Source organism: Nelumbo nucifera, chromosome 1 (genome assembly GCF_055504915.1).
Source record: "Nelumbo nucifera cultivar China Antique chromosome 1, China Antique-T2T, whole genome shotgun sequence".
Lineage (NCBI taxonomy): Eukaryota > Viridiplantae > Streptophyta > Magnoliopsida > Proteales > Nelumbonaceae > Nelumbo > Nelumbo nucifera.
This window is the reverse complement of record NC_142649.1, coordinates 202,668,420-202,740,080: the sequence shown is the minus strand read 5'-3', so window position 1 is coordinate 202,740,080 and position 71,661 is coordinate 202,668,420. Positions and strand designations below refer to the sequence as shown.

The following is a 71,661-nucleotide window of genomic DNA, read 5'->3' as shown; positions in this document are numbered from 1 at the left end:
AATAAAAAAAATAATTAAAAATAAAAAATGACAAAAAATCATTGAACGGGTTGATGGTTTGATCACTCGGGTCAACGGGTTGTTGACTTTTTCAATGGTTTTTAGCCAAAAACCGGGTTTGGGGTAAAATGGATCTCCTTGCCTAGACATTTCCCAGGCTGAACGGTACGACCGTTCGGGTAAACGGCGGTTCGAAAACCTTGATCTACATAGTTAATCATAAATTCTAATTTTTGCATTTTATATGATAAATATATTGAAAAATGCATCAATGCATTAATATTAACCAATAAATATGATTTTTTTTATAAGAACAATGGTAAAATAATTAAAATTTTAAATATAATCTTATTGATAAAACATTAAAATTTAAAAAAATAAAAAATTAAGTAAAATAATTAATATCTTATTGACAAAAATATTAAAATATGAAATAGACAATAGAGTAGCCTTTCAGGGAAAGTGTGAAGTAGGGGATCAAAAATCAAGTGTGGATGGTCCCCAACCATGAGATTTTACCGTGGATGAGAAATTAGGGTTTGAAAGGGACCTGTCCATGCTATATAGGGGTGTGGACAGGACCAGTCCCATCCACACCCAGCTGAACGCAACAAAATCCCGTGGACGGGACCAAAATGGTCTTGTCCACGAGATTTAAGCGGTTCCGAACACTGCCTAAAACCCCAAGAATCTCTAGCAGGGATAGTGGTGTTCCAATCTTGCTTTCATCATCTTGAACGAGATTTATGATTTGATATGGATGTAACAAGTAGAGTGTCAAATACCATATTCACTTGGATGTAGTGGTTTGGTTGTCACTACTCACCAAAAGGAGATTGGCTTCGGTCAAGGCAAGCCCGTGCTCACACCGTCCCAACAGCCTCTTTCAACCTTTGCATCGGGAATAACTTCTCATGAAATAAAGCACATGAGTAGGGAGATATTCCCAATGCAAGACTGTAAAAGCTTCTCGAACGGGCGTTGTCCGGATGGTAGCCCGAACTCCACCAAAAGTTGTGAAGAAGATGATTTCTTTTGTTTTAAGAGGATCTTCTCCCTCCAAATACACCACTCTCTTTGATACACCTAATTTCTAATTACAATGGATGTCAAAGGGCAGGGTTAAGTGGTAAACCTGCCTTAATATGGTTACATGTAACATTGTAAATATGGACTTTGTTGTTGCTTGGATTAACACGGAGATGAATGTAAGACCTAGGGTTTTGGCAACTTGTGGTCATGGAAAGGTGTTAGAGGCATTGGGTATGTCCCTATGGTGGTGTCTTTGACACTAGAATGTAGAGTGTTCTCATGTGTTGTACCTTGGGGTTTTGTGCCCTTATATAATTGATATTAATAATCATTTTTAAAATAAAGTTAATATTGAGACATTAATAAAAATAATGGTAATAATTAAATAATAATATATTATTATTTTAATAGTAAATAATTAAATGATAAAATACTTAATTATTATTATTGAATAATTAAAACAATAATAATAGTTAAAAATAATGATAATAGAAAATATTAAATAATTAAACAATTAAATATTAATAATCTAATGAAATAATAAATAAATAAATAAAATAGTAACTAGTTATTACTATTTTAATAACAAAAACAATATTATTGTTAATTTAGTAAATAATAATAATTATTTTAGTCATATTTATCATTATGAAAATAATATTTTATTATCATTATTATTATTATTATTATTACTATTATTATTATTATTACTATTATTATTATTATTATTATTATTATTACTATTATTATTATTATTATTATTATTATTGATGGTGCACAATCCGGTCGGTCCTAGCTGCCGGTGACCTCGCCTCTAACGAAACTGGAGGTGCTTGAAACAAGGAGGAAAATGGGGACTTCCGGGGAGGAACCCGGTTGGAACACTCGGAAGCTCAAGTTAGTGCTCTTCAGAAGGCAAGGGAAATGAGGAACTTTAAGATTAGGAAGCGCAAGAATCTCATACCTCCTTCTTTAGGAGATGGGGGCTATTTATAATTGCCCTGTACACTCACTCCCATACCTCTACCAGTTGCCAGTTGCCAATTGCCAGTTCGGGTGTCATAGCCGAACTGTTCTTGTCAGGGTCGGCAGGTGGCCGTTGGAGGGCAACAGTCATGTGTCGGACCTCTAATCAGTTAGGCGCGCCGCCTCCATGTACGGGCTTCTTGGGCGTCAGGTACAGTTGTTCAGTCAAGCGACTTGGAGCCGAAGTGGAGTGCGAGGTGAAGTCTTGAGTTCGGATAGAAGTGTGGCTCGAACTGCCCCGGGGTGGGTCAGCTCGGGTTTTTGCCCTTTGCGCTCCTTGTGAGCCTCAGGACCTCCAAGGGAGAGCTCGGGTTCTTCCTAGGGGAGCTCGGGTCGCTGGTTCCTTTCTTGGGGGAGCTCGAGACTCCCGTTCTTAGAGCTCGGGTTATGGGGCCGCTGCTGTGTCGAGCTGGCGCTTCTGCCAGGTCATTCTCGGTTGCTTCCACGTGTCGCGTGGCCAAGGGATCGGGCCAAATCTTCCTCCATCAATTGCCCCCCACTCCCCGTGCACGGGGTCCTGACCCGGCATGGAGAGTTCATGGGATGACAGGTGGATTTGCCTTGTGACGCTTTGGCCTTGTTTTGGAGTTTCTTCGGTCTGACCTTCTTGTGTTTTTGGCTCGATCAGGGTCGGCTTGGTTCGACCAGGGGTCAATCCCGGGTTGCCTGCAGCTCACGCGCATAAATGATTTCAAATTTTTGAACATCAAGAAATGCGCGCCAACCTGACTTCTCCTCGGGGGATGCGCAGCCGGTTTCGTGGGGAGCCGTTGGATGGTTTTGATCTTGGCCGTTGAGGTGCGAGTACAGTGGCTATAAATAGTGGGGGGGCCCTGGTCACTTTCCTTTGCTATCCTTCAGCATTCGTTCCTGGAGCTCGTGTCTCAGGCTATCAACTCGCGTCACTTTCCGTAGTCCGGTAGCTTTTCGTAGTGATTCCTCAGCCTTCTCTTTGTTTCGATGTCTAGCTCGGGTAGTTTAGATAGTCTCCTGGGGGGTCTGATGCTGGTTCTACGAACCGAGCTGCTGCCCCCGACAGCCTTAGTGAGTCCGAGGCGGGGCCCAAGGAAGAGCTCGAGTTTGAGCCCGCAGGCTGAGTCACCTCGGGTAGTTTGACATCCACCTCCCATCGAGGTCGGGTGCCAAACAAGTTCGGACCTTCCACTATGACGCCCGAGAGGCTTTGGTCCCTTATCGCCTAGTACAACTTGCCTAGGGAGTATACTTACATTTTACCCTCGGGCGACTTCCCTTGGGAGCACTGTCCGGACGAGATCGTGATATTCCGGGAGCAGCTTGTTGTCGGGCTGCGCCTTCATTTCCACCCTCTCATCGTCGAGGTCATGAACCACTTCGGCGTCACTGTAGGTCAGTTTCACCCAAACTCTATCTGTAACCTTGTCGGGACCCTCTCCCTTTGCTGTGAACACTGCCTTCCTTTGGACCTGGAAATTTTTTCCGCTATTCTCGTGCTTAAGAAACAAGCGGGTCCCCTGCCCGGGCGTAGGAGGACGTACTACTTGTCACCTCGTCTGAGCTTCAAGCTCTTACACGATCTCCCAAATAAGGTCCCGGCATGGAAGCGGGACTACTTCGTGGTTCGAAGTGCTACGGGGTGGCCGTTTCCTACTGAGTGAGGGTTGGCCGTTCCTGACCTCGGTGTCGCATTAGACGAAGATACGGTGAACGGCCACCAGGACTGGGCCCGACTCGGGCTTAAATGCGAAATCTACCTGACGGAGGACAAGCTTATTCAGGCCGGTCTGAGTTCGGGTAGGTTTCTTGCTCAGACGATACTTTTGCTTTTGTTTTTATTCTCGTCTTTTGACGTCAAGCTCCTTTTTGCAGGTAATATGGAGGCAGAGAAGATCCGAGGTGCGAGTCTGTTCAACGGTATGAAAAGGAGGAACCAAGCTGCTAAGCGGGTCCGCGCCGATCCTTCCCGGGTTGCGGAGCCCGAGGCACTGAGAATGGGGCCTCCTGAGGAGCCCGAGGTGCCCCCTCTAGTTCAGGAAGCGGCAGGGGTCCCCTATGCCAACACTGATTATACACGGGCTGTGCCTTCTGTCTCGGGAAGTCACAATGAGGTTGGGAGTGTGCTGACGCCGAGCTACTTTCTCTGAAAAAGCAACAAGGCCATTTGCCCCGAGGAGGTCACGGCGTGGGCCGATCTTCCTACAAATCTCACAGGCGCTCGGGCTGCCTCTCACGCTATGGTGATAAGTCGAAGTAGTGTTTGTGCCCCCTGATTTTTTTTTTTTTTTTTTTTTACCGAGCTGATTTGTTCTCGTTCTGGTAGGTGAACTCCTCTATCCACGCTTTGGCAATACAGGCGGAGAGGGGTTTGAAGCGAGCACAAGCTGCCGAAGCGGCTTCCCGTGCTGCGCGAGATGAGCTAACGAGGTCTCGGAGGGACAAAGAGGCCTTAGGAATGGTGGTGAGGCACATGGCGGACCTGAAGCATCAGGTCGAGTACCTTTCGGATGATATCAGGGAGAAGACAGAGATCTTCTCTCAGGCCGTCGAGGAGGCGAAGGTGATGGCTGTTAATGATTATATCGCCTCGCCGCGCTTTGACGACATGATGGTGGGCTCGTACAGAAGGGGTTTCAAGTTGAGCCGATGGATGATAAGGAACATGTACCCCAAGCTCGACATTAGTACCATAACCACTTCGCGCATCACTCCGAAAATGGCTGCTGCAGCTGATGATGACGCAGATTCTGAAGACGAAGCGGGACCTTCAGGTATTGTCGAAGTCCCTTCTAAAGGCGAGGAAGATGTACCTCTGGGCTTGTGAGCTCGTTTGTGTTTTTGTTTTTTGTTTTTTTGATGAAGTGTAAACAAGTTTATTTTGCAATGAATAGTTCCCCTTTATTGGCAAAGTGTTGGGCAGTTATTTTCCTTTTTCTTTTTTTTTTTCGCCAAGCTGACTATGTTGCCGAACTGCTAGACTTAGGCCCCGAGGTGTAGTAACGTAGTAAGGCTATGTGCCCGATCTATTCTCCGCCTGGGTTAGTTAACATGGCTGAATTGGGCCCTGGGCTATGCACCTCGGGATCCATTAATGTGCAGATTGCCTTCGTTGATGAGGTGCCGAGGTCCTCTTTAGCTCGGTATTCTGGCCCTTACGGTGCCGAAGTCTTTGTTAGTTTGGCATTTTGGCCCTTAGGCTCTGGTAGTGGCTCATGGCCAACTTAGTTTGATCATTTATAGGTAAAATCATCTTAAGTTGACGATGTTCCATGCCCGGGGTATCTGTTTGCCCTCTAGGGTCTCGAGCTCGTATGCTCCCTCGAGTACTCTCTTTACTCGGTAGGGTCCTTCCCAGTTTGGCCCGAGTTTGCCAATGACGGGCTCAGGTCTAGCCATAACCCCTTAGCTCAGTCTAGCCTGGCTTTCAGTCCGCGCAGGATAGCTTTGATCGTGACTTCTGCCTGACCGTTTGCTTGTGGGTGCGCAACCGACGTAAAGTTTTGTCGGATCCCAATGTCTTGGCACCACTCTTGGATTTTGATGTCCTCGAACTGCTTGCCATTGTCGGAGATCAGCATCCTAGGTAGCCCGAAGTGGCATACTATGTTCTTCCAGAAAAAGTTCTGGACGTTTTGAGTTGTGATGGTTACGAGAGTTCCAACTTCAACCCACTTGGTGAAGTACTCTACTACCACTACTAGGAACTTCCTTCCTCCTGTTGCTGGCAGGAATGGCCCGAGTAGGTCGATACCCCATTGTGCGAAGGGCCACGAGCTGGTGAGGTACCTAAGGTCGGCGGCGGGCTGGTGGTGGATGTTGGCGTGCTTTTGGCACTTCTCGCACTTCCTGACCAGCCCGACGGCGTCTGCTTTCATTGTTAGCCAATAGTACCCCTGTCGTAGTGCTTTCTGAGAGAGGGCCCTACCCCCCAAGTGCCCACCGCACAACCCCTCATGAGTGTCACAGAGTACGAGCTCAGTTTCGGAAGGTCGCAGGCAACGCAGGTAGGGGAGCGTGTAGGATTTTTGGTACAGCCGTCCGTTTATCATGACGTACTTGGCTGCCTGGCGCTCTACCCTTCTGGCGGCGTTGCGGTCTGCGGGGAGGGTTCCCTGTAGCAGGAAGCTCGCGAGTGGATCAATCCAGCTTGGTTCTGCTTGGGCGAGAGGAGCGACCTCCTCTGCCCCTCGGAGAATGCTAGGCCGAGGTAAGTCCTCTACGTACACAATTCTCATGGTGTTGTCACTAGTGCTGGCTAGCCGGGACAGGGTGTCGGCCTCAGCATTCTCTGACCTCGGGATTTTTTTGATGAAGTGTGACTGGAAGCTAAGCAGAGCCTCTCTTACCTTTGCCAAGTAAGCGGTCATAGTTAGCTCGCGAGCTTCGTATTCCACTATAACTTGGTTTACCATGAGCTGGATATCGGTGCAGATAACTATGTGTTTTCCCTTTACCTCTTGCGCCAGGGCTAGCCCGGCTATCAACGCCTCGTATTCTGCCTCATTGTTGGATGCCGCAAACTCGAAGCGTAGCGCGTACTCCAGTTTCGTGCCACTCAGACCATGGAGAGCTACACCGGCTCCGCTGCCCTGCTGATTTGAGGAGCCATCTACGTGAAGGATCCTGGGCTCTTCATCCCAGTTCGCGCTCGGCCTAACCAGAAGAGATACCAAACTGGGTGCGACCTCACGGGGATCAGACTCAACTTGCCTGGGAGCACTGAGCTCACCTGAACTGGGAGCCTCGTGCTCAACCGGGCTGAGGACCTCGGAGCTGAACGTGCATTCTGGGACAAAATCCGCCAAGGGTTGAGCTTTGATAGCGGTTCGTGGCTTGTATTGCAGGTCGTACTCACTGAGTTCAATGGCCCACTTCGTCAATCAACCAGAGACCCTGGGCCTGAGTAATACTTGCCTCTAGGGTTTGTCGGTGAGGACGATGATTGTATGGTTTTGGAAATACGGATGGAGTTTGCGGGCCGCAATGACCAATGCTTAGGCTAGTTTTTCTATCTCTGGGTATCTTGTTTCTGCTCCCTACAATATTTCGCTAACATAGTAGATGGGTCGTTGGACCCGATCTGCTTCCTTTATCAGTACCGAACTGACCACTTCGTCGCATGCCGAGAGGTACAATTGTAAAACATCGCCTTCTTCGGGCCGGGTCAACACTGGGATAATGGCGAGGTATTTCTTGAGTTCGTCAAATGCGAGCTGGCACTTCGGGTTCCACTCGAACCCTTTGCCTTTTATTTCCTTGAAGAAGGAGAGGCAACGGTCTGCTGATTTAGACATGAAACGACTCAAAGCGGCTATTCTGCCGTTTAGCCTCTGAATCTCTTTCACTTTTCGGGGTGGTCTCATATTTTATCTTGTCCGGGTTGGCCTCAATACCGCGTCGGTTGACGATGTACCCTAGGAACTTACCCGAGGTGACACCGAAGACACACTTGTTTGGGTTTAGTTTCATGCTAAATTGACGCAGAATTTGGAAGACATAATGCAAGTCTTGTATTAATTAATGCGAAAATTGTGTCTTGATGACCATGTCGTCTACATAACACTCTACCTTTGTGCCAATTAAGGGTTGAAACAGCTTATTCCCAAGTCTTTGAAAGTTTGCCCCAGCATTTTTCAGTCCGAAGGGCATAACCTTGTAGCAGTACAGGCCGAACTCGGTTACAAAGGGGGTTTTTCCTCATCGGCTGGGTTCATTCTAATTTGGTTACAGCCAAGAAGCTTAGCAACTCGTGTTCCGAGGTCGCGTCCACTAGGCCTCAATCCTGGGGAGGGGGAAGCAGTTCTTTGGGCAAGCTCGGTTCAGGTCGGTGTAGTCGACGCACATGCGCCACTTGTCGTTTGCCTCTTTTACCAGAACGGGGTTGGCTACCCAGCTCGGGTAATGAACTTCCCTAACGAAGTCTGTTGCGAGGAGCTTCTTGACCTCCTCATCGACCACCCTCCAGCGTTCTGAGGCTAAGTTGCGTTTCTTCTGTCTAATGGGCCTAACTACAAGGTTGGTATTCAGCTTGTGAGTTATGAGCTTAGGGTCTATGCCGGGCATTTCTGCCGTGGACCAAGTGAAAACATCTAAGTTATTGAGTAAGAAGCGTACCAGTTCGGATCGCAAGGGTTCTTCCTGGGATGCTCTGACCTGAAGTAATTTGGCAGGGTCTTCTACCGAGACAGAGATGGGAACAGTTGCCTCTGTTGGTGCAGCTTGCTCCTCGTTCTGTTCCACAGGTACTCCAGTTTGAGGTCGCCAGTTACCTTGGCCTTTCCCTTGAGGGTGGCGACGTAGCACTTACGGGACTCGAGTTGGTCGCCCCGTACTACCCCGATGCCGAAGTCCATTGAGAACTTCATCGCCAAATAGTAAGTGGACACCACGGCCGTCTATTATGGCATTATAGGGGGAGGGGGTTGCAACCATTAAGAAGTCGTGCCTGAGTCTTACCGTGCTAGGCCACGTGCCGACTTCCACAGGTACCGTGACCTTTCCCAGGGGTTTGACCTCCTCTCCGCTGAAACCAACCAACGGGGTGTTCGCGGGCTTCAAATCACTATCTCAGAACTGGAGTTTGTCGTAGGCTGCTTTAAAAAGGATGTTTGTCGAACTGCCGGAGTCAACGAGTACGCACCGGACTTCGAAGTCGTTGATCTTCACCTTTATGACAAGTGCATCGTCATGGGGGTAGTGAACCCCGCGTGCATCGTCTTCGGTGAAGAATATGAGGTCTTCCATCCTAGGCCGCTTTGGGGGGTTTTGTTCTTCTCTAGTGGCCTCCCAGGTTGATGCCCGAGATGCTGCCGAGGTGCATCCTGCTACGATCGATCCTCCAATGATCACGTGGATTGTTCCCCGAACTGGTCTTTCCCTCCAGGGGCTGCTTCTGCGGTTCAGCTAGCTGGCTACTAGACTTGGGAGCATCTCTGCTGTGCTCCCCCTACCGATCTGTCTTATTATTATTATTATTATTATTATTATTATTATTATTATTATTATTATTATTATTATTATTATTATTATTATGCTGTAAAAAATTTCTCAAGTACCCGCGACGGATAAGTTCTTCTATCTTGTCGCGGAGATTATTACAATGTTCGGTGCTATGACTATGGTCTCTATTGAAACTGTAGTACAAGTTTTTATTCCTCTCGTTCAAGTTTCCCTTCAGACGAGGTGGCCACTTCACATATGGTGCGTCTTTGATCGTCATTAAGATCTCGGCCCGCTTCGCGTTTAAGGGCGTGTAGTCCATCCGACCTGTTAAGGGAGCTCGGAACGGTTGGCTTGGCTTCGTCCCCCGAGGTGAGTCTTTCTTTCTCCTGTCATCTGGGTTGGAGGGCTCGCCTTCCCTTTTCCTTTTTTCGATACTGTTTTCAGTCCTTTGGTTGATCACTTCCTCTGTTCTTATAAATTTGTCCGCGAGCTTGAGGAATTCAGCCACGGTCGTGGGCTGGTTAACTACCATGTGCCACCTGAACTCCTTGTGTGTCACACCCCTCTTGGCTGCCGCGAGCTGTACCGCGGGGTCAAGGCGCGGTATCTGCAAACACGTGTCATTGAACCGTTTGACATAGCCCCGGATGGACTCTCCTTCCCTCTGGACTATTTCGAGGAGGCTCTCCTCGGTCCGGGGGCACCGCTTGCTAGTAACGAAGTGTGCGGTGAAGACTTGCGCGAACTGGGTCCAGCTTCTTATCGACCCAAGGGCCAGGTTCCTGTACCAGGTGTGGGCCACTCCCCTGAAGGTTGTAGTGAACGTTACACACATGCAGGATTCACTGGCCCTGGCCAAGTGCATTTGTGACTGGAAAGCATCGACGTAGTCATTGGGGTCAAAGGACCCATCATACTTGTCTAGGGGAGGGAGTTTGAAATCTTTGGGCATGGGAACCACAAGGAGTTCTGATGACAGGGGGGAAGGGACTGAAAGAACAGGGGCAACTTTCACCTCCTCCGAGCTCGGGCAAGACGCGGGTAGTAGTTCGGCGACCTCGCCGGCGTCTTCGCTACCGCTTAGAAGGCTTGGTATTGGCGCTGCTTGCCTCGGTGTTGCCGAGCTCGATGGGCCCGGATTGTTGGTAGTTCGCGGCCCGGACGCCGAACTGGTTCTCTACGAGCAGGAGCTCGAACTTGGAGTGCCAAGGTTCTGACTTGGTCAGCAAGGAAGTTCCTGATCTGCCGGCGAGCTGCAAGGCGGGGGTAATCAGTCTTTCCCTCCTGCCCGGGGATGAGGCCTGGCTTCTGGAGGGGTGCCGAGGTGGGAGCTATGGTTGATTCAGAGGCAGTTGGGGGAACTGCTGCTGGTAGTGACACTGAGAAATGTGGTGTCATACTTGCTGCTGATGAAGCTGATGCTACTGGAACTGCTGCATCTGGGCTTGCATTGCCCGCATGCACTGCATCAAGTCATCAAGTTGGTTCTGGATAGTCGCCAGAGGGACAACGACCGATTCCGTGAAGGTTGTCTCAATAGGGAGGGGAAGGGGAACATTCACAGGTGCCACCATGCTTGGTGCATTGAGGCTAGGGATTCCGTCCGTCGAGAGGGGGATGGTGAACTGTCCGATGCATACAGTGGTGGGCTGAGGGTGTTCCCCAACAACATTCAAGTCGGCGTTGTGCCTGTTGCTGCTGGATGAAGCCATGGAAGCTAAGGTTTCTTTGAGAGAGAGAGAGAGAGAGTTAAAGGTTAGGGGAGGCTTTTTGAAGTCTTCGCATAGACGTTGCCAAATGATGGTGCACAATCCGGTCGATCCTAGCTATCAATGACCTCACCTCTGATGAAATTGGAGGTGCCTGGAACAAGGAGGAAAATGGGGACTTCCGGGGAGGAACCTGGTTGGAACACTCTGAAGCTCACGTTAGTGCTATTCAGAAGGCAAGGGAAATGAGGAACTTTAAGACTAGAAAGCGCAAGAATCACATACCTCCTTCTTTGGGAGATGGGGGCCTTTTATAATCACCCTATACACTCACTCCCATACCTCTCCCAGGTCGAGCATCATCACCTCTGCTAGATCGGGTGTCATCATTTCTGTCGAATGCCAGTTCGGGTGTCATTGCCTCTGCCAGTTGCCAGTTTGGGTGTCATAGCTGCCACTGTTCTTGTCAGGGCCGTCTCTGCTACATCTGAGATGGCGGTGGTAGGTGGCCGTTGGAGGGCGACTGTCATGTGTCGGACCTCTAACCAGTCAGGCGCGCCGCCTCCGTGTATGGGCTTCCTGGGCATCTGGTACGGTTGTTCAGTCAGGCGACTTAGGGCCGAAGTGGTGTAAGAGGTGAAGTCTTGAGTTCAGATAGAAGTGTGGCCTGAACTGCCCCGGGGTGGGTCATCTCGGGTTTTTGCCCTTTGCGCTCCTTGTAAGGCTCAGGACCTAAGGGAGAGCTCGGGTTCTTCCTTGGGGAGATCGGGTCACTGGTTCCTTTCTTGGGAGAGCTCGGGACTCCCTTTATCGGAGCTCGGATTGTGGGCCCGCTACCGTGCCGAGCTGGCGCATCTGCTAGGTCACTCTCGGTTGCTTCCACATGTCGCGTGGCCAAGGGGTCGGGCCAAATCTTCCTCCATCAATTATTGTTATTATTATTTTTATTATTATTATTATTATAAAGTTTTAATATAATAAGAGAATGTTACTAATAATAAATGATGAATAAAATTCACAAAGGGAAATTGGGGGATAAATAATAAAAATATTGTCATTCTGATGTTTGAAATCTAATAAAAGAGGTATTAAAAGAACATTGAAAGTCATTTGCTTTGAAGGTATTAGAGATTGAAAACAGGTTAAAACAACAAGGCCTTGGATAGGCTATGCTTAATTACAAATGCCATACAACTCTTTCATCAATTTTGCTAAACTAAGTGTGACTAAACAAACAAAAGACGGTGTAAATTACAAAAAACACCCATTGTACTATGAGGTCAGTCAATGATAAGTACCCCTGAACTTACTTTGGGACAAATACTCTTCACTATTAAGTTATTAAGTTAGACGATGAAACGCTTTAAATTATCAAAATATTAACTTGAACTTTCCTTATTTTAAAATTTTTTTACCAATTAAGTGGTATGATAAATGTGGTAGCCAATCAAGTGTTATTTATCAAAATTCATGGGTGGGTTTTGATTGATTCCCGTATCATAAATTTTCCCTTTTATTTTTCTTGTTTTTTTATCTTAAACCATAATTGACCCCAAATACTTTCATTTTCCAAAGGAAACAAGCGAGAATAACAAGGATCATTTTATTGACATACAAAAAGGTTTCTTTAAATCCGTGTTTTATTTTATTGACACGAATGTCTTTGTTCATCTTAAAATATAAAAATTATTCATTCCTTTCTCTAATAAATCAAGAAAAACCAAATGAAACCTTAAAGTTGTGTTTGGTTTGAAGAAAAAAGTAGGGTCCCTTCCTTTCCCTACTTTTTCCTTCAAACCAAACATAGCCTAAATACATATATATTGAAAAGAAATCTCTACCATTTTATCTAAATATTGAATCTGGTCAGAAACATAAACCTATAGAACTTCAATATGATATTTAGAAAATTAATCGAACCGTAAATCGTTCAAATAAATAATAAAAGGGTAATTTAGATATTTAAAAATTTTAAATAGCTGAATGAGAATTTTTTCAAAGTAAACAGACGAAACTCCAAGATAGACCTGTTCATGGGCTAGGCTTTGTGTATGAATCAACATAATGAATTCAGGCCCACGCCTGAGCTTGACTGGACCATTGGGCCTAGGTCTGAGCCCGAGCCCGACCCTCATATAAAGCTCGAAGTCCAAGCCCGGATAGAAATTTGAAAACAAATTTTTTTCTTTTATTTTATTCAATAAAAATTGTTTTATTTATATTAAAGTCCTTCAGAACTCAAAAATAATAAACATCTCACTATTATTTGAAAAAACAAAGAGAAGAAGAGCAAAGAAAAAATATTGTATATATATATATTTTATTAAATAAAATATATATTTTATTATTTAATATATAGTATCATGTCGGGCTTGGGCTCCGGCTGGGCTTTTTTGAGAAAGCCCAAGCCCAGCCAGAAAAAAAGTTAGGTTTGGTGCTTTAGGCCCGAGCCCAAACCCAGGCCTAAAATTATGACCAAACCCAACTTATAACTGGCCAGACCGAGCCGGGCCGTTGGGCTACCCGGCCCATGAATAGGTCTACTCCAAGGCAAAGGGGCATTTATTGCAAAGTGAAAGTTGAGGGAATCTTTGTGTTCAGGGGGTAATTGCTATTGACGCATATTTGGGGGGAGTGAGACAAAGGCGGGAAAGACTGAAAAAGAGACGAATTCGAACAGACAGAAGTCACAGAACCAGAAGCGAGAGACGAATTCGAACAGACAGAAGTCACAGAACCAGAAGCGAGAGACGAAGAGAAATGAGAAGAGCCACCAGTGGGCGGAGACGCCCAAAGGACTCTCTGCAAGATCGACTTCCGATCGACACTCTCCATTTAAGCACCATTCAAAACCGAGACTCTGATGCCAGTTTCTGCAGCAGCCGCCCCTCCAACTCTTCCATCGGGATAGGCCGTGCCACCCCCAGCCCCATTATCGATCGCGTCCATCAAGCCTCCGCCATCCGCGTCATCAACGCTTACCTCGCTTTCCACTCCTCCTCCACTGTCCTCAAGCCCCCTCTCCCCTCTGCCAAAGACATCACTGCACCATTCGCTTTCTCTTCACTCACCTCGATTGGCCCTCTTTCAAACTTGAAGAAGATCTTCCTCTTCTCCTCAAACACCTCAATTGCCCCTTCAAACTCAACAAAATCCGCCCTCAAAGCTCCCGGCACTCTTCACTCTTGGCCTTCCCTTCTTGCCGTCATTCACTGGCTCATTGAGCTTGCGTTCTACAACGATCACATTGCGTCTTCTTCAACAACAACGACAAATTCACTCTTCCGAGATAATAGGGTTCTTACTCACATCGTAAATTGCTACTCACTCTACATCCGCGGTGACGATGATGGTGTTGAAGATCTCGATAATGAATTCAATAGACAAATGTAACAAGAGAGGGATGCCGCGGCTGAGAAAGTTAAGTCGTTGGGGAAAGAAGTGGCTGATCTTGAAGCCTAACTTGAAGAAATGCGGTCGGGGCCGTCCGAGAGAGAGGTGCCCGAGAAAGATAAATCTATGCTGGAGAAGGATGTGCAGAAGTTTCACACAATTGTTGAGGAGCTCACTAACGCAATTGTGATGGTGGAGAAGACTTTGAAGGATTAGGAGAAGGAATTGGATGCCAAACTCCAGGAGAATAAGAGGATTTTTGAGGAGAATGAGGAGACGGAGAAGAGGGTTGATGCGTAGACTGTGAATGCTAGGGATGCAGAGAGGATGAAGAGGAAGCTCCATGCTGTGGAAAGAGATATTGCGGAGACAAAGCTTGCGAGGAACGATTGAGAGGAGAAATGCTGGCACCTTGATGCCACTTTAGCACATAAGCTTAAGGAACTTGAGAATCTCTCAATTGAATGAAATTATGCTCTTAGGAGGTGAATTGCTGAGATTTGCTTGATGATTTGCATTTTGAATTGTTTTTGCCAATTCATCTCTAACTAGTGTGCTGGAGTTGCGTCAATTATCTGATTTAGAAGGTATATTGCTTCATGATCTAAATAGGTCAGAAACCATTTTAGTTTTAATTTTATAATCGAAGCATTTTGGTTTGTGGGTTTCCTGAGTATAATTTGAAATTCCATTCCATTAAAGCTTTTAGGGCTGGTTTATTCCTTGTGTAGATATTAACAGGAATGTTTTTGTTTTGATTTATATTTGAATTTTCTGCTTCACCATGCATAAAAAAATACACGTTCTTGAATTGTGTTTTTGTTTTGAATTTCAAAACAAGTTGGTTTTATTTAAAAAAAATCATATTTTAAAATAATCAAAATTATAGTTTTCAAAACAGAAATGGATTTTGTAGTAAAGATATTATATAATTCATTTATTTTTGAAAGGTAAGGTAAAATTTTTATTCCATAGAGAAAACACAAAGTACAACAGATTCCAGGATAAAGTAAACTAGTCTGGAATCAAAGATAGATATTATATAATTCATGTAGCATGATATTAAATAACAAGATGAAAACATAATCTTTAAATCAGAAATTTAACATGTTTTGGTTGATGGTGCGTACTGGCTCAATTGGTATGGTTTCTGGCTGATTGTGGTTGAGAGTCTTGAGACTTTGGGAACAAATCCCGCCAACACCAAGGTTTGGGGCTTATTGGTAGGCAGTAGGGGGACAGGCTATCCCTGTTCTCTGGCCCCATCAAGAAATAAAAAAAAGAGCATATTTTGGTTCCAGTTTTGGAAGCAAACAACACATATAACAAAGAATCTGTTTTCTGTATTTTTGTTTTTTCTTGGTTTTGAGAATCAATTTATTTTCAAATCAGATAGTTTTGATTTGTTTTTGAAACTCACAACATGAAAAACAATCCACATTGAAGAACACTTCCTTCATGGCTACAACATTGTTTCCTTTTTGTTGTTTCCAGGCTAAAGATCAGAGGCAATTATCAATATGTGTTGAACGCCAAAGGATGAACCCCTGCTGAGTTGTTGGGAATTGACTACAAAGGAAGACTAAAACCTGCCCTTAGTGAATTTATGGATAACATAAAGAAAAGCTCCAAGGAAAAGTTGGAGGAATTGATTTCTATTTGACAACAGTCTGTGGAAAATGCTACTAAGATTGAGGGCAAAGGAAATTGTCTTGCAGCCCTTCAATCTAGGATTGATGAGGTATGTGCTTGGGATGGGATTATACAACAGGGCATGGTATTTGTTTGTTGATGTCATGAAAATTTTCCTTTCATTTTGTTTAATAGATTCTCAAATTTGTTCTGGTTGTATATTTTGCTACCAAAAAATTGCAGGTAATTACCTTGTACCTTTTGTTAAGTCTGCAGCAGTTACATGATCTGTCTGATTCCAATGATATTGAGGCTTTTGAAGTTCTGTGGCTTGCTTCATTATTCTGGATTGTTGGAAATTTGAAGTTAAACTTTCTTTTACTTAAGATAGGAAGAACAAAAAGAAATAAGATGTATATCTAGTTTAAGTAAAGTTGAAGGAATGACACAGTGTCCCATTTTTTGAATTCCAACATTATATACTTGCAAAAAGGGGTCTAAAATGTTGCCTTTGTTGCTATAATATTTAATACAAAAAGTGCATTCATCTTGTACATTAGATATTCATTTATGTCAAGTAAGCAAAGAGATAAAAGGGAAATGTTATGTAAATGCGTCATCGAGAATCCATTGAGTGTTGGATTTTAATGTATGTTTAACACAAATATCTTTTGTCTTCTTGCCTAAGACAATCTGCTCTACCAATAATTCTATTAATGATTGGTCCATTGAATTATTCCATCTAATCTGCCTACAATGCTTAGACTTTGGTGTAGCTAGATGTTACACAAATAGGGATTTACCCTTTTGCCAGTATCCTGGGTGACCACTTGCCGACACTTGTGAATCTTTTCCCGACACCATTCTTGGTAACCAGTCTCATATCATGAATTAGATGGATTCATACATAGCTGAAAGATGAAATTTAAAACACACTTAAATTTGAATAAAAAACACATGCCAACATTCAACATACGAGCATCTAATTCAGATTTAGTACCACTAAATAAAATGTATGCTTGTATAGCAATAATGAAACTGAACATGTTAATAACCACAACATTAAACAAAATCAAACTATTCTCAATGTGATACAAATGGTTCAACAATAATAAAAGCATATATGAAGCCAAAACCACTGGTCTCACAACAATCCACCCCATCGGACTCCTTTTTGAGTCTACCAATCCCGAAACATCTCCGAACCAAGCTGATCTCTAAATGAAGTCCACCTTGCAAGTTCATTTCTTTGGAGTTGTTGTGTTAAGTTGTCCTCAATTGGTGCATCATCCATGGGCTCACTCCTACTAGCATTGGAGTTGCATGCATCTGTATTCCGAATACCTTGTCAAGTTTCTACATCATTTGGATCAACGCCCATTATGTGATTATGAAGGACACAACATGCAATTACAATCTTAACCTGTGTAGGGAAATCAAAGTGTTGGGTGGAGTCTAGGATGGCCTAGCGCTTCTTTAAAACACCAAATGCATGCTCTACTACATTTCTCAATGCGGAATACCTATGGTTGAAGATTTCTTTTGCGGATTCAAGCAACCGTCCTTAGATCTCATTGAGGTGGTACCGTGTGTTTTGATAAGGAGTTAAGAATCCCGACATATTTCTATAATCCACATCTACGAGATAGTACTTTCCTATGTTCACATGGCTTGACATTCTTAGGAGTGCCCCAGGGTGTGATCCCTTAGATGGCTGAGGCTTCTGAGCTGCGCTGGTCGAGGTCACCGTATCCTTCCTTTTTGGCGAAGCACTTAGGTTATTCTTAGTGTTTGTTCGTTACAGGCCGAGATTGTTGGCCGATGCTTGTAGTTGAGGTCCCTGTCATTCCTTGCCTTAGCGTGAAGGCAGAGGGGACATATGGCTCACAAGGGACAATGTATTCCGACCACTATCCAGTCCGAGTGTGTGACCTCAAAAGAGGCAGTACGCGTTGGCCAGTCGTGTGGCCGAGGGGTCCTGGCCACTTGGCGAAAATAAGGACTTGTACACTAAAACACTGAGCCAAGGGGGGAGGAACTTTGCATTCATTGTTCAGCTAATAGGGAGTACATTCACTAGTAATATATCTGGATGTTTTTTGAGTTTCATGTGTAAGGGATAGGTCTTCCACTCAGATGCTCAAGTAGAAACATGTCGGGGCCGACAATTTGCTTGATTCTATAGGGACCTTCCCAGTTGGGGCCGAGCTTTCCTACACCGGGCTCGGGCACCATGACTTTTCTGAGGACTAGGTCTCCTTTGTAGTGTCTTTCTTTCACACTTGAGTTATAGTAGTGAGTGAGTATCTGCTGATAGGCTACTACTCTGATCCGCACCTGTTCTCGGACTTCTTCCAACAGGTCTAGGTTAGTTCTGAGTTATTCGTTGTTCTTGGCTTCGTTGTACGCTTTGATTCAAAACGTCAATAGGTCGATCTCTACCGGAATGATGGCCTCGGTGTCGTAAGTTAACTTGAATGGGGCTTCTCTCATGGCTGTCCGAGGTGTCATCCGATAGGCCCACAGGACGCTGTTTAGTTTGTATACCCAAAGGCTTGTGGCTCTGTTGAATCTGGTCTTCAGCCCTTCTAGGATAGTCTGGTTGGTAACCTCGGCTAGGCCGCTCATTTGGGGATAGCCCACCGAGGTGTATTATTGCTTGATGCCGAGGGAGGCACACCATTCTCAGAATCTCACGTCGTCGAACTGCTTTCCATTGTCGGTGACTAGCATGTGAGGGAGGCCGAATCGACAGATGATGTTTTTCTAGAAGAAATTTGGTACTATTCCGGCTGTGATGGTAGCCAGGGGCTCAGCTTTGACCCATTTGGTGAAGTAGTTGATGGCGACAACGAGGTACTTTTTGTTTCCAGTGGCTTGAGGGCTGGCGTTGAGGAAATCCATGCCCCACTTGGCGAAGGGCCAAGGGCTGCTGAGGGCCGAGAGGGTTGTGGCTGGCTGGTGGAAGATGTTGGAGTGTCTCTGGCATCATTCGCACTTCTACACCAACTCGGTTGCATCCTTCTGAACTATCAACTAGAAATACCATTGCCTTAGTACTTTTTGGGTCAAAGCTCTTCCTTCGAGGTGGTTACCGCAGATGCCTTCATGAATCTCTCGGAGCACATACTCGCCCTCCTCTTGGCAGAGGCGTTGGAGGTAAGGCAAGGTAAAAGATCTTTGGTACAGCTTCCCTTTGAGCAAAGTGTAGTGGGTGGCCTTCCGTTGGATTCATCTAGCCTGTTCTTATCGTCAGGTAGTTGTTCGGTCAAGAGGAAGGCAATGATAGGATCCATTTAGTGTGGCTTGGCCTGCACTGGGAGTATTTGGATTTCTTCGATGGTGGGGCGAGATCTCCTTTTTACGCAGACAGTGTGACCGAGGGATACGTTGGTGGTTCTTGCCAATTTTGATAGGGCATCAACTCTCATGTTTTCGAATCGTGGAACTTGTTATAGGGAGAGGTGTTGGAAGTGGTGGGCAAGCTCTCGCACCTTGGCTTGGTATTTGATCATGCTCTGCTCCCTGGCCTCGTACTCACCATTGACCTGGTTCACTACCAACTAGGAATCATCGAACACCTCAATGTGTTGGGAGCCGAGGTCTTTCGCAAGCTGTAGTCCGATGAGGAGGGCTTCATACTCGGTTTTATTTATGGAGGATGAAAAGTCGAACCTCAATGTGTACTCTACTTCGGCGTTGTTTAGGGTACGGAGGATGAGGCCGGCTCCATTTCCCTTGGAGTTGGATGATCCATCAACAAATAACTTCCAGGTTGACTGAGATCCCTCGACCGGATGAGGCCTTTCTTTTTCTTCTTCTTCAAGGGCTCGGTGGAGGGATTAGCTAAAGGTGCATTCTGTCGCAAAATCGGCCAAGGCTTGTGCATTGATTACAGGCCTCGATTGGTACTATAGGTTGAACTCAAATAGTTTGATGACCCACTTGATTAGTCACCCCGAGGCATCTGGCTTGGATAGGACAGCCTTAAGAGGTTGGTTCATCAGGACCGTGATGGTGTGGGCTTGGAAATATGGCTTGAGCTTCCTAGCTGAAACCACGGGGGTGAAGGCTAGTTTTTCTACCTCAGGGTACCGGGTCTCGGCATCGCAATGGACCTTGTTGACATAGTAAATCGGTCTTTGCGCTCCATCTAATCTGATCAACACCAAGCTGATGAACTCATCTCTGGTCAAGAGATACAAGTACAACACGTCTCCTGGGGGCGACCGAGTAAGGAGGGGCGGCGAGGTGAGGTAAGACTTGAGTTCTTCAAAGGCGCAATGGCAATCATCCATCCATTGAAAGTCTTTTAGCTTCTTGATGGTCCCCCCGAACGACTTTGACACCATGCCCGGTGGGGAATTTGAGGGCGAGGCGGTAGAAGGAGGTGGCTGCCTTTAGTGCATGGATGGTCAGCCTTCCAATAAATGCATTGTAAGGGGAGTCGATCCTCATGACTAGGAACTCGTTCATTCTCGTCACCTGTCGAGGTTCTGTCCCTACCGTGACTAGTAGGGTGATTCTTCCCTCCAGTTTGACCACATTTATGGAGAATCCGATTAGTGGCACGTTGGTGGGTTGGAAGTGCTCGGGCTCCAACTTCATTCTTTCAAATGTGTCATAGAAGAGGATGTCGGCCAAGGAGCCTCTGTCCACCAATATCCTCTTCACCATAAAATTTGTGACGATGACGGACACAACAAGCGCGTTGTCATGGGGGACCGAGATCCCCTTCAAGTCCTCGTCTGTGAATGTGAGGGCTTCACTCTGCTTCGGCTTCTTGGGAGCCAACCCATGGATGTTCAACTACCTGGCGTAGGCCTTACGAGCCAAGGCCGAGGCTCCACTTGAGGTCGTGCCCCCGACGATGACATCTATCACATCGGCTAACTGTTGCTGCTACTACTGTTGTTGTTATTGCGAGGATGAGGGACTCAATTTCATTCTTCAACTCATTGCAATCCTAAGTGTCATGGCCGGTGTTGCGGTGATGCTTACAGTACTTCTTCGGGTTTTCCCTCTTGGGTTCCTTTTCATCTTCTCTACCCACTTCACGTACTCCTCTTTCCCTACTTGCATGGGGATCTACTTTTGGGTGGAGTTGAGTGGTTTGTACTTGCTGTAAGCCAGGGCCGAGGCCGGTGGCGTCTTGTTGTCCTTGCTGTTGTTGTTGTTGTGGCCATCTCCATTTCTTCCCTTCTTCTTTGGGCCTCTATGATGGTGGTAGGCCTCTCCTTCTTGGCGATCGCCAGCCAAGGCCTCCTTGGCAGTGATATACTTCTGAGTTTTCTCCAAAAATTCTGCCTTAGACTTCAAAGGTGTCTTGGCTACTGATCACTTGAGGGCCGAAGCCGACAGGAGACCATTGATGGCAGCGTTCCAGGAGACCATGGAATTGAGGTCCCAGACCTCGAGTTCCTCCCTCTTGAAGCGGTCAATATAGGACTGTAGGCTCTAACCACGCTTCTGTCGGGCAACCATGAGTGAGACGACACTCTTTTGGTATCGCTTCCTATTCATGAAGTGGGTGAGGAAGAGGTTGGTGAACTGCTCCCATGAACCAATGGTCCGAGGGGGGAAGCCCAGACAACCATCAATAGGTTGCTCCCTTGAAGGTCGCTTGGAAAGTCTGGCATGCCAGGGCATCGGAGTATCCGTAGAGAAGCATGAGCACCTTGAAACATTATAGGTGGCTGTCTGGGTTTGTTGTTCCGTGGTACATCTCGAGTGCGGGGGGAGAGGTTCGGAGATGATGTCTATGGTGAAGGCATCCATTCTCCTGGATGGAGAGTTGTAGCTGGCCAAGGCTACAGCTCGACTCTCTCTAACTTGGCGAATCTCGTCCTTACGGTGCCGAGCTATGCGTGTAGGTTGACGATTCTTTGGTCAAGGGGAGCCTAGGCCTCGTCCTGGTTCTCTCGAACACGGCATGGGTCGGCCCGGTTCCCTGAGTACTCTAATGCGGGTGCGTGTTCGTTTCTTCGGGCCCGCCTATCGTTTAGGGGGTCTTGGAGGTCCGAGATGCGAGAGGGAGAGGCATGGCATTGGTCTATGGCCCTCAAAGGGGGCTGTGGTGGCCCGATCGTCCACCTTCATCCTGAGAATTTTCTCGTCGGTAGTGGAGGTGGTGCTCTTGGTCTTGGCGATAGTCGCGAGATTGTGCAGATTCATCCCCTCTTTGGCTAAGGGGTCAGGAGGTCCTTGGTGGTTGGCTAGCACGTCAGTTATTGTTTGAATATGTGGGGTCGGCCCTGTTGGATCCGACTAAGCTGATGGATAATGGGTCTGGAGAGGAGCACTCGCCATGGTGCCCCAAGCTTCCAAAGGGGCGGCTGCCCAGAGGGCGGCCTCCTGTTGGGTGCCCCACCTCATCCAGCCTCTGTGCGAGGTTGTCGAGCCGATCGAGGACCACTTGGAACTTGTCGATGGTGACCAGGTTTTGAGTGTTCCTGGTGTTTCTTGCCATGTCGGCTGAAGCTTAGGAGTTAGTTATTTAAGTTTAAGAGAGTCCAAATTTAGTTGAGGGATGTCTTAGCAACGTTCTTGAGTCGAGGCGTGCTAAGGGCAACACTATCAATTGTTGCCACCTAGAATGGGTTAAGGGCAATACTGTCCATTCGCTTTCGAGGCGAGGCATGGCTGAGTAGTCCGAGGCCTAGGATGGCCGAGGGGTGGTTGGCCTCGGGTAGGTACATGAGGTAGAGACTCCAACGATCAAGTTAGTTCGGGTGCAACGCGAGGTGGACGAGGCCTGAGGTGGGAACACTCAAATGAGGCCACAGAGGAAACTGGAGAGTTCTTAGTGTTCTTAGGTCTAGATTCTAGATGTTTAATTGGAGGGGGTTGCTCCCTATTTATACTTGAGGCCGCTTGGAGGTAAATGGGTTCGGACGGTCAGGATGTGGTCCTTTCCTGTGGGGCACGTCCATCCAAGGCCACCGTATGCGGTCGCACCATTGGTTTTGGTTTGCACGTCGACATCTGCTCTATACCCCACATTGGATTCGTCTTGAGCTCTGCTGCCTGCCACACATGTGTGTGCTAGTGGTTAAGGCCATGTGCGCCTACATCGTCAACCATGATGACTTTGCTGGAGTTTTCCCCCAATGGCTCATTAGAACGTCACATCACATCTAGATTTGTTCATGGGCCGGGTAGCCCAACGGGTCGGGCTTGCCTGTAGATATTAGACCGTGGGCGTGACCTTGGGCATAAAAGCTCGAGCTTGACTGTTTTACGGCGGGGCTTGGGATTTGCCACAAAAGCTCGAGCCCGACTGTTTTATGGGCTTGACCTCTCTTCAGTCTTTATCTTCTATCTTCTCTCCTCACTCTCACTCTCAAGAATCGGTGTGAACCCATATAGGCAGCCACCATTCTCAGTCTTAGAGGCAACACTCGAGCTCAAGCACTAGTCGTCTCTCTCTCGATGGTGAGTCTTCTCTCTCTCTCTCTCTCTCTCTCTCGCTCGTCTCTCTCGCAGTTCTCATTCTCAATTTCTCATTCACTGTCGCATATTCTCACTTTCTTAGGAACCGGTGCCACCAGTGAATTGTGGCGGTGAGTTCTCTCTCTCTCTCTCTCTTTGTGTGTGTTCCATCTTCTCAATGTTCTCATTCTCACCAGTGAACACCAGCGCCACCAATGAACTCAAGCGAACTCATTTTCACCTGTGAACACCGGCGCCACCAGTGAATTCCAAAGAACTCATTCTCACTAGTGAACACCTGCGCCACCAGTGAACTCCGATGAACTCAAGATGCAATCTTTAATAAAAGTTAAAAAAATCATTGCTAAGTCGGGCTTCGGGTTTTCTAAGAGGGTCGGGCCCGAGCCCAAGTTGTAGGCCCAATGGTTGAGCCGGTCTCGGGATCGGACCTGAAAAAATTCTATTAATAAGGAGTAAATGCTTGGCCCAAGCCCGACCCAGCCCGGCCCATGAACAGGTCTAATCACATCCATGTGAGCCACCCAACTTTTACTACAGTTAAAGAAATCAGCCTTTCTCGCTGATAGATTGTTGTCCATTCAGTAACTGGTTTTACTCGCCCAAATTTTCTTAAAAGTTAATACATTTTGGGTCATCGCTTTGCAAAGCAGAGTGCAACCATTTATCTCTTCGTTTGCTAAAAAATCGTTTGATGTTCTATTGACGGATTATTGTGGGAACTGGGTGACTAGGTCCTTGAAAAATTTATATACCCATCTCAACTATTGAGAAGGGAAAAATAAGGATTTAAAAAGTTTAAATGGATAACATGATGGCATGCATATATAAACGGTTTCTTAACTTGTCTATTAATTAGGGTAATTTAAGTCCAGTGAGTTAATAGTAAGGTATTTTTAAGTCCATTTTATAGGACCTCAGGTCCTAACAAACTGTGAGAGCTGGCTCGTTTCGTTGGTGTATTAACCAATTTGTTCCAGCATTGATGCAGAATGGAATCCCACAACCAGTACTTTGGATAAAAAGGATTAAAGGGAAATTATTACACATAAAAAAAAAGACAACAGAACAGAAAAAAGAAAAAACCTTCGCCCAACAGCCAGCACAACAGTGTGAGACCCCAACCCAAAACTTTTAGATAGCAAACACCCAGATAACCTTTCCTAAGAACAACAAAGCACAGGCCGCTTAAGAAACGAGCATAAAAGTCTCTAAACACAAAAACAGAACTGATCAACAGAAGTGTCTTCCCCTCCCACCTCTCCCTCTTGCTCTGATCGCTTTTTCTTTTCTTGGATCAGCCTTTACAGAAGCATCCATGTAGAACTTGTCGAACCTTCTTAATTCTCTACTTCCAGGCAAGCCCCCAAATTTGTGGGCCTCCTCAGAATTCATCAAGTAAAAATCCATCTCTTCTTTACTAACTCTTACCTCACTCTTATCTCTCCACCCCAAAAACAAAAACCACACAAATTAGCCATCTAGACCTATTTCTCAATCAGAGTATCTATAAAATTGGGCTTCCCTAGTCCTTTAGGAGGCTCCAAAGCTCTAATACCCGGGACTGCTCCTTTGCCACACTTCTCTTTCGAGGCTTCTACCAAAGCCTCCAATTCGCCCCTTTTCCCTCTTTAATCTGACTCCGGATCACCTGCCCACAAGAACTCTGCCCACGTCTACTCACAACACACTATCCCGGAATATCGCCTCCTATATAATATCAATTAGGAGGATGAGATGTTCTCCATGTGTAGCTGTGATGTTATGTGGGTAGACGTGGGTAGAGTTTGTGTGGGCAGGAGATCCAGACTCCTTTAATCTTCAGTATTTAGTCTTTACTCTTTCAATATTTTAGTTTTCAAGTTTTCTCTTTTAAATTTGTATTTTTCCGATTAATTCCTCTAATTTTGGCATTTATCATTTTGTTTCTTCATCTTTTGAAATTCCAGTTAGTTTCAGGGTTCACCTGAGTTGATCCGTTGGTCTGTTTTAGGGTTGGGGTATAGCCTTTTCTGACCCTATCCAAAATTGCCTTGACCCGACATGAACCTGATGCAGATAAGGGTGTCAATGGATCAGTTTTGGATTGAACCCGTCCAGTCCAAAATCAATTTGGGTGGATTGGACAGACCAATAAGACATATAGGATTGGACCAATCTGGTCCAAAATATTTATTCGATTGGATTGGACCTGGTCCGTTCATTATATTGGATTGGGTTGGATTAAGCCAATATCTAGTGCATCGATATAAGATAAGAATATATGTGTCAATAGACCGGGTTTGGGTTGAACTTGAAACCAATTTAAATTAGAATGAATTTGAACAGATTGAACGGTCCAGACATTGAATTGGATCGGTCCAAATTGGTCCAAAACATTAATTGGATTGGACCTAATCCATTTATAATGGACTCACATTGGACTGGATCAGATTGGACATTTGGACCATATCCAGTCCAATTGACACTCCTCTGCAGACAACCCAATTGCTAGGTCTTTCGAAAGTTGTTGTGTCCCTATTTTATTGGGGGCTTCAAAAGGATGCAGACTACCCAATTACTTTTCATTGATTATTTTTTATGTTAAATAAAGAAAGAATACTTGGGCTGGTGACTTTGGCTGCATGGTACAGTGAATGCACTATAGATTTTGGTACATTATTCTCTATGATAAAGGGTTAAAAACCATCACAATCCTATAATATATACAGAGAGAGAAAGAACTATAACAAAACCAGAGAAGACGATATAATTTAACTGTTAAATCGATTATTTATGCTATTATCTGAAAGCTAGCTGGAGTACTAAAACCCCATCAGGACAAGAAAACATAATGTAGCACTCCATTATTTTAGACCTTATTAGCATTGACAAGGTTGGGTTGATACAGAGATGAGCAAAAAGACATGAGAAAAGCAAAATTATCATGGAAATGGCTGAGCCTGAGGTGAAGGCGGAGGGCAAAGTTGGATACAATCATTTTTGTTGATCCAACATGTTCCACGGGGATCTGTTACGCAGCACCAGCATTTTTCGTTGTTAGGTTTACATCGCATCGGAATACATGGCGGAATGTTTAGCTTTATACCACCCTCATTCATCTCCATGGGATCCATTCTCCAAATTTGCTCCTCTTTTTTGCCATCTTTTCTACCTATTTCCGGTTCACCACACAACAGTAATGTAAGAATGTTGTTGAACATAAAGAACTCAACTAATAGAAAAAAAAAAGAAATAGATGAAAGACCATATGCAAGAGCTTGGACTTACCCTCATAAAGCGCAGAAAGATTTAGGAGAACAAAGAAAACGAAGAACATGACATTGAACTTGGGAGTTGCCATGGATGAATTTGCAGTGAAAAGTGTGATCTAGGATGGGCTTTATATAACATTTGAACATCCTATGAGACAAGGCCAATTTAATTTAGTTGTAATCCACCAAATATCTCAAGAATTAAAATCTTGATTCTATGTGATCTTAGAAATAATGAATTGGATTCTTTTCTTAGTGAAGCTCGTGAGTTTGCTTAATTGCATTGCTGCAAATACATGACAGTGAGGTGGGAAGCAAGATGCGATCCTCAATTCATGTAAGATAATTAAGATCAGAGGAAGGTGGTATGAATTTTACATCAGTTTTTTGGATGCAAAATTTGCAGTGCCTATGAGACAAAGCCTGTATTTGGTTGCAATGCAAATAAATTTGCACTGATGCAAAATTATGGTAGTGTAAATTCTGAAGTATTTTTGCTTTAAATTTCAGTTTATCTTATTTGATTGCAGTATAAATGAAGTAAATCAAAACCTGAAGTAGAATAAAGCAAAACCCATAACAAAATTAAACAAGAATTTGCATATTTTTCTTTTGCATTCCCGTGCATTTGTTTTAGTGCAAATAAAATTACACTGCAACCAAATACAGCCAAAAGTTTACATTAAATAGGAATACAAAATTAAACTTGGAGACAAATTTATATTTAATTCAGATTCGTATTGCAAACAAATAGCCTTAAGGAAAAATTTTCAACTCTCAAATATAAAGCTGATGACATCCCCTATTTAATGCACATAAAATATTATAAATAAAGAATCAAAGTATAGAATATTAATATATATGAGAGGAGATCTCATTGATATTATTCAGAACACGTTGTCAATATTGTCATTCTTTGACTTCGCAGTTAAGTCAGTTGTCAATATGCAACTGAATTAACTTGGTTGAATCAATGCTTATCTTTAGCTCAGCCCTCTTAAACCAGTCCTTAGTATCCACAAATATTGCATTTTTTTCCTGATTGAAAATAAACATTATAAGTTAAAGCATTCACATGAAGGGTCTCTTAATCTTGTTTTTTTAGAATGTATATATTAATATAACTCGGGATGAAATGAACTTGATGGCTGCGATAAAAACTGTGTAACCGCCAATAATGATGTTTCACGAGTAGGAATGGCAACGGGGCGGGGCAGGGACGGGGAGTCTCTCTCCATTCCCGTCCCCATGAAAATCCCCATTCCTGTCTCTGATGCAACAACAACCACAACAGCAACAACCTCAGCAGCAACAACAATAGCAGCTTGGAGCGCCTCTAGATTCCAAATCTCGACTTGATAATTTAGCTCACAGCAGCGGTCAATGGCGTCTGCCACCCCGACTTGTGCTGGAAAGTAGAGTTGAACCCTCCATCTTCTATGTAGGAATTCCTCCACTAGGCCAACAAGTTCACAAAGGCGAAGGAGGATTGGGATCCTGGTTAGATCTGATTGGGAAGAGGAAGTGAGCAGAAGAAGAAGCAACAAGCAGGAAGCAGTGACACGAGTAAGTTGTTGAAGAGAAGCTAGTCACCTTACAATAGGTGACGTAGGTCACCAAGAAAAGCAGGTCTCCCCACTAGAGTTCCAGATCAGGCCAGCATTCAAGAACTCATTTAGTTCAGAAACGTAGTTCCAGATCCCACCTTGCAAAACAGCTATCTCATTCTTATTTCCGAAAGTGCTCATTAACAGAACACCAGTGAATGGCCAGCAAGAATCGTTATATACTTGAGCAGGGTTAACAGCTGATTCCTCTGTTTCAGCTAAATCTGCCAACTCTGAAGTAAACTGCAGCTAAATCCATTGTCGTGCTTACAAAGGAGAGGAAGGGGGGGGAGGAAGCATCTATGAACCAGAAATAACTAGCATTGATATAATGGACAAGAAGCAAACCAGGCTGGCATTGGAAAACCATTTGAAGATTTTATATGGGTAGCTAGCAATCATATAATTAAAACAATGGACAAAACTTTCTGATTGCTTTTCAAATTCCTCATAAACAGCCAAATAAATAAAATGATTGAATTGAATCGAACCAGAAAAATCTAATTTCAAAGCTTCATACATTTGCCAAACTTACAACTTGGTCCTTAGACCATGTACAAAAAACAATAGAAGAAAAGGAAAAACTACTAATCATGTGGCCTTGGATGCATCAGGATATCAAAGTCACTGATAGTCCATTCTACAACTTGATCAGGGTTCCTGAAAACCTCTGTACCAACGCCAATAGAGTCCCAAGACCTATCTATAGGCACAGTCCCTGGATCCTGATAGAAAGGTAATGTGAATGCCAATTGTCCAGCCTTTAGCTTCCACTTCCTTGAATCACCGATCCATCCATCTCCTTGCTTCTTTGGGAATCCATATGATTCCCAAACCGGATGAGGTAGTATCTTAATAATCTCCTGTGGCATTGGATTGCTGTAAGGGTCGCATAGTTGGTATAGCTCTTGAAGGTGTTCAGCATTGCTAGGTGCACGGTAACTATGGTAAGCCTCATATGGAAAGTTTGCTGTGTCGTTACGATATATGGGAGAGGAACCACCACGAGTAATGTGATACGGAGGACATGCTTTTAAGTTGGTAGGGCTACACAGTGCAGTTGTAAGCTGGTGAAATTGTAAGCTGCAATATCAGAACAAACCAAAAGAAGTTAAAACTCTTAACTAACTAAAAAATATCATTGCAAATTATATGATCAAATAATCAATATGATCAGAAATCAGAAATAGAAAAAATATAAAGAAAGAAGCCAGCACATTGATACTTACATCCTTAGTCATTCCTCTGGTACCATAGCCAAATTTTCCACCAGCACTATCAAATTTCAGGGTGAGCTTTAGTGATGGGTATTTGTCTGATGTCCTCAAAAAGTGATGAAAAGCCCAACTCTTGTCCTCTCCAAGCTTCTTTTCCCATGATACAGAGTAGTAGGAAATGTTACGTGTTACTCCTTTACCAAAATCAACATCCAAGTCATAGGTGCCAAAGAAACTCCCTCTAAGAAAATTCTCCTTTGCAACAGTTTGCAAGCTGGTATGGTTATGGAACATAAGTGGCTGATTCATACACCCCTTTCCAAAACTTGAGAATCCATCTTCTGAATGTTCAAAGGGACCGACCTTCCTGCCTTTACTGGGGCACAATCCAGCATGTGTGTCTAGGTTACCATTTCTAAGAGTAATCATCCAAAACTGATAATAGTCAGAAATAAACCTCAGGTCGTTCCCATGTACCTCACACTTGGAACGAAGATACAGTTCCTTCTGAACAGCATACAAATCTGGGTCATTAAGAAGAGACAAATCTTGTCCCCTGAATGAACTAGGAAAACGCTTTCCAACACTTAATCTGTTATCGGCTTCTGTGACTCTATGCCGAACAGAGAATGTCTTAGGATGGACATCAAAGCAATCAGCTGCAGCCGGGCTCCCCATCTTAGGAGCTTCAGATCCAACCTTGTTACAGTAGTTCCATGAGTCTATGGCCAATCTAAGGTTAGAATTTCTCATACCAGGATCTCCCACAACGGAATATTCAGGTCCAGGCCACTCGTAATCATCTAATTGACCGAAGGAAACAGTGAAGGAAAAGATTGAAAGGAAGGAAAGAATAGCTAACACCATAGCCATTTTGTTTGTTGCAGACGCACGCACTGCAGATAAACAGAAGAGAAGAGAAATCAGTGTAATGGAACAGAAAATGAATAAAGAGAGAGAAACAAAGGAAGGGAGAAGAGACTTACCGTAATGATTTCTCGGTGTTGAATCGGACGAAGTGTAGTGTTGATGATGCTGTATGTATGCGAATGAGAGTGAGAGTGAGAGGCAGATTCTATTTACTATTTATAAAACAAGAATCCTACTTGGAGTAGTAACGTGTGCTGGAATGGAACTCTGTTAACCGACTTAATTAACCGAGTAACAGATACAGAGATTGTGATTGCAACGACAAGAATAGGAAATAAGACAGCCGGCCAACCGAAAAGGAAGGCTAAAATGTTGGAGTTGGAGTAGGATTAATTATTAGTAGAAACGGCTGCTCGAATGGAATTCTTAACCGACTTAACTAACAGAGTAACAGATACAGAGATTATTAGTAGAAGCGGTAACAATAAGAAATAAGAAAACCGGTGAACCGACAAAAGCTGATTCAGTATTCGTCTGTTTGGAGAGTACATTTGACAATCACAACAACTAACGGCTGCCTTTTTATGGCGGTTACTAACGCTCCACACCGACCAAAGCTGATAGCTCTTTATGAAGATCGGGTCGGGTCGGGTCTGGATCTAAGTGGAACCAGAACCGTCCCGGTTAATATTTCGGACAGTTATAGTGAAGACTAGGGGTGTAAATGGATCGAATTTGAATCGGATCAGGTAATATCCGAATTTGAATCCGATTAGAAAATTCAATATCTGAATTCGATCCGAAATGCGACGGATATTGAAAGTTAATATCCAAATTCAAATCCAATTAAATATTCAAATATTCTATTCGAGTCGAATTTGATTAATTGATTATTTTAGATAATTAATAAATATTTTATTGATATAAAATATATAAATATATAAATTATTTATATAACTTAATTATTATATATAAATTATGTAAAATATTTTATATATTATATATAAGAATTAAATAATCAGTCGAATTCGGATATTTATCGAATTGAATCAGGCAATATCCGAATTTGAATCCGATTAACTATTCGATAAGAATATGATATCCGAATTCGACCGATTAGATATTCGAATTATCCAAATTCGATTCGATTATGTCGAATATCAAATTCAAAATCGGATTTCCGAATACCGTTGACACCTCTACTAAAGACTATATATGTTTTTATTTAATAACAACTTATAATTTTAAATTTTGATATTATAACCTTAACAAAATTGATAAAAAAATATTTAATTAATTATACATATGTTAATAAATTAAATATCTTTTAGATATTATTTATCAAATTTATCATTTCAAACATAAAACATGACAGAAATTATAAAAAAATTAAGAAAATGTTATATATTCAAATTTCAATCAAATAATCAGTTTCGGGTCTGAATTGGTTCAGGATAGGCAAGTGCCAGAATCGGCCCAATTTTTAACCGGGACAAAACCATAACCATGGAACCAGACCCCATTATAATCGGTTCGATCTGTTCAGGTACATCGGATAGACATGACCCCTTGACTGTCCTATCTAAAGAGAGCTATCCATTGACTAAAAAGCAATGGGTTGGATGTGAATCCCCTGATTTGTCGGTTGCTCAGGATGTTGGGTTAGGCCAGCTTACGGGAATCTATGTCAGTTTTGATCTTGTAGGGAGATGCATTCAAGTGAATCCGCATTCTATCACTCCTTGGGTCAATCTTTTACATTGACCCTTCAATAAAAATCTGCCGCATCATCTTGAATAATCTAGGGATAAGTGGACTGTATTCCACCTCAGAAATCTAAAATTGCAGCCCCCATCCCCTATAAACTACATCATGCCCGTGAATTTGGCATTAATTCCGGTCAGGATTCAATCCACTCCTAGAAATCTTAGCTTTGCCCTAGGGGTGGACTGAATGGTTAAGGGGGTGTTCTATAGTGTGGATGAGAAACTGGTGGGGGTGGACTGGTCCACACCACACCCTGTGGCAGAGACCAATCCACACCACACCACAATCCATAACTGTTCTAAACTATGGACAAACTGTGTGGACTAGACCAGCCCACACCCACAGTGGACTAGACCAATCCACACCACACCACACCACCAACATTTTAAAAAACGACTTGGAAATGGAACCGTTCTGACCACCGGTTTTCGGGTCGACGGTCGGACCATTTCGAACAGATGGCCTATTCTGACAAACAAATTAAAAAATAATTAAAAATAAAAAATGACAAAAAATCATTGAACGGGTTGATGGTTTGATCACTCGGGTCAACGGGTTGTTGACTTTTCAATGGTTTTTAGCCAAAAACCGGGTTTGGGGTAAAATGGAACTGCTTGCCTGGACATTTCCCGGGCTGAACGGTACGACCGTTTGGGTCAACGGCGGTTCGAAAACCTTGATCTACATAGTTAATCATAAATTCTAATTTTTGCATTTTATATGATAAATATATTGAAAAATGCATCAATGCATTAATATTAACCAATAAATATGATTTTTTTTATAAGAACAATAGTAAAATAATTAAAATTTTAAATATTTTAAATATAATGTTATTGATAAAACATTAAAATTTTAAAAAATAAAAAATTAAGTAAAATAATTAATATTTTATTGACAAAAATATTAAAATGTGAAATAGACAATAGAGTAGCCTTTCAAGGAAAGTGTGAAGTAGGGGATCAAAAATCAAGTGTGGACGGTCCCCAACCACGAGGTTTTACCATGGATGAGAAATTAGGGTTTGAAAGGGACCTGTCCACGCTATATAGGGGTGTGGATAGGACCAGTCACATCCACACCCAGCCGAACGCAACAAAATCCCGTGGACAGGACCAAAACGGTCTTGTCCACGAGATTTAAGCGGTTCCGAACACTGCCTAAAACCCCAAGAATCTCTGGCAGGGATAGTGGTGTTCCAATCATGCTTTCATCATCTTGAACGAGATTTATGATTTGATATGGATGTAGTGGTTCGATTGTCACTACTCACCAAAAGGAGATTGGCTTCGGTCAAGGCAAGCCCGTGCTCACACCGTCCCAACAACCTCTTTCAACCTTTGCATCGGGAATAACTTCCCATGAAATAAAGCACATGAGTAGGGAGATATTCCCAATGCAAGACTGTAAAAGCTTCTCGAACGGGCGTTGTCTGGATGGTAGCCCGAACTCCACCAAAAGTAGAGAAGAAGATGATTTCTTTTGTTTTAAGAGGATCTTCTCCCTCCAAATACACCACTCTCTTTGATACACCTAATTTGTAATTACTATGGATGTCAAAGGGCAAGGTTAAGTGGTAAACCTGCCTTAATATGGTTACATGTAACATTGTAAATAAGGACTTTGTTGCTGCTTGGATTAACAAGGAGATGAATGTAAGACCTAGGGTTTTGGCAACTTGTGGTCATGGAAAGGTGTTAGAGGCATTGGGGTTATGTCCCTAGGGTGGTGTCTTTGATACTAGAATGTAGAGTGTTCTCATGTGTTGTACCTTGGGGTTCTGTGCCCTTATATAATTGATATTAATAATCATTTTTAAAAATAAAGTTAATATTGAGAAATAAATAAAAAAATGGTAATAATTAAATAATAATATATTTTTATTTTAATAGTAAATAATTAAATGATAAAATACTTAATTATTATTATTGAATAATTAAAACAATAATAATAGTTAAAAATAATGATAAAAGAAAAATATTAAATAATTAAACAATTAAATATTAATAATCTAATGAAATAATAAATAAATAAATAAAATAGTAACTAATTATTACTATTTTAATAACAATAACAATATTATTGTTAATTTAATAAATAATAATTATTATTTTAGTCATATTTATCATTATGAAAATAATATTTTATTATCATTATTATTATTATTATTATTATTATTATTATTATTATTATTATTATTATTATTATTGATGGTGCACAATCTGGTCGGTCCTAGCTGCCGGTGACCTCGCCTCGGACGAAACTGGAGGTGCCTAAAACAAGGAGGAAAATGGGGACTTCCGGGGAGGACCCCAGTTGGAACACTCCGAAGCTCAAGTCTCTTCAAAAGGCAAGGGAAATGAGGAACTTTAAGATTAGGAAGCGCAAGAATCACATACCTCCTTCTTTGGGAGATGGGGGCCTTTTATAATCGCCATGTACACTCACTCCCATACCTCTACCAGATCGGGCATCATCACCTCCGCCAAATCGGGTGTCATCATTTCTATTGGACGCTAGTTCGGGTGTCATAGCCTCTGCCAGTTGCCAGTTCGGGTGTCATAGCTGCCACTGTTCTTGTCAGGGCCGTCTCTGCTACGTCTGAGATGGCGGTGGCAGGTGGCCGTTGGAGGCCGGCTGTCATGTGTCGGACCTCTAATCAATCAGGCGCGCTGCCTCCGTGTACGAGCTTCCTGGGCGTCAGGTACGGTTGTTCAGTCAGACAACTTGGAGTCGAAGTGGAGTGCGAGGTGAAGTCTTGAGTTCGGATAGAAGTGTGGCCCGAATTGCCCCGGGGTGGGTCAGCTCGGGTTTTTGCCCTTTGCGCTCCTTGTAAGGCTCAAGACCTCAAAGGGAGAGCTCGGGTTCTTCCTTGGGGAGCTCGGGTCGTTGGTTCCTTTCTTGGGAGAGCTCGGGACTCCCTTTCTTAGAGCTCGGGTTATGGGCCCGTTGCCGTGCCGAGCTGGCGCTTCTGCCAGGTTACTCTCGGTTGCTTCCACGTGTCGCGTGGCCAAGGGGTCGGGCCAAATCTTCTTCCATCAATTGCCCCCCACTCCCCATGCACGAGGTCCTGATCCGGCATGGAGAGTTCATGGGATGACGGGTGGATTTGCCTTGCGACGCTTTGGCCTTGGTTTGGAGCTTCTTCGGTCTGACCTCAGTGTCGCATTAGATGAAGATACGATGAAGGGCCTCCAGGACTGGGCCCGGCTCGGGCTTAAATGCGAAGTCTACCTGACGAAGGACAAGCTTATTCAGGCCAGTCTGAGATCGGGTAGGTTTCTTGCTCAGACGATACTTTTGCTTTTGTTTTTATTCTCGTCTTTTGACGCCGAGCTCCTTTTTGCAGGTGTTATGGAGGTAGAGAAGATCCGAGGTGCGAGTTTGTTCAATAGTATGAAAAGGAGGAAACAAGCTGCTAAGCGGGTCCGCGCCGATCCTTCCCGGGTTGCAGAGCCCGAGGCACTGAGAATGGAGCCACCTGGAGAGCCCGAGGTGCCCCCTCCAGTTCAGGAAGTGGCAGGGGTCCCCTATGTCGACACTGCTTATACACGGGCTGTGCCTTCAGGCTTAGGAAGTCACGATGAGGTTGGGAGCATGTTGATGCCGAGCTACGTTCTCCGAAAAAGCAAGAAGGCCATTTGCCTCAAGGAGGTCGTGGCATGGACCGATCTTCCTACAAATCTCATAGGTGCTCGGGCTGCCTCTCATGCCATGGTGGTAAGTCGAATTAGTGTTTGTGCCCCCTGATTTTTTTTTTTTTTATCGAGCTGATTTGTTCTCGTTTTGGCAGGTGAACTCCTCTATCCACGCTTTGGCAATCCAGGTGGAGAGGGGCTTGAAGCGAACACAAGGTGCCGAAGCGGCTTCCCGTGCTACGCGAGCCGAGCTAACGAGGTCTCGGAGGGACAAAGAGGCCTTAGGAATGGTGGTGAGGCACATGGCGGACCTGAAGTTGGACCTGGAGCATCAGGTCGAGTACCTTCAGGATGATATTAGGGAGAAGACAGAGATCTTCTCTCAAGCCGTCGACGAGGCGAAGGTGAAGGCCGTTAATGATTATATCGCCTCGCTGCGCTTTGACGACATGATGGTGGGCTCGTACAGAAGGGATTTCAAGTTGAGCCGATGGATGATAAGGAACATGTACCCCGAGCTCGACATTAGTACCATAACCACTTCGTGCATCACTCCAGAAATGGCTGCGGCAGCTGTTGATGACGCAGATTCCGAAAACGAAGCAGGACCTTCGGGTATTGTCGAAGTCCCTTCTAAAGGCGAGGAAGATGTACCTCCGGGCTTGTGAGCTCGTTTGTGTTGTTGTTTTTTGTTTTTTGGATGAAGTGTAAACAAGTTTATTTTGCGATGAATATTTCCCCTTTATTGGCAAAGTGTTGGGCAGTTATTTTCTTTTTTCTTTTTTTTTTTCGCCGAGCTGACTATGTTGCCGAACTGCTAGACTTAGGCCCCGAGGTGAAGTAACATAGTAAGGCTATGTGCCCGATCTGTTCTTCGCCCGGGTTAGTTAACATGGCTGAATTGGGCCTAGGGCTATGCACCTCGGGATCCATTAATGTGCAGATTGCCTTCGTTGATGAGGTGCCGAGGTCCTCTTTAGCTCGGTATTCTGGCCCTTACGATGCCGAAGTCTTTGTTAGCTCGGCATTTTGGCCCTTAGGCTCTGGTAGTGGCTCATGGCCTGCTTAGTTTGATCATTTATAGGTAAAATCGTCTTAAGTTGACGATGTTCCACGCCCGGGGTATCTATTTGCCCTCCAGGGTCTCGAGCTCGTATGCTCCCCCGAGTACTCTCTTTACACGGTAGGGTTCTTCCTAGTTCGGCTCGAGTTTTCCAACGACGGGCTCAGGTCTAGCCATAACCCCTTAGCTCGGTCTAGCCTGGCTTTCAGTCCGCGGAGGATAGCTTTGTTCGTGACTTCTGCCTGACCGTTTGCTTGTGGGTGCGCAATCGACGTAAAGTTATGTCGAATCCCAATGTCTTGGCACCACTCTTGGAATTTGATGTCCTCGAATTGCTTGCCATTGTCGGAGATCAGCATTCGAGGTAGCCCGAAGCGGCATACTATGTTCTTCCAGAAGAAGTTCTGGACGTTTCGAGTTGTGATGGTTATGGGAGTTTCAGCTTCAACCCACTTGGTGAAGTAGTCTACTGCCACCACTAGGAACTTCCTTCCTCCTGTTGCTGGCGGGAATGGCCCGAGTAGGTCGATACCCCATTGTGCGAAGGGCCACGAGCTGGTGAGGTACCTGAGGTCGGCGGCGGGCTGGTGGTGGATGTTGGCGTGCTTTTGGCACTTCTCGCACTTCCAGACCAGCCCGACGACGTCTGCTTTCATTGTTAGCCAATAGTGCCCCTATCGTAGTGCTTTTTGAGAGAGGGCCCTACCCCCCAAGTGCCCACCGCACAATCCCTCATGAGTGTCACGGAGTACGAGCTCGGGTTCGGAAGGTCACAGGCAACGCAGGTAGGGGAGCATGTAGGATTTTCGGTACAGTCGTCCGTTTATCATGACGTACTTGGTTGTCTGGCGCTCTACCCTTCTGGCGGCGTTGCAGTCTGTGGGGAGGGTTCCTTGTAGCAGGAAACTTGCGAGTGGATCAATCCAGCTTGGTTCTGGTTGGGCGACAGGAGCGACCTCCTCTACCCCCCGAAGAATGCTAGGCTGAGGTAAGTCCTCTATGTACACAATTCTCATGGTGTTGTCACTGTTTGCCTCGGTGTTGCCGAGCTCGATGGGCCCAGACTGTTGGTAGTTCGCGGCCAGGACGCCTAACTAGTTCTCTGCGAGCTGCAGCTCGAACTTGGAGTGCCAAGGTTCTGACTTCGTCGGCAAGGAAGTTTCTGATCCGCCAGCAAGCTGCAAGGTGGGGGTAATCAGTCTTTCCCTCCTGCCCAAGGATGAGGCCTGGCTCTTGGAGGGGTGTTGGAGTTGGGAAGCTTCCCCCCGGTGAAGGCGCCCGCCCTGAGGGGAGGGCTTGACCGGCTTGGCAGCAGGGTGCCGAGGTGGGAGCTGCGGTTGATTCAGAGGCAATTGGGGGAACTGCTGCTGGTAGTGACACTAAGAAATGTGTAGTATTTGCTGCTGATGAAGTTGATGCTGTTGGAACTACTGCATCTGGGCTTGCATTGCCCGCATGCACTGCATCAAGTCATTAAGTTGGTTCTGGCCAGTCGCCAGAGGGACAACGTTCGGTTCGGCGAAGGTTGTCTCAACAGGGAGGGGAAGGGGAACATTCACAGGTGCCACCATGCTTGGTGCATTGAGGCTAGGGATTCCATCCGTCGTGAGGGGGACGGTGAACTGTGTGATGCATACAGTGGCGGGCTGAGGGTGTTCCCCTACAACATTCAAGTCGGCGTTGTGCCTGTTGCTGCTGGATGAAGCCATGGAAGCTAAGGTTTCTTTGAGAGAGAGAGAAAGTTAAAGGTTAGGGGAGGCTTTTTGAAATCTTCCCATAGACGGTGCCAAATGATGGTGCACAATCCAGTCGGTCCTAGCTGTCGATGACCTCGCCTCTGACGAAACTAGAGGTGCCTGAAACAAGGAGGAAAATGGGGACTTCTGGGGAGGAACCTGGTTGGAACACTCTGAAGCTCAAGTTAGTGCTCTTCAGAAGGCAAGGGAAATGAGGAACTTTAAGACTAGAAAGCGCAAGAATCACATACCTCCTTCTTTGGGAGATGGGGGCCTTTTATAATTGCCCTATACACTCACTCACATACCTCTGCCAGGTCGGGCATCATCACCTCCGCCAGATCGGGTGTCATCAGTTCTGTCGAATGCCTGTACGGGTGTCATAGCCTCTGCCAGTTGCCAGTTTGGGTGTCATAGCCGCCACTGTTCTTGTCAGGGCCGTCTCTGCTACGTCTGAGATGGCGGTGGCAAGTGGCGGTTGGAGGGCGGCTGTCATGTGTCGGACATCTAACCAGTCAGGCGCGCCGCCTCCGTGTACGGGCTTCCTGGGCGTCAGGTACGGTTGTTCAGCCAGGCGACTTGGAGCCGAAGTGGTGTGCGAGGTGAAGTCTTGTGTTCGGATAGAAGATTGGCCCGAACTGCCCCGGGGTGGGTCAGCTTGGGTTTTTGCCCTTTGCGCTCCTTGTAAGGCTAAGGACCTCCAAGGGAGAGCTCGGGTTCTTCCTTGGGGAGCTCGGGTCACTGGTTCCTTTCTTGGGAGAGCTCGGGACTCCCTTTCTCAGAGCTCGGGTTGTGGGCCCGCTGCCGTGCCGAGCTGGCGCATCTGCTAGGTCACTCTTGGTTGCTTCCACATGTCACGTGGCCAAGGGGTCGGGCCAAATCTTCCTCCATCTATTATTATTATTATTATTATTATTATTATTATTATAAAGCTTTAATATAATAAGAGAATGTTACTAATAATAAATGATGAATAAAATTCACAAAGGGAAATTGGGGGATAAATAATAAAAATATTGTCATTAACATTGAAAGTCATTTGCTTTGAAGGTATTAGAGATTGAAAACAGGTTCAAACAACAAGGCCTTGGATAGGCTATGCCTAAATACAAATGCCATACAACTCTTTCATCAATTTTGCTTTTTTTTTTTGTAAACTAATTTTGCTTAACTGAGTGTGACTAAAAAAACAAAAGACGGAGTAAATTACAAAAAACACCCATTGTACTATGAGGTCAGTCAATGATAATTACCCCTGAACTTACACTTTGTGACAAATACTCTTCACTATTAAGTTATTAAGTTAGACGACGAAACGCATTAAATCTCATTGAGGTGGTACCGTGTGTTTTGATAAGGAGTTAAGAATCCCGAGAAATTTCTATAATCCACATCTACGAGATAGTACTTTCCTATGTTCACATGGCTTGACATTCTTAGGAGTGCCCCAGGGTGTGATCCCTCAGATGGCTAAGGCTTCTGAGTTGCGCCTGGTTGAGGTCACCGTATCCTTCCTTTTTGGCGAAGCACTTAGGTTATTCTTAGTGTTTGTTCGTTACAGGCCGAGATTGTTGGTCGATGCTTGTAGTTGAGGTCCCAGTCATTCCTTGCCTTAGCATGAAGGCAGAGGGGATATATGGCTCACAAGGGACCATGTATCCCGACCACTATCCAGTCCGAGTGTGTGACCTCAAAAGAGGCAGTACGCGTTGGCCAATCGTGTGGCCGAGGGGTCCTGGCCACATGGCGAAAATAAGGACTTGTACACTAAAACACTGAGCCAAGGGGGAGGAACTTTGCACTCATTGTTCAGCTAATAGGGAGTACATTCACTGGTAATATATATGGATGTTTTCCGAGTTTCCTGTGTAAGGGATAGGTCTTCCACTCAGATGCTCAAGCAGAAACATGTCGGGGCCAACAATTTTCTTGATTCTATAGGGACCTTCCCAGTTGGGACCGAGCTTTCCTACACCGGGCTCGGGCACCATGACTTTTCTGAGGACGTGGTCTCCTTTGTAGTGTCCTTCTTTCACACTTGAGTTATAGTAGTGAGTGAGTATCTACTGATAGGCTACTACTCTGATCCGCGCCTGTTCTCGGACTTCTTCCAACAGGTCTAGGTTAGTTCTAAGTTATTCGTTGTTCTTGGCTTTGTTGTACGCCTTGATTCAAAGCGTCGATAGGTCGATCTCTACTGGAATGACGGCCTCGGTGTCATAAGTTAACTTGAATGGGGCTTCTCTCATGGCTGTCCGAGGTGTCATCCGATAGGCCCATAGGACGCTGTTTAGTTTGGTTGGTAACCTCAACTAGGCCGTTCGTTTGGGGATAGCCCACCGAAGTGTATTATTGCTTGATGCTGAGGGAGGCACACCATTCTCAGAATCTCACGTCGTCGAACTGCTTCCCATTGTCAGTGATTAGCATGTGAGGGAGGCCGAATCGACAGATGATGTTTTCTAGAAGAAATTTTGTACTATTCTGGCTGTGATGGTAGCCAGGGGCTCAGCTTTGACCCATTTGGTGAAGTAGTTGATGGCGACAACGAGGTACTTTTTGTTTCCAGTGGCTTGAGGGAAGGGGCCGAGGAAATCCATGCCCCACTTGGCGAAGGGCCAAGGGCTGCAGAGGGCCAAGAGGGTTGTGGCTGGCTGGTGGAAGATGTTGGAGTGTCTCTGGCATCATTCGCACTTCCGCACCAACTCGGCTGCATCCTTCTGAACAATCAACTAGAAATACCCTTGCCTTAGTACTTTTTGGGTCAAGGCTCTTCCTTCGAGGTGGTTACCGCAGATGCCTTCATGAATCTCTCGGAGAACATACTCGCCCTCCTCTTGGCAGAGGCATCGGAGGTAAGGCAAGGTAAAAGATCTTTGGTACAGCTCCCTTTGAGCAAAGTGTAGTGGGCGGCCTTCCGTTGGATTCATCTAGCCTGTTCTTATCGTCAGGTAGTTGTTCGGTCAAGAGGAAGGCAATGATAGGATCCATCTAGGGTGGCTTGGCCTGCATTGGGATTATTTGGACTTCTTCGATGGTGGGGCGAGATCTCCTTTTTACGTAGACAGTGTGACCGGGGGATACGTTGGAGGTTCTTGCCAATTTTGACAGGGCACCAACTCTCATGTTTTCGAATCGTGGAACTTGTTATAGGGAGAGGTGTTGGTAGTGGTGGGTAAGTTCTCGCACCTTGGCTTGGTACTCGGTTATACCCTGCTCCCTGGCCTCGTACTCACCATTGACCTGGTTCACTACCAAGTAGGAATCACCGAACGCGTCAATGTGTTGGGAGCCGAGGTCTTTCGCAAGCTATAGTCCAGTGAGGAGGGCTTCATACTCGGCTTTATATTTGGAGGATGAAAAGTCAAATCTCAATCTGTACTCTACTTCGGTGTTGTTTAGGGTACGGAGGATGAGGCCGGCTCCACTTCCCTTGGAGTTGGATGATCCATCAACAAATAGCTTCCAGGTGGGCCGAGCTCCCTCGACCGGATGAGGCCTTTCTTTTTCTTCTTCTTCAAGGGCTCGGCGGAGGGATTAGCTGAAGGTGCATTCTGTTGCAAAATCGGCCAAGGCTTGTGCTTTGATTACAGGCCTTGATTGGTACTATAGGTTGAACTCAGATAGTTTGATGACCCACTTGATTAGTCGCCCTGAGGCATCTGGCTTGGATAGGACAGCCTTAAGAGGTTGGTTCATCCGGACCGTGATGGTGTGGGCTTGGAAATATGGCTTGAGGTTCCTAGCTGAAACCACGGGGGTGAAGGCTAGTTTTCCTACCTCAGGGTACCGGGTCTCAGCATCGCAATGGACCCTGTTGACATAGTAAATCGGTCTTTGCGCTCCATCTTATCTGATCAACACCAAGCTGATGGCCACATCTCTGGTCAAGAGATACAAGTACAACACGTCTCCTGGGGCGGCCGGGTAAGGAGGGGCGACGAGGCGAGGTAAGACTTGAGTTCTTCAAAGGCGCAATGGCAATCTTCCGTCCATTGAAAGTCTTTTAGCTTCTTGATGGTCCCCCTGAATGACTTTGACACCATGCCCGGTGGGGAATTTGAGGGCGAGGCGGTAGAAGGAGATGGTTGCCTTTAGTGCATGGAGGGTCGGCCTTCCAATAATTGCATTGTAAGGGGAGTCGATCCTCATGACTAGGAACTCGTTCCTCCTCGTCACCTGTCGAGGTTCTGTCCCTACCGTGAATAGTAGGGTGATTCTTCCCTCCAGTTTGACCACGTTTATAGAGAATCCGATGAGTGGCATGTTGGTGGGTTGGAAGCGCTCGGGCTCCAACTTCATTGTTTCAAATGTGTCATAGAAGAGGATGTCGGCCGAGGAGCCTCTGTCCACCAATATCCTCTTCACCATAAAATTTGTGACGATGACGGACACAACGAGCGCGTCGTCATGGGGGACCGAGATCCCCTTCAAGTCCTCGTCTTTGAATGTGAGGGCTTCACTCTGCTTCGGCTTCTTGGGAGCCAACCCATGGATGTTCAACTACCTGGCGTAGGCCTTACGAGCGAAGGCCGAGGCTCCAATTGAGGTCGTGCCCCCGACGATGACATCTATCACATCGGCTAACTGTTGCTGCTACTACTGTTGTTGTTATTGCGAGGATGAGGGACTCAATTTCATTCTTCAACTCATAGCAATCCTAAGTGTCATGGCCGGTGTTGTGGTGATGCTTACAGTACTTCCTTGGGTTTTCGCTCTTGGGTTCCTCTTCATCTTCTCTACCCACTTCACATACTCCTCTTTCCCTACTTGCATGAGGATCTACTTTTGGGTGGATTTGAGTGACTTGTACTTGCTGTAAGCCAGGGCCGAGGCCGGTGGCGTCTTGTTGCCCTTGCTGTTGTTGTTGTTGTGGCCATCTCCATTTCTTCTCTTCTTCTTTGGGCCTCCATGATTGTGGTAGGCCTCTCCTTCTTGGCGATCACCAGCCAAGGCCTCCTTGGCAGTGATATACTTCTGAGTTTTCTCCAAAAATTCTGCCTTAGACTTCAAAGGTGTCTTGGCTACTGATCACTTGAGGGCCAAACTCGACAGGAGACCATTGATGGTAGCGTTCCTGGAGACCATGGAATTGAGGTCCCAGACCTCGAGTTCCTCCTTCTTGAAGCGGTCAATATAGGACTGTAGGCTCTAACCGCGCTTCTGACGGTCAACCATGAGTGATGCGACAATCTTTTGGTATCGCTTCCTGTTGATGAAGTGGGTGAGGAAGAGGTTGGTGAACAGCTCCCATGAACCGATGGTCCGAGGGTCGAAGCCCAGACAACCATCAATAGGTTGCTCCCTTGAAGGTCTCTTGGAAAGTCTGGCATGCCAGGGCATCGGAGTATCCGTAGAGAAGCATGAGCACCTTGAAACATTATAGGTGGTTGTCAGGGTTTGTTGTCCCGTGGTACATCTCGAGTGCAGGGGGAGAGGTTCGGAGATGATGTCTATGGTGAAGGCATCCATTCTCTTGGATGGAGGGTTGTAGCTGGTCAAGGCTTCAGCTCGGCTCTCTCAAACTTGGCGTATCTCGTCCTTACGGTGCCGAGCTATGCGTGTAGGTTGATGATTCTTTGGTTAAGGGGAGCGTAGGCCTCGTCCTGGTTCTCTCGAACACGGCATGGGTCGGCCCGGTTCCTTGAGTACTCTAATGCGGGTGCGTGTTCATTTCTTCGGGCCAGCCTGTCCTTCATGGGGTCTTGGAGGTCCGAGATGCGAGAGGGAGAGGCATGGCCTTGGTCTATGGCCCTCAAAGGGGGCTGTGGTGGCCCGATCGTCCACCTTCATCCCCTCTTTGGCTAAGGGGTCGGGTGGTCCTTGGTGGTTGCTAGCACGTCAGTTATTGTTTGACTCTGTGGGGTCGGCCCTATTGGATCCGACTAGGCTGATGGATAATGGGTCTGGAGAGGAGCACTCGCCATGGTGCCCCAAGCTTCCAAAGGGGCGGCTGCCCAGAGGGCGGCCTCCTGTTGGGTGCCCCACCTCATCCTGCCTCTGTGCGAGGTTGTCGAGCCGATCGAGGACCACTTGGAACTTGTTGATGGTGACCAGGTTTTGAGTGTTCTTGGTGTTTCTTGCCATGTCGGCTGAAGCATAGGGGTTAGTTATTTAAGTTTAAGAAAGTCCAAATTTAGTTGAGGGAAGTCTTAGAAACGTTCTTGAGTCGAGGCGTGCTAAGGGAAACACTGTCAGTTGTTGCCACCTAGAATGGGTTAAGGGCAATACTGTCCATTCGCTTTCGACGCGAGGCATGGCAGAGTAGTCCGAGGCCTAGGATGGCCGAGGGGTGGTATGCCTTGGGTAGGTACCTGAGGTAGAGACTCCAACGATCAAGTTAGTTCGGGTGCAACGCGAGGTGGACGAGGCCTGAGGTGGGATCACTCAGACGAGGCCACAGAGGAAACTGGAGAGTTCTTAGTGTTCTTAGGTCTAGATTCTAGATGTTTAATTGGAGGGGGTTGCTCCCTATTTATACTTGAGGCCGTTTGGAGGTAAATGGGTTTGGACGGTCAGGATGTGGTCCTTTCCTGTGGGGCGCGTCCATCCAAGGCCACCGTATGCGGTCGCACCATTGGTTTTGGTTTGCACGTCGACATCTGCTCTATACGCCCTCATTGGATTCGTCTTGAGCGCTGCTACCTGCCACACATGTGTGTGCTACTGGTTAAGGCCATGTGCGCCTACATCGTCAACCATGATGACTTTGCTGGAGTTTTCCCCCAATGGCTCATTAGAATGTCACAACACATCTAGATTTGTTCATGGGCCGGGTTGCCCGACGGGTCGGGCTTGCGCATAGATATTAGCCCGTAGGCTTGACCTTGGGCATAAAAGCTCGAGCTTGACTGTTTTACCACTGGGCAGGGGATTTGCCACGAAAGCTCGAGCCCGACTGTTTTATGGGCTTGACCTCTCTTCAGTCTTTATCTTCTATCTTCTCTCCTCACTCTCACTCCAAAGAATCGTTGCGAACCCATATAGGCAGCCACCATTCTCAGTCTTAGAGGCAACAATCGAGTCCAAGCACTAGTCGCCTCTCTCTCCGATGGTGAGTCTTCTCTCTCTCTCTCTCTCTCTCTCTCTCTCTCTCGCTCGTCTCTCTCGCAGTTCTCATTCTCAGTTTCTCATTCTCTGTCGCATATTCTCACTTTCTTAGGAACTGGTGCCACCAGTGAACTATGGCGGTGAGTTCTCTCTCTCTCTCTCTTTCCCTCTCTCTCTCTCTCTCTGTCTATCTCTCTCGCTCATCTCTCTCGCAGTTATCATTCTCAGTTTCTCATTCACTGTCGCATATTCTCACTTTCTTAGGAACCGGTGCCACCAGTGAACTGTGGCGATGAGTTCTCTCTCTCTCTCTCTCTCTCTCTCTTTGTGTGTGTTCCATCTTCTCAATGTTCTCATTCTCACCAGTGAACACCAACGCCACCAATGAACTCAGGCAAACTCATTTTCACCTATGAACACCGGCGCCACCAGTGAATTCCAGCGAACTCATTCTCACTAGTGAACACCTACGCCACCAGTGAACTCCGGCGAACTCTATATGCAATATTTAATAAAAGTTAAAAAAATCATTGTTAGGTCGGTTTTCGGGTTTTTTAAGAGGGTCGGGCTCGAGCCCAAGTTGTAGGCCCATTGGTTGAGCCGGGATCGAGATCAGACCTGAAAAGATTCTATTAATAAGGAGTAAATGCTTGGCCCGAGCCCGACCCAGCCCGGCCCATGAACAGGTCTAATCACATCCATGTGAGCCACCCAACTTTTACTACAGTAAAAGAAATCAGCCTTTCTCGCTGATAGATTGTTGTCCATTCCGTAACTGGTTTAGTCGCCCAATTTTTCTTAAAAGTTAATACATTTTGGGTCATCGTTTTGCAAAGCAAAGTGCAACCATTTATCTCTTTGTTCGCTAAAAAATCATTTGATGTTCTATTGACGGATTATTGTGGGAACTGGGTGACTAGGTCCTTGAAAAATTTATACACCCATCTCAACTATTGAGAAGGGAAAAATAAGGATTTTAAAAGTTTAAATGGATAACATGATGGCATGCATATATAAACGGTTTCTTAACTTGTCTATTAATTAGGGTAATTTAAGTCCAGTGAGTTAATAGTAAGGTATTTTTAAGTCCATTTTATAGGACCTCAGGTCCTAACAAACTGTGAGAGCTGGCTCGTTTCGTTGGTGTATTAACTAATTTGTTCCAGCATTGATGCAGAATGGAATCCCGCAACCAGTGCTTTGGATAAAAAGGATTAAAGGGAAATTATTACACATAAAAAAAAAAAGACAACATAACAGAAAAAGGAAAAAACCTTTGCCCAACAGCCAGAACAACAGTGTGAGACCCCAACCCAAAACTTTTAGATAGCAAACACCCAGATAACCTTTCCTAAGAACAACAAAGCACAGGCCGCTTAAGAAACGAGCATAAAAGTCTCTAAACACAAAATCATAACTGATCAACAGAAGTGTGTTCCCCTCCCACCTCTCCCTCTTCCTCTGATCGCTTTTTCTTTTCTTGGATCAGCCTTTACGGAAGCATCCATGTAGAACTTGTCCAACCTTCTTAATTTTCTACTTCCAGGCAAGCCCCCAAATTTGAGGGCCGCCTCAGAATTCATTAAGTAAAAATCCATCTCTTCTTTGCTAACTCTTACCTCACTCTCATCTCTCAACCTTTCTACCTCCAGCTCATATCTTTTAAAAGCTTCATTTGCAATCTTTTCTCCACCCCAAAAACAAAAACCACACAGATTAGCCATCTAGACCTATCTTTCAATCAGAGTATCCATAAAATTGGGCTTCCCTAGTCCTTTAGGAGGCTCCAAAGCTCTAATACCCGGGACTGCTCCTTTGCCACCCTTCTCTTTCGAGGCTTCTACCAAAGCCTCCAATTCGCCCCTTTTCCCTCTTTAATCTGACTCCGGATCACCTGCCCACAAGAACTCTGCCCACGTCTACTCACAACACACTATCCCGGAATATTGCCTCCTATATAATACCAATTAAGAGGATGAGATATTCTCCATGTGTAGCTGCGATGTTATGTGGGTAGACGTGGATAGAGTTTGTGTGGGCAGGAGATCCAGACTCCTTTAATCTTCAGTATTTAGTCTTTACTCTTTCAATATTTTAGTTTTCAAGTTTTCTCTTTTAAATTTGTATTTTTCCGATTAATTCCTCTAATTTTGGCATTTATCATTTTGTTTCTTCATCTTTTGAAATTGCAGTTAGTTTCAGGGTTCACCTAAGTTGATCCGTTGGTCTGTTTTAGGGTTGGGGTATAGCCTTTTCTGACCCTATCCAAAATTGCCTTGACCCGACATGAACCTGATGCAGATAAGGGTGTCAATGGATCAGTTTTGGATTGAACCCCGTCCAGTCCAAAATCAATTTGGGTGGATTGGACAGACCAATAAGACATATAGGATTGGATCAATCTGGTCCAAAATATTTATTCGATTGGATTGGACCTGGTCCGTTCATAACAAATTTATATTGGATTGGGTTGGATTAAGCCAATATCTAGTCCATCGATATAAGATAAGAATATATGTGTCAATAGACCGGGTTTGGGTTGAACTTGAAACCAATTTAAATTAGAATGAATTTGAACAGATTGAACGGTCCAGACATTGAATTGAACGGTCCAGACAATGAATTGGATCAGATTGGACATTTGGACCATATCCAATCAAATTGACACTCCTCTGCAGACAACCCAATTGCTAGGTCTTTCGAAAGTTGTTGCGTCCCTATTTTATTGGGGGCTTCAAAAGGATGCAGACAATCCAATTACTTTTCATTGATTATTTTTTATGTTCAGTAAAGAAAGAATACTTGGGCTGGTGACTTTGGCTGCATGGTACAGTGAATGCACTATAGATTTTGGTACATTATTTTCTATGATAAAGGGTTAAAAACCATCACAATCCTATAATATATACAGAGAGAGAAAGAACTATAACAAAACCAGAGAAGACGATATAATTTAACTGTTAAATCGATTATTTATGCTATTATCTGAAAGCTAGCTGGAGTACTAAAACCCTCATTCATCTCCATGGGATCCATTCTCCAAATTTGCTCCTCTTTTTTGCCATCTTTTCTACCTGTTTCCGGTTCACCACACAACAGTAATGTAAGAATGTTGTTGAAGATAAAGAACTCAACTAATAGAAAAAAAAAAGAAATAGATGAAAGACCATATGCAAGAGCTTGGACTTACACTCATAAAGCGCAGAAAGACTTAGGAGAACAAAGAAAACGAAGAACATAACATTGAACTTGGGAGTTGCCATGGATGAAATTCATGTAAGATAATTAAGATGCGATCCTCAATTCATGTAAGATAATTAAGATCAGAGGAAGGTGGTATGAAATTTACATCAGTTTTTTGATGCAATATTTGCACTGCCTAAGAGACAAAGCCTGTATTTGGTTGCAATGCAAATAAATTTGCACTGATGCAAAATTATGGTAGTGTAAATTCTGAAATATTTTTGTTTTAAATTTCAGTTTATCTTATTTGATTGCAGTATAAATGAAGTAAATCAAAACCTGAAGTAGAATAAAGCAAAACCCATAACAAAATTAAACAAGAATTTGCATATTTTTCATTTGCATTCCCGTGCATTTGTTTTAGTGCAAATAAAATTACACTGCAACCAAACACAGCCAAAAGTTTACATTAAATAGAAATACAAAATTAAACTTGGAGACAAATTTATATTTAATTCAGATTCGTATTGCAAACAAATAGCCTTAAGGAAAAATTTTCAACTCGCAAATATAAAGCTGATGACATCCACTATTTAATGCACATAAAATATTATAAATAAAGAATCAAAGTATAGAATATTAATATATATGAGCGGAGATCTCATTGATATTATTACAGATACTTGGAAAACTAAAGATTGTAAATATTTTTTTGTAAGAGGTTTCATTGCCATTTTTGCCAATAATGATGGCTGCGATAAAAGCTGTGTAACCGCCAATAATGATGTTTCACGAGTAGGAATGCCAACGGGGCGGGGCAGGGACGGGGGAGCCTCTCTCCATTCCCGTCCCCATGAAAATCCCCATTCCTGTCTCTGATGCAACAACAACCACAACAGCAACAACCTCAGCAGCAACAACAATAGCAGCTTGGAGCGCCTCTAGATTCCAAATCTCGACTTGATAATTTAGCTCACAGCAGCGGTCAATGGCGTCTGCCACCCCGACTTGTGCTGGAAAGTAGAGTTGAACCCTCCATCTTCTATGGAGGAGTTCCTCCACTAGGCCAACAAGTTCACAAAGAAGAAGGAGGATTGGGATCCAGGTTAGATCTGATTGGGAAGAGGAAGTGAGCAGAAGAAGAAGCAACAAGCAGGAAGCAGTGATATAATTATATTACCACCATTGTAAACCACTGTACCAAACCTAAGTAAATCTCTTTTCCTAATTATTTCTTTCTTTGGTTCTTTTTTTTTTCTCTAGACCACAAGAAGCCAGACCAATCCATAAGAAGAAAACCAGGCTGGCATTGGAAAACCATTTGAAGATTTTATATGGGTAGCTAGCAATCATATAATTAAAACAATGGACAAAACTTTCTGATTGCTTTTCAAATTCCTCATAAACAGCCAAATAAATAAAATGATTGAATTGAATCGAACCAGAAAAATCAAATTTCAAAGCTTCATACATTTGCCAAACTTATAACTTGGTCCTTAGACCATGTACAAAAAACAATAGAAGAAAAGGAAAAACTACTAATCATGTGGCCTTGGATGCATCAGGATATCAAAGTCACTGATAGTCCATTCTACAACTTGATCAGGGTTCATGAAAACCTCTGTACCAACGCCAATAGAGTCCCAAGACCTATCTATAGGCACAGTCCCTGGCTCCTGATAAAAAGGTAATGTGAATGCCAATTGTCCAGCCTTCGCATCTAAGACCATCGTTCCGCCAACAGCTTCTCATCTCTAGCAAGTTGAATTGGCTATTTGCACCTCCTCCCTTGAGCACATTAAGTGTGAAAATCACTTCAAAGTCTGGTGAAATTGTAAGCTGCAATATCAGAACAAACCAAAAGAAGTTAAAACTCTTAACTAACTAAAAAATATCATTGCAAATTATATGATCAAATAATCAATATGATCAGAAATCAGAAATTAATTATAGAAAAAATATAAACAAAGAAGCCAGCACATTGATACTTACATCCTTAGTCATTCCTCTGGTACCATAGCCAAATTTTCCACCAGCACTATCAGATTTCAGGGTGAGCTTTAGTGATGGGTATTTGTCTGATGTCCTCAAAAAGTGATGAAAAGCCCAACTCTTGTCCTCTCCAAGCTTCTTTTCCCATGATACAGAGTTGTAGGAAATGTTACGTGTTACTCCTTTACCAAAATCAACATCCAAGTCATAGGTGCCAAAGAAACTCCCTCTAAGAAAATTCTCCTTTCCAACAGTTTGCAAGCTGGTATAGTTATGGAACATAAGTGGCTGATTCATGCACCCCTTTCCAAAACATGAGAATCCATCTTCTGAATGTTCAAAGGGACCGACCTCCCTGCCTTTACTGGGGCACAATCCAGCATGTGTGTCTAGGTTTCCATTTCTAAGAGTAATCATCCAAAACTGATAATAGTCAGAAATAAACCTCAGGTCGTTCTCATGTACCTCACACTTGGAACCAAGATACAGTTCCTTCTGAACAGCATACAAATCTGGGTCATTAAGATGAGACAAATCTTGTCCCCTGAATGAACTAGGAAAAGGCTTTCCAACACTTAATCTGTTATCGGCTTCTGTGACTCTATGCCGAACAGAGAATGTCTTAGGATGGACATCAAAGCAATCAGCTGCTGCCGGGCTCCCCATCTTAGGAGCTTCAGATCCAACCTTGTTACAGTAGTTCCATGAGTCTATGGCCAATCTAAGGTTAGAATTTCTCATACCAGGATCTCCCACAACGGAATATTCAGGTCCAGGCCACTCGTAATCATCTAATTGACCGAAGGAAACAGTGAAGGAAAAGATTGAAAGGAAGGAAAGAATAGCTAACACCATAGCCATTTTGTTTGTTGCAGACGCACGCACTGCAGATAAACAGAAGAGAAGAGAAATCAGTGTAATGGAACAGAAAATGAATAAAGAGAAAGAGAAACAAAGGAAGGGAGAAGAGACTTACCGTAATGATTTCTCGGTGTTGAAACGACAAGAATAGGAAATAAGACAGCCGGCCAACCGAAAAGGAAGGCTAAAATGTTGGAGTTGGAGTAGGATTAATTATTAGTAGAAACGGCTGCTCGAATGGAATTCTTAACCGACTTAACTAACAGAGTAACAGATACAGAGATTATTAGTAGAAGCGGTAACAAGAAAACCGGTGAACCGACAAAAGCTGATTCAGTATTCGTCTGTTTGGAGAGAACATTTGACAATCACAACAACTAACGGCTGCCTTTTTTATGGCGGTTACTAACGCTCCACACCGACCAAAGCTGATAGCTCTTTGTGAAGATCGGGTCGGGTCGGGTCTGGATCTAAGTGGAACCAGAACCGTCCCGGTTAATATTCCGGACAGTTATAGTGAAGACTAGGGGGGTAAACGGATCGAATTCGAATCGGATCAGGTAATATCCGAATTTGAATCCGATTAGAAAATCCAATATCTGAATTCGATCCGATATGTGACGGATATTGAAAATTAATATCCAAATTCAAATCCAATTAAATATTCAAATATTCTATTCGAGTCGAATTTGATTAATTGATTATTTTAGATAATTAATAAATATTTTTTTGATATAAAATATATAAATATATAAATTATTTACATAACTTAATTATTATATATAAATTATGTAAAATATTTTATATATTATATATAAGAATTAAATAATCAGTCGAATTCGGATATCTATCGAATCGAATAAGGCCATATCCGAATTTGAATCCGATTAACTATTCGATAAGAATATGATATCCGAATTCGACCGATTAGATATTCGAATTATCCAAATTCAATTCGATTATGTCGAATATCAAATTCAAAATCAAATTTTCGAATACCGTTGACACCTTACTAAAGATTATATATGTTTTTATTTAATAACAACTTAAAATTTTAAATTTTGATATTATAACCTTAACAAAATTGATAAAAAAATATTTAATTAATTATACATATGTTAATAAATAAAATATCTTTTAGATATTATTTATCAAATTTATCATTTCAAACATAAAAAATGATAGAAATTATAAAAAAATTAAGAAAATGTTATATATTCAAATTTCAATCAAATAATCAGTTTCGGGTCTGAATTGGTTCAGGACAGGCAAGTGCCAGAACCGACCCAATTATTAACCGGGACAAAACCATAACCATGGAACCAGATCCCATTATAATCGGTTTGATCTGTTCAGGTACATCGGATAGACATGACCCCTTGATAGTCCTATCTAAAGAGAGCTATCCATTGACTAAAATGCAAAGGGTTGGATGTGAATCCCCTGATTTGTCGGTTGCTTAGGATGTTGGGTTAGGCCAGCTTATGGGAATCTATGTCAGTTTTGATCTTGTAGGGAGATACATTCAAGTGAATCCGCATTCTATTACCCCTTGGGTCAATCTTTTACATTGACCCTTCAATAAAAATTTTCCGCATCATCTTGAATAATCTAGGGATAAGTGGACTGTATTCCACCTCAGAAATCTAAAATTGCAGCCCCCATCCCCTATAAACCGCATCATGCCCGTGAATTTGGCATTAATTCACGGTCAGGATTCAATCCACTCCTAGAAATCTTAGCTTTGCCCTAGGGGTGGACTGAATGGTTAAGGGGGTGTTATATAGTGTTGATGAGAAACTGGTCGGGGTGGACTGGTCCACACCACACCCTGTGGCAGAGACCAATCCACACCACATCACAATTAGACCTGTTCATGGGCCGGGTGGCCCGACAGGCCGGCCCGGCCCAGCCCGACCCCCGGACGGGCTTGAACAGAATTTTTGGCCCGCGGGCTTAACCCCGGGCCAAAAAGCCCGGCCCGCATAAAATTCGAGCCGGGCTCGGGCTTTGCCAAAATAGCCCAGCCCGAGCCCGACCCGGCCCGACTTATAGTTAAACTTAAGTAAAGCCGGCCCGACCTATAGTTAAACCTAAGTAAAAACCCTATGTGATGTCTATTTGAATAAATGCTTTGATTTGAGGTCATTGATTCACTTGTAGACCCACTGTTCATTTAAATAGGGGAAAAAACATTTAAATTAAAATAGAAAATGTCAGAAAATTTTGAATTTCTTTTATTAGGTCAGGCTTCGGGCTCGGGCTCGGGCTTCGGGCTTTTCATCAGGGTCAGGCTCGGGCCCAAGTTGTAGGCCCGTTGGTCGGGCCGGGCTCGGGCTCGGGCCTAACAGTTTTCTGTTAATAAAGAATCAAAACCCGTCCCGAGCCCGACCCGGCCGGCCCATGAACAGGTCTAACCACAATCCACAACTATTCTAAACTATGGACAAACTGTGTGGACTAGACCAGCCTACACCCACAGTGGACTAGACCAATCCACACCACACCACCAACATTTTAAAAAACGACTTAGAAATGGAACCGTTCTGACCACCGGTTTTCGGGTCGACGGTCGGACCATTTCGAATGGATGGCCCGTTCTGACAAACAAATTAAAAAATAAAAAAAATAATTAAAAATAAAAAATGACAAAAAATCATTGAACGGGTTGATGGATTGATCACTCGGGTCAACGGGTTGTTGACTTTTTCAATGGTTTTTATTCAAAAACCGGGTTTGGGGTAAAATGGAACTGACTGCCTGGACATTTCCCGGGCTGAACGGTACGACCATTCAGGTCAACGGCGGTTCAAAAACCTTGATCTACATAGTTAATCATAAATTCTAATTTTTGCATTTTATATGATAAATATATTGAAAAATGCATCAATGCATTAATATTAACCAATAAATATGATTTTTTTTATAAGAACAATAGTAAAATAATTAAAATTTTAAATATTTTAAATATAATCTTATTGATAAAATATTAAAATTTAAATAAATAAAAAATTAAGTAAACTAATTAATATTTTATTGACAAAAATATTAAAATGTGAAATAGACAATAGAGTAGCCTTTCAGGGAAAGTGTGAAGTAGGGGATCAAAAATCAAGTGTGGACGGTCCCCAACCACGAGGTTTTACCGTGGATGAGAAATTAGGGTTTGAAAGGGACCTGTCCATGCTATATAGGGGTGTGGATAGGACCAGTCCCATCCACACCCAGCCGAACGCAACAAAATCCCGTGGACGGGACCAAAACGGTCTTGTCCACAAGATTTAAGCGGTTCCGAACACCGCCTAAAACCTTAAGAATCTCTGGTAGGGATAGTGGTGTTCCAATCTTGCTTTCATCATCTTGAACGAGATTTATGATTTGATATGGATGTAACAAGTAGAGGGTCAAATACCATATTCACTTGGATGCAGTGGTTTGGTTGTCACTACTCACCAAAAGGAGATTGGCTTCGGTCAAGGCAAGCCCGTGCTCACACCGTCCCAACAACCTCTTTCAACCTTTGCATCGGGAATAACTTCTCCTGAAATAAAGCACATGAGTAGGGAGATATTCCCAATGCAAGACTGTAAAAGCTTCTCGAACGGGCGTTGTCCGGATGGTAGCCCGAACTCCACCAAAAGTTGTGAAGAAGATGATTTCTTTTGTTTTAAGAGGATCTTCTCCCTCCAAATACACCACTCTCTTTGATACACCTAATTTGTAATTACTATGGATGTCAAAGGGCAGGGTTAAGTGGTAAACCTGCCTTAATATGGTTACATGTAACATTGTAAATATGGAATTTGTTGCTGCTTGGATTAACAAGGAGATGAATGTAAGACCTAGGGTTTTGGCAACTTGTGGTCATGGAAAGGTGTTTGAGGCATTGGGGTTATGTCCCTAGGGTGGTGTCTTTGATACTAGAATGTAGAGTGTTCTCATGTGTTGTACCTTGGGGTTCTGTGCCCTTATATAATTGATATTAATAATCATTTTTAAAATAAAGTTAATATTGAGAAATTAATAAAAATAATGGTAATAATTAAATAATAATATATTATTATTTTAATAGTAATTAATTAAATGATAAAATACTTAATTATTATTATTGAATAATTAAAACAATAATAATAGTTAAAAATAATGATAATAGAAAAATATTAAATAATTAAACAATTAAATATTAATAATCTAATAAAATAATAAATAAATAAATAAAATAGTAACTAATTATTACTATTTTAATAACAATAACAATATTATTGTTAATTTAATAAATAATAATAATTATTTTAGTCATATTTATCATTATGAAAATAATATTTTATTATCATTATCATTATTATTATTATTATTATTACTATTATTACTATTATTATTATTATTATTATTATTATTATTATTATTATTATTATTATTATTATTATTATTATTATTATTGATGGTGCACAATCCGGTCGGTCCTAACTGTCGGTGACCTCGCCTCTGACGAAACTGGAGGTGCCTGAAACAAGGAGGAAAATGGGGACTTCCGGGAAGGAATCCGGTTGGAACACTTCGAAGCTCAAGTTAGTGCTCTTCAGAAGGCAAGGGAAATGAGGAACTTTAAGATTAGGAAGCGCAAGAATCACATACCTCCTTTGGGAGATGGGGGCCTTTTATAATCGCCCTGTACACTCACTCCCATACCTCTACCATATCGGGCATCATAACCTCTGCCAAATCGGGTGTCGTCATTTCTGTCGGACGCCAGTTTGGGTGTCATAGCCTCTGCCAGTTGCCAGTTCGGGTGTCATAGCCGCCACTGTTCATGTCAAGGTCGTCTCTGTTACGTTTGAGATGGCGGTGGCAGGTGGCTGTTGGAGGGCGGCTGTCATGTGTCGGACTCTAATCAGCCAGGCGTGCCGCCTACGTGTACGGGCTTCCTGGGCGTCAGGTACGGTTGTTCAGTCAAGTGACTTGGAGCCGAAGTGGAGTGCGAGGTGAAGTCTTGAGTTCGGATAGAAGTGTGACCCAAACTGCTCCGGGGTGGGTCAGCTCAGGTTTTTGCCCTTTGCGTTCCTTGTAAGGCTCAGGACCTCCAAGGGAGAGCTCGGGTTCTTCCTAGGGGAGCTCGGGTCGCTGGTTCCTTTCTTGGGGGAGCTCGGGACTCCCTCTCTCAGAGCTCGGGTTATGGGCCTGCTGCTGTGCCGAGCTGGTGCTTCTGCCAGGTCACTCTTGGTTGCTTCCACGTGTCGCGTGGCCAAGGGGTCAGGTCAAATCTTCCTCCATCAATTGCCCCCACTCCCCGTGGATGGGGTCCTGACCCGGCATGGAGAGTTCATGGGATGACGGGTGGATTTGCCTTGCGACGCTTTGGCCTTGTTTTGGAGCTTCTTCGGTCTGACCTTCTTGTGTTTTTATCTCGATCAGGGTCAGCTTGGTTCGACCAGGGGTCAATCCCAGGTTGCTTGCAGCTCACGCGCGTAAATGATTTCAAATTTTTGAACATCAAGAAATGCGCGCCAACCTGACTTCTCCTCGGGGGATGCGCAGCTGGTTTTGTGGGAGTCGTTGGATGGTTTTGATCTTGGTCGTTGATGCGCGAGTACAGTGGCTATAAATAGTGGGGGGCCCTGGTCACTTTCCTTCGCTATCCTTCAGCATTCGTTCCATGAGCTCGTGTCTCAGGCTATCAACTCGCGTCACTTTTCGTAGTCCGGTAGCTTTTCCTAGTGAGTCCTCAGCCTTCTCTTTGTTTCGATGTCTAGCTTGGGTAGTTTAGATAGTCTCCTAGGGGGTCTGATGCTGGTTCTATGAACCGAGCTGCTGCCCCCGATAGCCTTAGTGAGTCTGAGGCGGGGCCCGAGGAAGAGCTCAAGTTTGAGCCCATAGGCCGAGTCACCTCGGGTAGTTTGGCATCCACCTCCCATCGAGGTCGGGTGCCAAACAAGTTCGGACCTTCCACTATGACGCCCGAGAGGCTTTGGTCCCTTATCACCCAGTACAACTTGCTCGAGGAGTATACTTACATTTTACCCTCGGGCGACTTCCCTTGGGAACACGGTCCGGACGAGATCGTGATATTCCGGGAGCAGTTTGTTGTCGGGCTGCGCCTTCATTTCCACCCTCTCATTGTCGAGGTCATGAACCACTTCGGCGTCACTGTAGGTCAGCTTCACCCGAACTCTATCCGTAACCTTGTCGGGACCATCTCCCTTTGGTGTGAACACTGCCTTCCTTTGGACCTGGAAATTTTTTCCGCTATTCTCGTGCTTAAGAAACAAGCGGGTCCCCTGCCCAGGCATAGGAGGGCGTACTACTTGTCACCTCGTCTGAGCTTCAAGCTCTTACACGATCTCCCAAATAAGGTCCCGGCATGGAAGCGGGACTACTTCGTGGTTCAAAGTGCTACGGGGTGCTCGTTTCCTTCTGAGTGAGGGTTGGCCGTTCCTGACCTCAGTGTCGCATTAGACGAAGATACGGTGAAGGGCCTCAAGGACTGGGCTGGCTCGGGCTTAAATGCGAAGTCTACCTGATGGAGGACAAGCTTATTCAGGCCGGTTTGAGTTCGGGTAGGTTTCTTGCTCAAATAATACTTTTGCTTTTGTTTTTATTCTCGTCTTTTGACGCCGAGCTCCTTTTTGCAAGTGTTATGGAGGCAGAGAAGATCCGAGGTGCGAGTCTGTTCAATGGTATGAAAAGGAGGAAACAAGCTGCTAAGCAGGTCCGCGCCGATCCTTCCCAGGTTGCGGAGCCCAAGGCACCGAGAATGGAGCCTCCTGGGGAGCCCGAGGTGCCCCCTCTAGTTCAGGAAGCGGCAGGGGTCCCCTATGCTAACACTGATTATACACGGGCTGTGCCTTCAGGCTCGGGAAGTCACAATGAGGTTGGGAGTGTGCAGATGCCGAGCTACTTTCTCTGAAAAAGCAAGAAGGTCATTTGCCCCGAGGAGGTCACGGCGTGGGCCGATCTTCTTACAAATCTCACAGGTGCTCGGGCTGCCTCTCACGCCATGGTGGTAAGTCGAAGTAGTGTTTGTCCCCCCTGATTTTTTTTTTTTTTACCGAGCTGATTTGTTCTCATTCTGGCAGGTGAACTCCTCTATCCACACTTTGGCAATCCAGACGGAGAGGGGCTTGAAGCGAGCACAAGCTGCAGAAGCGGCTTCCCGTGCTGCGCGAGCGGAGCTAACGAGGTCTCGGAGGGACAAAGAGGCCTTAGGAATGGTGGTGAGGCACATGGCGGACCTGAAGTTGGACCTGGAGCATCAGGTCGAGTACCTTCAGAATGATATCAGGGAGAAGACAGAGATCTTCTCTCAGGCCGTCGAGGAGGCGAAGGTGAAGGCTGTTAATGATTATATCGCCTCGCCGCGCTTTGACGACATGATGGTGGGCTCGTACAGAAGGGGTTTCAAGTTGAGCCGATGGATGACAAGGAACATGTACCCCAAGCTCGACATTAGTACCATAACCACTTCGCGCATCACTCTGGAAATGGCTGCTGCAGCTGATGATTACGCAGATTCCGAAGACGAAGCGGGACCTTCGGGTATTGTCGAAGTCCCTTCTAAAGGCGAGGAAGATGTACCTCTAGGCTTGTGAGCTCGTTTGTGTTTTTGTTTTTTGTTTTTTTGATGAAGTGTAAACAAATTTATTTTGCAATGAATAGTTCCCCTTTATTGGCAAAGTGTTGGGCAGTTATTTTCTTTTCTCTTTTTTTTTTTCGCCGAGCTGACCTGTGAATGTTCCCCTTCCTGTACCAGGTGCGGGCCACTCCCCTAAAGGTTGTAGTGAACGCTACACACATGCAGGATTCACTGGCCCTGGCCAGGTGCATTTGGGACTGGAAAGCATCGGCGTGGTCATTGGGGTCAAAGGACCCATCATACTTGTCTAGGGGAGGGAGTTTGAAATCTTTGGGCATGGGAACCACAAGGAGTTCTGATGACACAGGGGAAGGGACTGAAATAACAGGGGCAACTTTCACCTCGTCCGAGCTTGCTTCTTTTCCTCGGAGCTCGGGCAAGACGCGGGTAGTAGTTCGGCGATCTTGCCGGCGTCTTCACTACCGCTTAGAAGGCCTGGTATTGGCGCTGCTTGCCTCGGTGTTGCCGAGCTCAATGGGCCCGGACTGTTGGTAGTTTGCGGCTAGGACGCCGAACTAGTTTTCTTCGAGCAGGAGCTCAAACTTGGAGTGCCAAGGGTCTGACTTGGTCGGCAAGGAAGTTCCTGATCCGCCGGCGAGCTGCAAGGCGGGGGTAATCAGTCTTTCCCTCCTGCCCGAGGATGAGGCTTGGCTTCTGGAGGGGTGTTGGAGTTGGGAAGCTTCCCCCGGTGAAGGCGCCCGCCCTAAGGGGAGGGCTTGACCGGCTTGGCAGCAGGGTGCCGAGGTGGGAGTTGTGGTTGACTCAGAGGCAGTTGAGGGAACTGCTGCTGGTAGTGATACTGAGAAATGTGGTGTAGTACTTGCTGCTGATGAAGCTGATGCTGCTGGAACTGCTGCATCTGGGCTTGCATTGACCGCACGCATTGCATCATGTCATCATCTTGGTTCTGGCCAGTCACCAGAGGGACAGTGGCCGATTCGGCGAAGGTTGTCTCAATAGGGAGGGGAAGGGGAACATTCACAGGTGCCACCATGCTTGGTGCATTGAGGCTAGGGATTCCGTCCATCGAGAGGGGGACGGTGAACTGTCCGATGCATATAATGGCGGGCTAAGTGTGTTCCCCTACAACATTCAAGTCGGCGCTGTGCCTGTTGCTGCTGGATGAAGCCATGGAAGCTAAGGTTTCTTTGAGAGAGAGAGAGTTAATGGTTAGGGGAGGCTTTTTGAAGTCTTCCCATAGACGGCGCCAAATGATAGTGCACAATCCGGTCGGTCCTAGCTGTCGATGACCTCACCTTTGACGAAACTGGAGGTGCTTGAAACAAGGAGGAAAATGGGGACTTCCGGGGAGGAACCTGGTTGGAACACTCAGAAGCTCAAGTTAGTGCTCTTCAGAAGGCAAGGGAAATGAGGAACTTTAAGACTAGAAAGCGCAAGAATCACATACCTCCTTCTTTGGGAGATGGGGGCCTTTTATAGTCGCCCTATACACTCACTCCCATACCTCTGCCAGGTCGGGCATCATCACCTCCACCAGATCGGGTGTCATCATTTCTGTCGAATGCCAGTTTGGGTGTCATAGCCTCTGCCAGTTGCCAGTTTGGGTGTCATAGCTGCCACTGTTCTTGTCAGGGCCGTCTCTGCTACGTCTGAGATGGTGGTGGCAGGTGGCCATTGGAGGGCGGCTATCATGTGTCGGACCTCTAACCAGTCAGGTGTGCCGCCTCCGTGTACGGGCTTCCTGGGCGTCTGGTACGGTTGTTCAGTCTGGCGACTTAGAGCCGAAGTGGTGTGCGAGGTGAAGTCTTGAGTTCGGATAGAAGTGTGGCCCGAACTGCCCCGGGGTGGGTCAGCTCGGGTTTTTGCCCTTTGCGCTCCTTGTAAGGCTCAGGACCTCCAAGGGAGAGCTCGGGTTCTTCCTTGGGGAGATCGGGTCACTGGTTCCTTTCTTGGGAGAGCTCGGGACTCCCTTTCTCGGAGCTCGGATTGTGGGCCCGCTGCCGTGCCGAGCTGGCACATCTGTTAGGTCACTCTCGGTTGCTTCCACATTTCGCGTGACCAAGGGGTCGGGCCAAATCTTCCTCCATCAATTATTATTATTATTATTATTATTATTATTATTATTATAAAGTTTTAATATAATAAGAGAATGTTACTAATAATAAATGATGAATAAAATTCACAAAGGGAAATTAGGGGATAAATAATAAAAATATTGTCATTCTGATGTTTGAAATCTAATAAAATAAGAGGTATTAAAAGAACATTGAAAGTCATTTGCTTTGAAGGTATTTGAGATTGAAAACAGGTTAAAACAACAAGGCCTTGGATAGGCCATGCTTAATTACAAATGCCATACAACTCTTTCATCAATTTTGCTTATTTTTTTTTGTAAACTACTTTTGCTTAACTGAGTGTGACTAAAAAAACAAAAGACGGTGTAAATTACAAAAAAACACCCATTGTACTATGAGGTCAGCCAATGATAATTACCCCTGAACTTACTTTGGGACAAATACTCTTCACTATTAAGTTATTAAGTTAGACGACGAAACGCATTAAATTATCAAAATATTCACTTGAACTTTCTTTATTTTATAATTTTTTTACCAATTAAGTGGTATCATAAACGTGGTAATCAATCAAGTGTTATTTATCAAAATTCTTGGGTGGGTTTTGATTGATTCCCATATCATAGATTTTCCCTTTTATTTTTCTTGTCTTTTTATCTTAAACCATAATTGACCCAAAATACTTTCATTTTCCAAAGGAAATCAGCGAGAATAACAAGGATCATTTTATTGACATACAAAAAGGTTTCTTTAAATCCGTGTTTTATTTTATTGACACAAATGTCTTTGTTCATCTTAAAATATAAAAATTATTCATTCCTTTCTCTAATAAATCAAGAAAAACCAAATGAAACCTTAAAGTTGTGTTTGGTTTGAAGAAAAAAGTAGGGTCCCTTCCTTTCCCTACTTTTTCCTTCAAACCAAACATAGCCTAAATACATATATATTGAAAAGAAACCTCTACCATTTTATCTAAATATTGAATCCGGTCAGAAATATAAACCTATAGAACTTCAATATGATATTTAGAAAATTAATCGAACCGTAAATCGTTCAAATAAATAATAAAAGGGTAATTTAGATATTTAAAATTTTTAAATAGATGAATGAGAATTTTTTCAAAGTAAACAGACGAAACTCCAAGATTGACCTGTTCATGGGCTAGGCTTTGTGTATGAATCAACATAATGAATTCAGGCCCAAGCCTGAGCTTGACTGGACCATTGGACCTAGGTCTTGAGCCCGAGCCCGACCCTCATATAAAGCCCGAAGTCCAAGCCTGGATAGAAATTTGAAAACAAATTTTTTTCTTTTATTTTATTCAATAAAAATTATTTTATTTATATTAAAAACCTTCAAAACTCAAAAATAATAAACATCTCACTATTACTTGAAAAAACAAAGAGAAGAAGAGCAAAGAAAAAATATTGTATATATATATATATTTTTTATTAAATAAAATATATATTTTATTATTTAATATATAGTATCATGTCGGGCCTGGGCTCCGGCCGGGCTTTTTTGAGAAAGCCCAAGCCCAGCCAGAAAAAAAGTTAGGTTTGGTGCTTTAGGCCCGAGCCCAAACCCAGGCCTAAAATTATGACCAAACCCAACTTATAACTGGCCAGACCGAGCCGGGCCGTTGAACTACCCGGCCCATGAATAGGTCTACTCCAAGGCAAAGGGGCATTTATTGCAAAGTGAAAGTTGAGGGAATCTTTGTGTTCAGGGGATAATTGCTATTGACGCATATTTGGGGGGAGTATTTTGTAATTTACCTAAACGAGGGGAGTGAGACAAAGGCAGGAAAGACTGAAAAAGAGACGAATTCTAACAGACAGAAGTCACAGAACCAGAAGCGAGAGACGAAGAGAAATGAGAAGAGCCATCAGTGGGCGGAGATGCCCAAAGGACTCTCTGCAAGATCGACTTCCGATCGACACTCGCCATTTAAGCACCATTCAAAACCGAGACTCTGACGCCAGTTTCTGCAGTAGCTGCCCCTCCAATTCTTCCATCGGGATAGGCCATGCCACCCCCAGCCCCATTACCGATCGCGCCCATCAGGCCTCTGCCATCCGAGTCATCAACACTTACCTCGCTTTCCACTCCTCCTCCACTGTCCTCAAGCCCCCTCTCCCCTCTGCCAAAGACATCACTGCACCATTCGCTTTCTCTTCACTCACCTCGATTCGCCCTCTTTCAAACTTGAAGAAGATCTTCCTCTTCTCCTCAAACACCTCAATTGCCCGTTCAAACTCAACAAATCCGCCCTCAAAGCTCCTGGCACTCTTCACTCTTGGCCTTCCCTTCTTGCCGTCATTCACTGGCTCATCGAGCTTGCATTCTACAATGATCACATCGCGTCTTCTTCGATAACAACGACAAATTCACTCTTCCGAGATAATAGGGTTCTTACTCACATCATAAATTGCTACTCACTCTACATCCACGGTGACGATGATGGTGTTGAAGAGGATGAAGAGGAAGCTCCATGCTGTGGAAAGAGATATTGCGGAGACAAAGCTTGCGAGGAACGATTGAGAGGAGAAATGCTGGCACCTTGATGCCACTTTAGTGCATAAGCTTAAGGAACTTGAGAATCTCTCAATTGAATGAAATTATGCTCTTAGGAGGTGAATTGCTGAGATTTGCTTGATGATTTGCATTTTTAATTGTTTTTGCCAATTCATCTCTAACTAGTGTGTTGGAGTTGCGTCAATTATTTGATTTAGAAGGTATATTGCTTCATGATCTAAATAGGTCAGAAACCATTTTAGTTTTAATTTTATAATCAAAGCATTTTGGTTTGTGGGTTTCTTGAGTATAATTTGAAATTCCATTCCATTATAGCTTTTAGGGCTGGTTTATTCCTTGTGTAGAAATTAACAGGAATATTTTTGTTTTCATTTATATTTGAATTTTTTGCTTCAGCATGCATAAAAAAATACACGTTCTTGAATTGTGTTTTTGTTTTGAATATCAAAACAAGTTGGTTTTATTTAAAATAATCAAAATTATAGTTTTTAAAACAGAAATGGATTTTGTAGTAAAGATATTATATAATTCATTTATTTTTGAAAGGTAAGGTAAAATTTTTATTCCATAGAGAAAATACAAAGTACAACAGATTCCAGGATAAAGAAAGACTAGTCTGGAATCAAAGATAGATATTATATAATTCATGTAACATGATATTAAATAACAAGATGAAAACATAATCTTTAAATCAGAAATTTAACAACATGTTTTGGTTGATGGTGCGTACTGGCTCAATTGGAAAGGTTTCTGGCTGGTTGTGGTTGAGAGTCTTGAGACTTTGGGAACAAATCCCGCCAACACCAAGGTTTGGGGCTTATTGGTAGGAGGTAGGGGGACAGGCTATCCCTGTTCTATGGCCCCATCATGAAATAAAAAAAAAGAGCATATTTTGGTTCCAGTTTTGGAAGCAAACAACACATATAACAAAGAATCTGTTTTCTGTATTTTTGTTTTTTTCTTGGTTTTGAGAATCAATTTATTTTCAAATCAGACAGTTTTGATTTGTTTTTGAAACTCACAACATGAAAAACAATCCACATTGAAGAACACTTCCTTCATGGCTACAACATTGTTTCCTTTTTGTTATTTCTAGGCTAAAGATCAGAGGCAATTATCAATATGTGTTGAACGCAAAGGATCTACCCCTGCTGAGTTGTTGGGAATTGACTACAAAGGAAGACTAAAACCTGCCCTTAGTGAATTTATGGATAACATAAAGAAAAGCTCCAAGGCAAAGTTGGAGGAATTGATTTCTATTTGACAACAGTCTGTGGAAAATGCTACTAAGATTGAGGGCAAAGGAAATTGTCTTGCAGCCCTTCAATCTAGGATTGATGACGTATGTGCTTGGGATGGGATTATACAACAGGGCATGGAATTTCTTTGTTGATGTCATGAAAATTTTCCTTTCATTTTGTTTAATAGATTCTCAAATTTGTTCTGGTTGTATATTTTGCAACCAAAAAATTGCAGGTAATTACCTTGTACCTTTTGTTAAGGCAGCAGCAGTTACATGATCTGTCTGGTTCCAATGATATTGAGGCTTTTCAAGTTCTGTGGCTTGCTTCATTATTCTGGATTGTTGGAACTTTGAAGTTAAACTTTCTTTTACTTAAGATAGGAAGAACAAAAAGAAATAAGATGTATATCTAGTTTAAGTCAAGTTGAAGGAATGACACAGTGTCCCATTTTTTGAATTCTAACATTATATACTTGCAAAAAGGGGTCTAAAATGTTGCCTTTGTTGCTATAATATTTGATACAAAAAATGCATTCATCTTGTACATTAGATATTCATTTATGTCAATTAGCAAAGAGATAAAAGGGAAATGTTATGTAAATGCGTCCTCAAGAATCCATTGAGTGTTGGATTCTAATGTGTGTTTGACACAAAGATCTTTTCTCTTTAGGAGATTCCATCCAAACCCAGAATTTCCAAGCGGTTTTTTTGCCTCTATATAAATCGACTTCAATGTGCGCATCCTATTCTTTATGTTTGGGGTTTTCATGTCAACACCATATTGTCTCATCATCCCTTTACAAACACGTGTACTTAGATGTCTTAAACTCTTTATAGATCTTGTTGCCTAAGACAACCTGCTCTACCAATAATTCTATTAATGATTGGTCCATTGAATCATTCCATCTAATCTGCCTACAATGCTTATACTTTGGTGTAGCTAGATGTTACACAAATAGGGATTTACCCTTTTGCCAGTATCCTGGGTGACTGCTTGCCGACACTTGTGAATCTTTTCCCGACACCATTCTTGGTAACCAGTCTCATATCATGAATTAGATGGATTCATACATAGCTGAAAGATGAAATTTAAAACACACTTAAATTTGAATAAAAAACATATGCCAACATTCAAAATATGAGCATCTAATTCAGATTTAGTACCACTAAATAAAATGTATGCTTGTATAGCAATAATGAAACTGAACATGTTAATAACCACAACATTAAACAAAATCAAACTATTCTCAATGTGATACAAATGGTTCATCAATAATAAAAGCATATATGAAGCCAAAACCACTAGTCTCACAACAATCCACCCCATCAGACTCCTTTTTGAGTCTGCCAATCCCGAAACATCTCCGAACCAAGCTGATCTCTAAACGAAGTCCACCTTGCAAGTTCATTTCTTTGGAGTTGTTGTGTTAAGTTGTCCTCAATTGGTGCATCATCCATGGGCTTACTCCTACTAGCATTAGAGTTGCATGCATCTGTATTCCGAATACCTTGTCGAGTTTCTACATCATTTGGATCAATGCCCATTATGTGATTATGAAGGACACAACATGCATTTACAATCTTAACCTGTGTAGGGAAATCAAAGTGTTGGGTGGAGTCTAGGATGGCCTAGCGCTTCTTTAATACACCAAATGCACGCTCTACTGCATTTCTCAATGCGGAATGCCTATGGTTGAAGATTTCTTTTGCAGATTCCAGCAACCGTCCTCAGATCTCATTGAGGTGGTACCGTGTGTTTTGATAAGGAGTTCAGAATCCCGACATATTTCTATAATCCACATCTACGAGATAGTACTTTCCTATGTTCACATGGCTTGACATTCTTAGGAGTGCCCCAGGGTGTGATCCCTCAGATGGCAGAGGCTTCCGAGCTGCGCCTGGTCGAGGTCACCGTATCCTTCCTTTTTGGTGAAGCACTTAGGTTATTCTTAGTGTTTGTTCGTTACAGGCCAAGATTGTTGGCCGATGCTTGTAGTTGAGGTCCTTGTCATTCCTTGCCTTAGCGTGAAGGCAGAGGGGACATGGCTCACAAGGGTCCATGTATCTCGACCACTATCCAGTCCGAGTGTGTGACCTCAAAAGAGGCAGTACGCGTTGGCTGGTTGTGTGGCCGAGGGGTCCTTGCCACTTGGCGAAAATAAGGACTTGCACACTAAAACACTGTGCCAAGGGGGGAGGAAAATTGCATTCATTGTTCAACTAATAGGGAGTACATTCGCTGGTAATATATCTAGATGTTTTCCGAGTTTCATGTGTAAGGGATAGGTCTTCCATTCAAATGCTCAAGCAGAAACGTGTCGGGGCTGACAATTTGCTTGATTCTATAGGGACCTTCCCAGTTGGGGCCGAGCTTTCCTACACCGGGCTCGGGCACCATGGCTTTTCTGAGGACGAGGACGAGGTCTCCTTTGTAGTGTCTTTCTTTCACACTTGAGTTATAGTAGTGAGTGAGTATCTGCTGATAGGCTACTACTCTGATCCGCACCTGTTCTCGGACTTCTTTCAACAGGTCTAGGTTAGTTTTGAGTTATTCGTTGTTCTTGGCTTCGTTGTACGCCTTGATTCAAAGCGTCGAATGGTCAATCTCTACCGGAATGACGGCCTCAGTGTCCTAAGTTAAGTTGAATGGGGCTTCTCTCATGCCTATCCGAGGTGTCATCCGATAGGCCCACAGGACGCTGTTTAGTTTGTTTACCCAGAGGCTTGTGGCTTTCTTGAATCTGGTCTTCAGCCCTTCTAGGATAGTCTGGTTGGTAACCTCGGCTAGGCCGTTTGTTTGGAGATAGCCCACCGAGGTGTATTATTTCTTGATGCCGAGGGAGGCACACCATTCTCAGAATCTCACGTCATCGAACTGCTTCCCATTGTCGGTGACTAGCATGTGAGGGATGCCAAATCGACCGATGATGTTTTTCTAGAAGAAATTTTGTACTATTCTGGCTGTGATGGTAGCCAGGGGCTCAGCTTTGACCCATTTGGTGAAGTAGTTGATGGCGACAACGAGGTACTTTTTGTTTCCAGTGCCTTGTGGGAAGGGGCCGAGGAAATCATTGCCCCACTTGGCGAAGGGCCAAGGGCTGCTGAGGGCCGAGAGGGTTGTGGCTGGCTGGTGGAAGATGTTGGAGTGTCTCTGGCATCAATCGCACTTCCGCACCAACTCGGTTGCATCCTTCTGAAATATCAACTAGAAATACCCTTGCCTTAGTACTTTTTGGGTCAAGGCTCTTCCTTCGAGGTGGTTACCGCAGATGCCTTCTTGAATCTCTCGGAGCACATACTCGCCCTCCTCTTGGCAAAGGCATCGGAGGTAAGGCATTTTTAAAGATCTTTGGTACAGCTTCCCTTTGAGCAAAGTGTAGTTGGCGGCCTTCCGTTGGATTCATCTAGCCTATTCTTATCGTCTGGTAGTTGTTCGGTCAGGAGGAAGGCAATTATAGGATCCATCTAGGGTGGCTTGGCCTGCACTGGGAGTATTTGGACTTCTTCGATGGTGGGGCGAGATCTCCTTTTTACACAGATAGTGTGACCGAGGGATACATTGGAGGTTCTTGCCAAATTTGATAGGGCATCAACTCTCATATTTTCGAATCATGGAACTTGTTATAGGGAGAGGTGTTGGAAGTGGTGGGCAAGCTCTCGCACCTTGGCTTGGTACTTGGTCATGCTCTGCTCCCTGGCCTCGTACTCACCATTGACCTGGTTCACTACCAACTAGGAATCACCGAACACCTCAATGTGTTGGGAGCCGAGGTATTTCGCAAGTTGTAGTCTAGTGAGGAGGGCTTCATACTCGGCTTTATTTTTGGAGGATGAAAAGTCGAACCTCAATGTGTCCTCTACTTCGGTGTTGTTTAGGGTACGGAGGATGAGGCCGGCTCCACTTCCCTTGGAGTTGGATGATCCATCAACAAATAGCTTCCAGGTGAGCCGAGCTCCGTCGACCAGATGAGGCCATTCTTTTTCTTCTTGTTCAAGGGTTCGGCGGAGGGATTAGCTAAAGGTGCATTCTGTCACAAAATCGGCCAAGGCTTGTGCTTTGATTACAGGCCTCGATTGGTACTATAGGTTGAACTCAGATAGTTTGATGACCCACTTGATTAGTCGCACCGAGGCATCTGGCTTGGATAGGACAGCCTTAAGAGTTTGGTTCATCAGGACCGTGATGGTGTGAGCTTGCAAATATGGCTTGAGATTCCAAGCTGAAACAACGGGGGTGATGGCTAGTATTTCTACCTCAGGGTACCGGGTCTCGGTATCGCAATGGACCTTGTTGACATAGTAAATCGGCCTTTGTACTCCATCTTATCTGATCAACACCAAGCTGATGGCCTCATCTTTGGTCAAGAGATACAAGTACAACACGTCCCCTGGGGGCGGCCGGGTAAGGAGGGGCGACGAGGCGAGGTAAGATTTGAGTTCTTCAAAGGCGCAATGGCAATCTTCCGTCCATTGAAAGTCTTTTAGCTTCTTGATGGTCCCCCCGAATGACTTTGACACCATGCCTGGTGGGGAATTTGAGGGCGAGGCGGTAGAAGGAAATGGCTGCCTTTAGTGCATGGAGGGTCGGCCTTCCAATAGATCCTCATGACTAGGAACTCATTCATCCTCGTCACCTGTCAAGGTTCTGTCCCTACCGTGACTAGTAGGGTGCTTCTTCCCTCCAGTTTGACCACGTTTATGGAGAATCCCATGAGTGGCACGTTGGTGGGTTGGAGGCGCTCGGGCTCCAACTTCATTCTTTCAAATGTGTCATAGAAGAGGATGTCGGCCGAGGAGCCTCTGTCCACCAATATCCTCTTCACCATAAAATTTGTGACGATGACGGACACAACGAGCGCGTTGTCATGGGGTTCCGAGATCCCCTTCAAGTCCTCGTCTGTGAATGCGAGGGCTTCACTTGCTTCAGCTTCTTGGGAGCCAACCCATGGATGTTCAACTACCTGGCATAGGCCTTACGAGCCAAGGCCGAGGCTCCAGATGAGGTCGTGCCCCCGACGATGATATCTATCACATCGGCTAACTATTGCTGCTACTACTGTTGCTGTTATTGCGAGGATGAGGGTCTCGATTTCATTCTTCAACTCGTAGCTATCCTAAGTGTCATGGCCGGTGCTGCGGTGTTGCTTGTAGTACTTCTTCGGGTTTTCCCTCTTGGGTTCCTCTTCATCTTCTCTACCCACTTTATGTACTCCTCTTTCGCTACTTGCATGAGGATCTACATTCGGGTGGAGTTGAGTGGCTTGTACTTGCTGTAAGCCAGGGTCGAGGCCGGTGGTGTCTTGTTGTCCTTGCTGTTGTTGTTGTTGTGGCCATCTCCATTTCTTCCCTTCTTCTTTGGGCCTCCATGATGGTGGTAGGCCTCTCCTTCTTGGCGATCGCCAGCCAAGGCCTCCTTGGCAGTGATATACTTCTGAGTTTTCTCCAAAAATTCTGCCTTAGACTTCAAAGGTGTCTTGGCTACTGATCACTTGAGGGCCGAACCCGACAGGAGACCATTGATGGCAGCGTTCCTGGAGACCATGGAATTGAGGTCCCAGACCTCGAGTTCCTCCCTCTTGAAGTGGTCAATATAGGACTGTAGGCTCTAACCGCGCTTCTTTCGGGCAACCATGAGTGAGACGACACTCTTTTGGTATCGCTTCCTGTTGATGAAGTGGGTGAGGAAGAGGTTGGTGAACTGCTCCCATGAACCAATGGTCCGAGGGGGGAAGCCCAGACAACCATCAATAGGTTGCTCCCTTGAAGGTCGCTTGGAAAGTCTGGCATGCCAGGGCATCGGAGTATCCGTAGAGAAGCATGAGCACCTTGAAACATTATAGGTGGCTGTCTGGGTTTGTTGTCCCGTGGTACATCTCGAGTGCGGGGGGAGAGGTTCGGAGATGATGTCTATGGTGAAGGCATCCATTCTCCTGGATGGAGAGTTGTAGCTGGCCAAGGCTACAGCTCGACTCTCTCTAACTTGGTGAATCTCGTCCTTACGGTGCTGAGCTATGCGTGTAGGTTGACGATTCTTTGGTCAAGGGGAGCCTAGGCCTCATCCTGGTTCTCTCGAACACGGCATGGGTCGGCCCGGTTCCCTGAGTACTCTAATGCGGGTGCGTGTTCGTTTCTTCGGGCCCGCCTGTCGTTCAGGGGGTCTTGGAGGTCCGAGATGCGAGAGGGAGAGGCATGGCATTGGTCTATGGCCCTCAAAGGGGGCTGTGGTGGCCCAGTCGTCTACCTTCGTCCTGAGAATTTTCTCGTCGGTAGTGGAGGTGGTGCTCTTGGTCTTGGCGATAGTTGCGAGATTGTGCAGATTCATCCCCTCTTCGGCTAAGGGGTCAAGAGGTCCTTGGTGGTTGGCTAGCACGTCAGTTATTGTTTGAATCTGTGGGGTCGGCCCTGTTGGATCCGACTAAGCTGATGGATAATGGGTCTGGAGAGGAGCACTCGCCATGGTGCCCCAAGCTTCCAAAGGGGCGGCTGCCCAGAGGGCGGCCTCCTGTTGGGTGCCCCACCTCATCCAGCCTCTGTGCGAGGTTGTCAAGCCAATCGAGGACCACTTGGAACTTGTCGATGGTGACCAGGTTCTGAGTGTTCCTGGTGTTTCTTGCCATGTGGGCTGAAGCTTAGGAGTTAGTTATTTAAGTTTAAGAGAGTCCAAATTTAGTTGAGGGATGTCTTACCAACGTTCTTGAGTCGAGGCGTGCTAAGGGCAACACTGTCAATTGTTGCCACCTAGAATGGGTTAAGGGCAATACTATCCATTCGCTTTCGAGGCGAGGCATGGCTGAGTAGTCCGAGGCCTAGGATGGCCGAG

The 71,661-nt window shown here is 44.5% G+C and overlaps 2 protein-coding genes and 2 pseudogenes across 3 annotated transcripts; 2 read left to right on the top strand and 2 right to left on the bottom strand.

Annotated features, from left to right (window-relative positions):
* Positions 1-1,169: 1,169 nt before the first annotated feature.
* On the top strand, positions 1,170-16,133 carry LOC148804370 (kinetochore protein NDC80 homolog; annotated as a pseudogene).
* Positions 16,134-28,452: 12,319 nt separating this feature from the next.
* Positions 28,453-30,362, bottom strand: LOC148804369 (uncharacterized). The gene is made up of 3 exons (XM_088886864.1): positions 30,224-30,362; positions 29,250-30,133; positions 28,453-29,103 (listed from the first exon to the last, which is right to left on the bottom strand). The coding sequence occupies exons 2-3, from the start codon at positions 30,108-30,110 to the stop codon at positions 29,068-29,070; spliced, it is 897 nt and encodes a 298-aa protein (XP_088742990.1). The 5' UTR covers positions 30,111-30,133; positions 30,224-30,362; the 3' UTR covers positions 28,453-29,067.
* Positions 30,363-49,948: 19,586 nt separating this feature from the next.
* LOC104599833 (uncharacterized) lies at positions 49,949-51,691 on the bottom strand. Of its 2 annotated transcripts, XM_088886862.1 has the most exons (3): positions 51,513-51,691; positions 50,537-51,420; positions 49,949-50,383 (listed from the first exon to the last, which is right to left on the bottom strand). In XM_088886862.1, exons 2-3 carry the CDS (start codon positions 51,395-51,397, stop codon positions 50,195-50,197), a joined length of 1,050 nt encoding a protein of 349 aa, XP_088742988.1. In that variant the 5' UTR covers positions 51,398-51,420; positions 51,513-51,691; the 3' UTR covers positions 49,949-50,194. The 2 variants fall into 2 exon arrangements, with proteins under 2 accessions (XP_088742988.1, XP_088742989.1); XM_088886863.1 differs by lacking the exon at positions 51,513-51,691 and having other exon boundaries at positions 50,537-51,500.
* Positions 51,692-62,935: 11,244 nt separating this feature from the next.
* On the top strand, positions 62,936-63,627 carry LOC148804368 (kinetochore protein NDC80 homolog; annotated as a pseudogene).
* The last annotated feature ends 8,034 nt before the right edge of the window (positions 63,628-71,661 follow it).

Bases quoted from the DNA above. Each gene is read 5' to 3' on its own strand.
- LOC104599833 (XM_088886862.1), bottom strand. From the start codon at position 51,397: ATGGCTATGGTGTTAGCTATTCTTTCCTTCCTTTCAATCTTTTCCTTC. The intron at 50,384-50,536 runs GTAAGTATCAAT...CTGATATTGCAG, and splicing joins CCAGAGGAATGACTAAGGAT to CTTACAATTTCACCAGACTT.
- LOC148804369 (XM_088886864.1), bottom strand. From the start codon at position 30,110: ATGGCTATGGTGTTAGCTATTCTTTCCTTCCTTTCAATCTTTTCCTTC. The intron at 29,104-29,249 runs GTAAGTATCAAT...CTGATATTGCAG, and splicing joins CCAGAGGAATGACTAAGGAT to CTTACAATTTCACCAGCTTA.